At 34.4% G+C, this 72,089-nt stretch overlaps 1 protein-coding gene across 1 annotated transcript; it reads right to left on the bottom strand.

Annotated features, from left to right (window-relative positions):
* Nucleotides 1-11,277: 11,277 nt before the first annotated feature.
* LOC126768797 (uncharacterized) lies at nucleotides 11,278-49,873 on the bottom strand. Its single transcript, XM_050487140.1, has 6 exons — nucleotides 49,661-49,873; nucleotides 33,778-33,983; nucleotides 30,897-31,032; nucleotides 23,461-23,594; nucleotides 15,356-15,560; nucleotides 11,278-11,899 (listed from the first exon to the last, which is right to left on the bottom strand). Exons 1-6 carry the CDS (start codon nucleotides 49,710-49,712, stop codon nucleotides 11,805-11,807), a joined length of 828 nt encoding a protein of 275 aa, XP_050343097.1. The 5' UTR covers nucleotides 49,713-49,873; the 3' UTR covers nucleotides 11,278-11,804.
* Between the last annotated feature and the right edge of the window lie 22,216 nt (nucleotides 49,874-72,089).

Consider the following 72,089-nt stretch of genomic DNA (forward strand, 5'->3'; position numbering starts at 1 on the left):
AAGTTTTAGTAATATTACTATAAATTATAAATTAATAATTTAAAAAAAAACGCGGGTCGTATCGTACTAAGAATTAGCACAGTGTGGGTAATAAGATCAGTTGATTACTGGTTATATCTCTTTGCCTAAAAAAAATCACGGGGTAAAATCCTTACTTAACTCGAAGACGTGACAGCTAGTCTTTATTATAAAGAGGAAAGATTTGATTTTTTGTTTGTTTGTTTGTTACGATTTTACTCAAAAACTACTCGAACGATTTTAAAAAATCTTTTACTATTAGAAAGCTACATCTTTACCGAGTTATCGTGAGGAAACCTGTATGTGTCTAATTTCATTGAAATTCTGCCACATGTGTATTCCACCGACCCGCACTGGAGCAGCGAGATGGAATAAGCTCCATACCTTCTCCTAAAAAAAGGAGAGGAGGCCTTAGCCCAGCAGTGGGACATTCGCAGGCTGTTACTGTTACTGTACTATACTTTATAATATTTAATATTTTATGTAAAATCACATACCTACCTAACTCTATTCCAATTTGTTTGTATACAATATGAAATTAGTCACTCGCTTAATGAAACAAACTTCATAAAGCAATTATTGTGATAAGCGCTTTGGACAACGTAGAAACAAGTCGACACGCGAATAATCTTTTACGCGTACCAAAGTAGCATAGGTGCCACGGGAGTCGTCAGAATAATTTAATTAAAGAACCAATTTTGTTGATCCTTCTACTTTATAGTTACGCGGTAACTTACAGCTAGGTCTGATGAGCGTGAGGGGTCAAACTAATACGGTTTTACAACACGGATTGTGAGCTAATAACCACCGACACGCAAAGGGTAGTCATTTCTATGTGTTAAATGCGCGAATAATGGTGTTTTATTGAGATAACGGTAACTCCTTTAAAAGTTTAAATTATATTGAAGCTGAAGTAACTTTTGAGCAGTTCAAGTTGGAAAATTTTATATGTAAGCTGGGTGTATTTAATAATTAAGTACCTATTAAATTTGATATAAGTAAGTTAAAAAATGAGCTACATGAAATATAATACTTTTTTTTTTGATTAAATTTTCTCAAATATTTCAACAATATTACGGAATGATTGGCTAGTATGTTATATATCCAGACAAACATGTCTGGAGGTTTGGTGCATGTTTATTTAAGGCCTTTTGGCCTAGCACTGCAACATTAAAGTTTTACATTAGTATTTCACTTTTTAAAGGTGAATATGAATGGTGTTAAATATAGATATCTATGACTTATAATAAATATTGTTGGCGTTGACTCCAATAATAACTGATTAGGAATATTTTGTTTCATCATTTATATTAAAAAATATTTAATATTAAATATGTTTACTTGTAGAACTTAATCAAACTGAATCTTAAACATGCGGATAGAATTTAAATTAATAAAATAAAATTCAAATTTACTTACAATAATTGCGATAAAAAATTTTTTAAACACAATTAATTCGTTAATAAAATGAATATGTTTTTCTTATTATTATAATAATATATAAGAACAAGTTTATCGTATAAGTACAATGGATATATAAGGAAGTAGAGTTGCGGTGTTCGCTCATGCTACCGATACGGCATAAGGTACTTCCAAACCCAAATTGGTTATAAATGGCATTCTCTTTTCTTTTCGAATAAATAAAAAAAAACACAAAGCAGAATATAAAGAAAAATGTGAACGATCACTGTGAATAAGCGAGGAGACCAAATGGTCGTACAATTTGATTATGAGCGAGACGTGTTTTGTCACGCAATACGACCCTGACACGTCACTTAAAAGGGACGGACTTGTCGAGGAAAGTTGTTATTACTGTTCTAACTGGCCCTACCCGGCATTTTACTACTTTGTCAAAGTATCACACATATAATTATATTGTAAATGTCATTTCAGTGTTTCTATTGTACGCGGCTGTGTATTTATTTTTTTGTGTTTGAACTATTTACTTTTACAAAGTTTTAACAATTAATAACAATACGAATAATGTTTATAAGAAACTTATCTTCATTTTCCATTGATGTCATTTTCACCCGACTAAAAACAATATATTCAAAAACTTAAATAAATACAAATAAAATTAAAAATAGTGACCGTAAAATAATAATTAATGAATCGTGACGGCGTCGGATGGTGGCAATAATGCTAGCAATTTTAATATAATAAAATTGGCACCAAAAAAAGTTGCTTATATATTAATTAATTATACAACACAATCATAAGAATAAAAAATCGATAACGACAAAACAAACATAATTAATGGACTTCATCTCAAACCGTAGTTGTATTAAGTACTACCAAATAAGTTATCAATTACATTGGCACTTACTGCAGCACTATACGTGGCGTAAACGCTTTGTGCAAGCGCGTCTGGGTTCTCATCGCAGATTCCGCCAAACAGCAATACTGTTTTGTTCCGGTTTGAAATAAGCCTTTGTAATTACAGGCAGAAGGGACATGACATGTTAGCGACATAAGGGAAGAGAAAGATGGGCAGTGGTAACTACATACCTCCATTTATCAGTCTGCCTTCCTATTATAAATAAATAAAAACTAATAGTGATGGAAAACCAAATACCTGCAATAGCATTTCCAAGAATATATCATGCCGAGCGCCCAGCCAGAGTATAAGCCAAGGAATATTGTTGTGCAGCCAAGCACTTTGTCCAACTAGCTCCGAATTTTATCAACGCTGCTGCTGCTCTGAGTCCTAACTAGCGTGAGAGGGCCGGAATCACCATGCCGCCTATACACCGGTGTGGTGCGCTCCATGGTGCTGTATGGTGCACCCATATAGGTGGACGCTCCCATTGCTCAGAACAACTCCTTTCTGTAGGTAAGTTAGGCTAAGTTGGTCCCCTGTATCCGGGAACCCTCCTAGTAATGGAGGGCCGCATAGGCTGGCCGACCATCGGGGCGTCAAGGTATCATACGCAAGGGATCCCGTAGCGCTCCCCAAATAGACGGAGAGGATACCGCTTTTTTTTAGTGGCTAATCCGGCGTCTTCAGCGTCGATGAGCCCTACATAACCCTCACTTCATGTGGGGGAAACGCGTTAATGTATTTTTTCAGCGTGAAAAAAAGGTATAAGCCAGTCAAATCAATTTCAATGTATTATTTACAAAATACACACTGAACCCAAATAAATGGGGCAAGAGGAAGCGAACGTTATATAAATATTATTTCGTTATTTACAAATTTATAAAATAAAACATTTCAGCTTACAAATTGTACACTAATGAGGAGCTGGAATAGAAAAATATTTTTATTACAAATATATTAAATTCTAATACTTTAAGTAAGTTTAACGAGCAGAACGCGTACTTACATTATGTATATTTTCACATAGACTCCACACATATAAGATCAAGAGATTTGTAAAAGTGTGTGTGAGATTATAACTTTGTATGAGTAATATTCATTATTTTTAAAAGAAATTCGTGGTTTTTGCCTAAATTTCTGCAATTTACCAAATACTATTAATATATCTAGATATATATGTCTCACAAAAGAGCATGGATTGAATTATTGCCATGTCGCCTCCCGGCTGTATTAAATATCTTTAAATTGTAAATTCTTATTTTTGTTTTCTCTCTCATTGTAAAAAATATGTGTGTTTACTTAGGTCACTGTTAATTTTTTACACAAAGGCACAAGGGCGTAACATATCAATTCCCAAGGTTGGTGGCGCATTGGCGATGTAAGGAATGGCTATTATTTCTTACATCGCCAATGTCTATGGGCGGTGGTGACCACTCATCATCAGATGCCCCATTTGCTCGTCCACCTGCCTTATAGGCAGGCATAAAAATATTACTAGCTGTCGCCATCTTCTCGATACAGATTCTGAACCGCTGGCAGCGCATGATAATTCAAAATTCCCAGTCCGTGTCCCGTCTCTTTTTTTTTTATAGAATAGGAAGGTGGACGAGCATATGGGCCACCTGATGGTAAGTGGTCACCAAACGCCCTTAGACATTGGCATTGTAAGAAATGTCAACCATCGCTTATAGCCAATGCGCCACCAACCTTAGGAACTAAGATTTTATGTCCCTGTTGCCTGTAATTACACTGGCTCACTCACCCTTCAAACCGGAACACAACAATATCAAGTATTGCTGTTTTGCGGTAGAATATCTGCTGAGTGGGTGGTACCTACCCAGACGAGCTTGCACAAAGCCCTACCATCAGTTATTCCTTTCGAATAAATATATTTTAACATATATAATAAGTCATCCTGAATGAATTTATAGCTTTCGGCTATTATTTGTTTAATATAACTTTTTAATTATAATTTTAAAAACAGAAACAAACTTGTATGTAACTCGATATTACAAGTTAATTTCGATATGTAGCATTTGAAATTGGTTCGTAAGTTAATATACGAAACCACAAGAACGAATTCGTATGAACTTTACACGAATACTCTTCAAAACTCTGAATAATGCATGTTGAATATTTTAACTCCTTAAAGCGCAAAAAGAGTGTTCAAGTTTGAATGGAGAAATCATAAGAAAATTCGTATCATTTTTAAACTTAGAATTGTAAAAGCAAACAAAGAAAGCGTATAAAGAGTTTCTATCATTACAATTTGATAACCAACTTTTGAATTGTCAAAATAAACTTTTCTTATTATTCATAAAATATATGTGTATCTCATAGATATTTATCCATTTATTTGTATACATTAAGGGCAGTTAAAAGTTCCATACGAGACGAATCAATAGCTATTACGAGAACTAGAAAAAAAAACAGATTTGTATGATGCTTAAAGAGAAAATAGGACCTTTTTTTGTAAAAGATAATTAATTAACAATTATAATGTACCGGATGAATAAAATGAAATAATAAATTTTAATTATATACTTATATTATTAATTTATTTTGCGGTTACACATAATTTGACGAAGCGCAAAATGTAATTAATTTAATTAAGCAATTATAGTTGTATTAATGAACTGATTTACAAACAACTTATGTATGTATAAATTAATAATAATAACTCAATATGTGTTTATATTTTACCGGATCCAGCGCGACTAGGTCAACGATATAAATTAATGAACTGGAAGCCAAAGTTTAATATAATTTTAAACGAGATTTTGAACCAGACTTAACAAATCTTGTTATGTAGCTCCGAGTAATTTTTGTAACATTAATAAAACTTTAAAAAATCGAAGCATTTTATGTGCTTTATAAATAATATTAAGTATTTGAGGTAAATATTTTTGATAGAGCGAATGATAACATCGTGGAAAAGTGATGGTAGATTAGTTTATATAATAATCATAATGTAGGACTGTCTGATCGCAGTTGAGCAGCGTGAAGTATTAAGCTCCGTAGCATCTGTAATAATGTAGCGGTACTTTAAATCATGATTTAGTTAGTTTAGTTTGTAAGCCGAGATGGCCTAGTGGTTAGAACGCGTGAATCTTAACCGATGATCGTGGGCTTAAGCACGGGCAAGCACCAGTGAATATTCATGTGCTTAATTTGTGTTTATAATTCATCTCATGTTTGACGGTGAGGGAAAACTTCCTGAGGAAACCTGCATGTGTCTAATTTTATTGAAATTCTGCCACAGGTGTATTCTTCCAACTCGTTTTGGGGCAGCGTGGTGGAATAAACTCCAAAACTTCTCCTCAAAATGGAGAGGAGGCGTTAGCCAAGCAGTGGGACATTAACAGGCTGTTACTGATAGCAATCTCGCGAGAAAACAGGCAAGGAATTCAGTAGTTACTCTCTAAAGCCTACAACATTGAAGTCATTCAAGTGCTCTAAGAGCACCCTATGTTCTGTAGTTGAATTAACTCATTGCATTCTCTTAATTTCTCTTGTAGTAATCGAATTAAAGAAATTGGGTGAAGACCTAATACTTCTTAAATTCTTCCCGAGACTAGTTATACCAGTCTCTATTTCTTAATACCATCTATAGGTATACATTGTTTTGATAATAAAAAACAATAATGTCTTGACTCCAAGTCAAACATAATGAATGACGGCAGTCATACAGGCTTGCCATTAGACATATAGACATAGTTGAGTATATCAGTGAAATAAATGAACTAATTTAACTTAACAAGAAAGTATTATCCGTATGGTTGTAGGGCTTTTTGCAAAACATTGCGTAGGTGCCATGCACTCTTCGCTATTTCTACCGCTAAATAGCGCGCTACTGAGGATTGTTGTGCTTCGGCTTCAAGTTTGAGTGAGCCAGTGCAATTGCAGGTACAAATTAAATGACATCATAGTTTCTAAGGTTGGTGATGCATTGGCGTTGTAAGGGATGTTTAATATTTTACTAATCCGTCAACATATTATACATTTAAAATCCAAAGCTACATAAATTAAATTTCATTTGTCAAATTCTTAATAGTATGAGTTGAAGTAATTATTAAGTTTATTTCGTAAATTAACATACAGGAAATATAGCAAAGGATTACGAGTCGGTTTGATGTTTCACTACCGAAATGTCTAATGAATCTAATGGAATAATTATAAGACTGCATTAATTCATTCAACAAGAGTCTTTGTGAAGTTTCAAGCTACGAACGAACTTAGTAATGCGGTCTGGACTAAAATATCACTTTGAATCGGTTTGTCAGTGAACAATAAGCTCCGAAACATTATTACGTATATTTATTATTATGTTACGATTGTATTTCATCAACGATTGCCTTGTTGGTCAAACCTCAGGAGTCTGGAAGTTGAAAGTATACTCCCGTGCCTCGAAAGACACGTAAAGCCATTGGTCTTAAACTCTTTCCGGTCGTTTCGGGTTGCCGTTCAATCGCATTATGAAAGTGAGGGAATAGAGAGTGAACCTGTGTTTGGCACTTACTTGTGCACTATAATACGTCCTGCGCAGTTGGCTAATCTCTTTTGAGACTTGCCGCTGTGGCCGAAGTCGGTCAGGAGGGCATGTTCTGTGATCTATGATGATATATTGAGATATTGACATTATATATGACATGACTGCCTCGTTGGTCTAGTGACTTGATATAAGACCGCAGATCCGGAGGTCCTGGGCTCAATTCCCAGGTCGGGCCAATAAAAAGCTATTGGGTTTTTCTGTCAGAAAATTCTCAGTAGCAGCCCGGAGTCTGGTTGAAAGTGTGTACACTCCCGTGCCTTGGAAGGCACGTAAAGCCGTTGGTCCTGCGCCTGAACTCTTTCCGGTCGTGTCGGATTGTCGTCCCATCGGATTATGAGAGTTAGGGAATAGAGCGTGCACCTGTGCTTGCGCACACACTTGTGCACTATAATATCACCTGCGTAGTTGGCTAATCTCTCTTTTTTTTTATAGAATAGGAAGGTGGACGAGCATATGGGCCACCTGATGGTAAGTGGTCACCAAACGCCCTTAGACATTGGCATTGTAAGAAATGTCAACCATCGCTTATCGCCACCAACCTTGGGAACTAAGATTTTATGTCTCTTGTGCCTGTAATTACACTGGCTCACTCACCCTTCAAACCGGAACACAACAATATCAAGTATTGCTATTTTGCGATAGAATATCTGATGAGTGGGTGGTACCTACAAAGACGAGCTTGCACAAAGCCCTACCACCAGTACAAAGCCCTACCACCAGTAGAAAGCCCTACCAACATCTCTTGAGATTGGCCGCCGTGGCCGAAATCGGTCAGGAGGACATTATTATTATTATATATGACATATTGACACACGCAGGTTTCCCCACGATGTTTTCCGTCACCGTAAAGCATGAGATGAATTATAAACACAAATATAAAATGTAAAATTACAACATTTTAGAGCTATTAATATTTTTCACCCATTAAATGTTATCGTCAAATTTTAATACACTTGAATAAACTGGATATATTTCAAAATCACTTTTATTTTATAAAATCCGGAGCCGTAGATCACAACAATATCAAATTATTTTATCATCATGCAAAAAACACAGCATGCGTTATGAATGCATACGATATTCAGACGTAGATTAAAATCAATTTCCTAGTTTGAATATACTCACTTTATTATTTACATAAATATTAAGCTACATGTACATTTTTTAAAGTAAAAATACGAACGATTGTATATTTTAAGGTGAAGGAAACGGATTTACAACTTATTTAAAATAATTCAAAGTAATATAATAAAATCTTATCAGCTCCATCTATAAAATATACATAAATATATATTACTATATTTACATCAAGATATTTTAATAGAGCTAAAGCTTTGCGTGACTAAAGGCACTTTAATGATGCTTAACATGAATGTTGCTTATTTTGTACATTTATGTTTTACCTTAAACTAACCTAATCTACTGAATAGTGCAATTTCATACTGTTGACATGTTTTTTTTATTTATTTTAAATCGCTTTTTAAACATTATGGTCATTAGCGATCGTAATAATATAAACATTTTTATATTATTTTATTTGTTTATTTATTTAGGATCACACATACATTAAAAGTTTACAAACTAATAGGTCTAAGCGTAAAAGTTGCCATACTTATATAAAGGTAACCACGATTTGCAAAAAATACACTAAGCTTCTTAAATAATAATGAAAGAAAAGAAAAATAAATTTAACACAAATAAAATGTATTATTTGTGCTCTTAATATTACAATACTACTAGAAACTATATAATATCAATCTATAAAGACAAAAAAAACATAGATCAATTGTTATAAGCCGATAAGTTTATAAGTTTTTCTTTTATTATTTAAAACTGTTAATTACATTAAAAATCATTTTTATTGTAAGTCGTAAATTCGACTAAAAGATGAAAAATAGTCGAGTAAAGTTAACATTTTCGTTTATTTTTATCGGTTTATGTTATTAAGTGAACTTGAGTAATATTTGTGAGCTTTATTTGCAGTATGGTAATTATTACTCGATCTCTACTATATTGATAACAGCTGAAAAAAATAGCATTTGGCAACCTTCGTCAAGTCCTCAAGTCGTCTATACCGCAATGTTTGAAGACGAAAGTACAATCAGCCGCTGTGTATGGCATTTGTGGACTACGAGAAAGCCTTCGACTCCATCGAAACCTGGGCAGTGCTCGACTCATTGCAGAGATGTCATATCGATTGGAGATATGTCGAGGTACTGAGATGTCTGTACAACGCCGCTACAATGACTGTCCACATCCAGGGCTGTAAGATGAAGGCAATCCAACTGCGCAGAGGGGTGAGACAGGGGGATGTAATATCCCCGAAACTGTTCACCAACGCGTTGGAAGAGGTTTTCAAGACGCTGGATTGGACTAGGTATGGAGTCAATGTAAACGGCGAGTACATCTCACACCTTCGATTTGCCGACGATATCGTCATCGTAGCAGAGTCGCTGGAACAACTCACCGAAATGCTGCGTAGCCTAGGCGAGTCTTCCCGGTGTGTCGGTCTCGGTTTAAACTTGGACAAGACCAAGGTCATGTTCAATAGGCATGTCGTGCCGGGAAAACCTCTCGAAGTTGTTAGTGAATATACCTACCTAGGACAGATAATACAAGTCGGTAGGAACAACTTCGAGAAGGAAGCCGATCGAAGAATTCGCCTCAAGTCGTCTATACCGCAATGTTTGAAGACGAAAGTCTTTAACCAATGCGTCTTACCTGCCATGACATACGGTGCCGAAACGTGGACACTAACTGCGGGACTAGTCCACAAATTCAAAGTCGCTCAGCGTGCTATGGAGCGAGCTATGCTCGGAGTATCTTTGAAGGATAAGATCAGAAATTAGATTATCCGGAAAAGAACCGGAGTCACCGATATAGCTTGCAAAATTAGCAGGCTGAAGTGGCAGTGGGTTGGTCACGTATGTCGTAGGACCGATGGCCGTTGGAGCAGACGAGTCCTAGAGTGGAGACCGCGAATCGGCAAGCGCAGCGTAGGGCGCCCTCCAGCCAGGTGGACCGACGACCTTAAAAAGGTGGCGGGCATCAACTGGATGCGGAAGGCGGAGGACAGGGAGCTTTGGCGCACCTTGGGAGAGGCCTATGTTCAGCAGTGGACAACGATTGGCTATTGATTGATTGATTGATAGCTTTCATTGCTGAATCATTATAATTAATTATATAATAAAAACATAAAATTTCTATCCTTATAGAGATTTTTTTAATATATATATTTTCGTACATATATGTGTATATTTTTAAATAAAACACATATCATTGGATTTGTAAAACAAATATAGAAACGAGTGTCGTGAATTTGAATAATTAATGCCGTATTTACTATCGATATAATATAATGTTTTGTGATGTGTTATAAAATTTAATGTCTGACAATTGTTTAACTTTAATAAAATATGTAAATACTTCTCAATCAATCGAAATATATGCATGGTTTTACGAATCATTAATGTGTCGAAGATTGGCTATATTAGCTGTCTGATTTTGACCAAGACGGTCTTTCTCAATTGAGACTATCTAACTGCACAGATATTATAATGCACAAGTGTGTGCGCAAACACAAATTCACTCTCTTTTCATTCACTTTCATAATTCGTAAGAAAGGCGCTTCCGGCGATTTGAACTCTGTTCGATCAACACGATCGAACAGAGTTCAGGTGCAAGACTAACGGTTTTACGAGCTTTTCGGGTCCTGGGACTGTAATCTGGTAAGTGGTCCCCAATGCCCATAGACATTGGCATTGTAAGAAATGTTAACCATCGATTACATCGCCAATGCGTCACCAACCTTGGGAACTAAGATGTGATGTCCTTTTACTTGTAATTACACTAACTCACTCACCCTTCAAACTAGAACACAACAATGCCAAGTACTGCTGTTTTGCGGTAGAACGCCCAGACGAGCTTGCACAAAGCCCTACCACCAATACACCAGGGCTGCTGATGAGAAATTCTTATAATATTTTTATGATACTATTTAGTACTATAGTATTTTTACCCTGATCGCTTTAAACTACAGCTAGCTTAAGCTAGACCTTAGACAAACGTACGTCGAATATTGTAATTGTAGTAATATCATTCAGCTGTTTTTCTGCAATAAATTATTGTAAGTACAAATATTTTTAAGTTCAATTAACCTGAAAACCTGAAAAATAATAATGATACCTTATACTGTATTTATTAATTCTTAAAATATTTTGTTTCATTTGGATTTTAATAAAGTTTCATCCCACGCTTACAGATATTGTATACGTGGGTGCGGTTTAAATACACTTCCTGATTATTTTTTACTATTTCTATACTCTTGAAAATATTAAAAGGAAATAAATAAAACAAAATTCTTATAGTCTTATTTCATTATATTTAATAAAATAATAAAGATCAAACACATATGAAAATTACGTCAACATTTCCAATAAATATATACGTACAAGTTATTTACTAATATATTGCAATAATAATAAAAAAAAAAACCATCTATATTTTATTTACAACATTCATAATATTATCTAAGAAGGCGTTTCTAAAAATGTTTTATTTACAGCCACGAGACATAGTAAAAAGCTTACTGACCGAATTAGAAAACTTAACAATTGACTTTTCCATTTTACTAATCAAAATTTTTATTAAAATAAACTATTTCACATGATATATAAATAAGCATCGATGACTTATATCGAGATATGTGTTTGATATGACAATTTTACATAAAAACAAAATCCCTGATTAGCTATCTATGTTACTGAAAAGAAACACTTAAATCTTCTGAAGAAATTAACTTAACCTAAGTTATTACTAACGTAACTAGCCGACGTGCGTAAACGTTGTCCTTCAAGGGATGAGTGATTCTGACAGTGTTGTAACGAAGTTAATAATAAGAAATAACATAATTTATCACGTTTGCGTTATCACAAGAGAACTAAAAACTTGGAAAACAGAGAGAGTTAATAACATTATACTTAATGTAGATGCCGCGCTTGAGCTCCGCACTGAAACAAATAAGACAATTATTATTAACGTTAATGGGCGTAACTTTTCGTGAATATAATAATAATAGCTTCTTTCAAAACTTTGTTTTGGTGGCCTCTTTAAATTTCAATAAGTTTACACGCTTAGAGCTTGTTAGAATAGCTAATAAGTTGAGCTCGTTGTCTTTAGTTACAATTTTAATAACAACACGTATTTTGAATGTTTAATTACTAAATTATAAGCAAAATAATAAAAATAAAATATAAACATAAAAAAGGCAAAACAATTCACGAATACATAAGCAACAGAATACGTAACGAAACTTATTGTAGAAAACGTCGACTTTAACTCATATTATAATGACTCGCGGCCCGGTAACGCTGTCAAGGCCATTTGCGCCAATAGCAACAAGTCGAGAAAAAAAGTTCCTACTATATTTGAATATATATTTTCGTTGGTTCGTCTTTTCAAACGGGAGAGTAGAAACAAAACGATGTGACTTGAGGTACTGAGGTAATTTACGTCGTAGAAGAATATGAGAATAATTTCGAAGATGGCCTTTCTCAAATAAGACTTGCCAACTGTGCGTGACATAATATGAAAGTGCAAATGTATGTGCCCAAAAACAACTCATTCTCATAATCTGATGGGATGGGATGCCAAATCTGACACGTCCAAAAAAAGGTTCTGGCGCAGACGTTACGTGCTTTCCAAGACATAAGACTATCAAAACTGCCAGCATCCATACTGCGAGCTGGTACTATGAATTTCTCAACAGAAGAACCCATTAACATTTTACGGGTCCAAACAGGCCTTGAACTCAGGACCTAGGGATCAGCGGGCTTAAAAGTGAGCTACTAGGCCAACGATGACAATTCGAGTTGTAAGTTACTTGGCATTTAGTTAAGGAATTAATGGCATGATGACTCAATATACTATAGTAAAATTAAAAATGAGTTTTGTGTAGTATTCGCATTATTAAATAGTCTCATTTGAAACTTGCATGGTTATAACCATGTATGCTATACATTTCTAAGCAGCGTTGAATATCGTCTTTATAAAAGGCGGACGCTACGATTGTTGATAATATGAACAGTGTGACACTGACACAAATCCCTTTCAAATACAATGTCATAAGAAAACGGACTTTGTTAAGAACCGTATTCGCTTATGATTTTTGGCTTACTATTATTATTATTACAGGCTAAGCAGGTTTTGGTGAATCGTCTTTATGATATAGGCCCTTGGTACCCAGAGCCCAAGTCAGCTTTATTTTTTCGACAGCAAAGTTCTTTTTCTAAAGTACCAGTTATATAATAGAGTTGGATGTAGTTTTACATATTCCCTGAATATGTTCGAATGATAAACGCCATCTCATTCACGCAAAGTATATATGAGTAAGATAACAATATTTCTATACCATCAATAAAAGTATTATACTCGAGTATTTCTTGAAGAAGATTAAGAAACTTCAGAAAACGATTTGATAAATCGATGTGAGAGATATAAAGCCACATAAAATGCTGCAATTTATAAAATTGGTACATAAAATTTCCGAAAGGACTGAGTGGTTAGAAGATGTGGAACCTAACCGAAGACCAGGGTATGATTCTGAGCAATCACCAAATATATTTTACATGCTAAATATACTTTATTGGTCTAGGGACGAAATATAAGGTCGCAGAGCCTGAGGTCCCGGGTTGAAACCAAAATTCGGGCCGATAAAAAGGTATTGGGGATTTTGTGTCAAAAATTGGTCAGTAGCAGCCCAGAGCATAAAAGTTAGAAGTGCCGTTATATTGCCGTTACATGGAAAGTAAGTAAAGCCGTTGGTTCTGCGCCTGAACTCTTAACGGTCGTTGCGGATTGCCGTCTCATTGGATTACGCTCATAGTGAGGAATAGAGAGTGCCTTTATATTTGCGTAAAAGAAACGATGTCGTGGTCGAAATCGGAGAGCATCATAATTCAAATGCTATTCATTTAATCCAGGGCAAAGGAAAACATCTTCATAGCCTGTATAAAAAAATAGAACAAGTTGGCATTTTTCAAAAGAATCAGGTATATAATAATAACATGTAATGAAATAAATTTAAAAAAAAATCAATCATTATTTATATTAGTGAATTTGAAAATTTTGAAAGATGATGGATTATCATTTATATAAAAAAGTGACTCGATTTTTAGTGTCCAATAAAATCTGAATTAAATTAATATTTTTTCAAATAGGTTCTTAAAAGCACTTTTGTTTACAGGATAAAATTGAATGCAAAGCAATCACTGGTTCGAAGCGTAGAACCTACCGAGAAAAACCGATAAGGAACTCAATAATTACTTGTCTTCTAAAATTAAATCTGTATATAGAAATCGATATATTTTGTATCTACTTGTTTTTAACACAATATTCAAATATAATATTAATTTTTTTTTAAAAAAGAAGTCAACTACCGCTATGTTTCTTTTGCTGGTTCTTTTCGGGTCTGAGGTATTCACTTTCCGAACCGGTGGTAGATTTTTGACAATCAATCAGATAGCTTAATACTTTTATGATGAACAATCTTTTTGAATAGAATTAATGAAAAAACATTCTAGTGGTAGAAAATTCAAATGGTAGAAAAAAACTGGTAAAACTGTTTCTATATTAAAAACTATATTATCTTATATTTTCTATCTCCATTTTACTTCAGTGCCAAAATAGTACAGAATGGTTTGTCGATCGATGTTGAAACGATACTTCGACAAAATGGTGATTTGTATGCTGTATTGTACAAAGACAATTTATAGTTATACGACATCTAAAGAATTTTCCATAAAATTGTATAAGTAAGATAGTAAAGCTCCTCAATCCAAGTTGGCTATATAATATTAGATATTTCATTCCAAGCTGGTCATTGCTATTCATTGTGTAATAGTTATTATAAATGTTGGCCATCGTTTAACCTTTAGACTACGTTGGCGATTGAAGTTGTATTTACACCATATATTTCTTTTGGTGAGACAAAAATGATCATAGTTATACCCGACTGATGTATAATTTTGATGATAACAAACGGACACAAAAATTGTTTTGTTAGTAATATAATATATACCACCCTAAAAAAATTCTTTCACGGTGGCCAAGCCCAACCTAGAATTTATTTTGAAGTTTACACTTTTATTGCGAATTCTTCTTAGAGAAGAAAAGAAAACTTCAAGGTCAAGAAAAGAAAGAAAAGAGAGGTCTTACTCGAAATGAGCTGCATATAATTTAATTAATCACATTATGTATTTATTTATTTCACATTATATACTATATTATCAGCTAAGTTGGCCAGCGTTTAGAAGTAATTTTTAACCGAAGCAAGGGAAAGCACCTTAATTTAGGCCATGTCGTGGTAGACGATAAAATAATGATGATGATGGAGGCCTCCTTTCCTCAGCAGCTGGGTATGGCATAGTTGCTGGTTCTTATTTTTTTAATTTTATGTATGAACTTACCCAATAACATTGCTTCTTTGCTATCAGCAAGCTGACTGTTGCCAACAACAGCTTCGCTGCCTTCTCGCCACGCGAGGGCTACTCGAGCCGTGCAACGTACTTGCATTGTTCTTCCAGTCGGCACACGTAAGCCAAGTGCTGTCGATAGTAAGCCATGCGCGTGTTGGATTGGTTGATATTCCACCAGCAGCTTCGGGTCTGTAACCTGTGACGCAATAAAAAACAAACAGCGTTAACCAACAAACATTAATTGGAAGCAATTTTAATCGCATAAGCTGGTGTAGTAAATCATACGTCGAAAAAAAAAATTGTAATATAAAAAAGTGCATTCTTTTATTACTTGATTTAATAAAAAAAATTAAAGGAGGAAGTGTATAATAACTCCTTCTTTGGTCTAGTGGCAAGATATATATAATAATAATAATAATGTCCTCCAGACCGATTTTGGCCACGGCAATCTCAAGAGAGATTAGCTAACTACGCAGGAGATATTATAGTGCACAAGTGTGTGCGCAAACACAGGTACTCTCTCTATTCCCTTACTCTCATAATCCGATGAGACGGCTATACAACACGACCGGAAAGGGTTCAGGCGCAGGACCAACGACTTCACGTGCTTTCCGAGGCACGGGAGTGTATACACTTCCAACATCCAGACGAGAGCACGTAATGCCGTTGGACCTGAACCTGAAGTCTCTTCGGCCGTATCGGATTTACTGTCCTATAAGATTACGAGCGTGAGGTAATAGAAAGTGCAAATAGTGCATACCTTAGTTTTTCTTGAGAATAATTGGTCAGGAAGATATATATACATAAGTATATTATGTTAAGCTATACATTTTTTTTTGTTTATTTTCCACCTTATTTGCATTGGTCTCGTTAGCAGATCCAACGTGGTCTCATTTTTATTTCAATAGTGTTGGACATTAACAAGATTTTTATAAAATCAGTTTCACTTCTGGATATCAAATATGTATTAGTTTGTACATGTATGTATTCGAATGAATATAATATTTCTTTTTATTTAATTGTGTGACTCAGAAATGGTTAATTATTATCCGTAATACCACCCCACTTGCACTACACACTGATAGTGCTTTTGATTTGTATGTGTGGTATATAATAAAGTTGAAATATATACAGTGAAACAAAGAATAGTTGTAGTAGTATATATGCCTCATCTCTAGTATGTATATTATTTGGTGGTAGGATATTGTGCAAGTCCGTTTGTCACCACCCACTCGTCAGTGACAGTAAAACAGTAACAGCCTGTTAATGTCCCACTGCTTGGCTAAGGCCTCCTCTTCCTTTTGAGGAGAAGGTTTGGAGCTTATTCCACCCCACTGCTCAAATGCTCCAGAATTTCAATGAAATTAGACACATGCAGGTTTCCTCACGATGTTCTCCTTCACCTTTAAGCACGAGATGAATTATAAACACAAAATAATCATATGAAAATTCAATGGTGCTTGCCCGGGTTTGAACCCTTGGCGACAGTGGAGGCGATCCGTCCCCACTTGAGTCGCTGGGTAACGAGAAAAGGCGGCACACTGACCTTCAGACTGACTCAGGTGCTTACTGGACATGGGTGCTTCGGTAAGTACCTGCACGGAATAGTCAGGCGGGAGGTAACGCCCTCCTGCCACGAGTGTGGTGCGCCTACGGACACGGCATGCCACACTCTGATGGAGTGTGCCGCTTGGGGGCCTCAGCGCCTTTCCCTGGTGACTTTAATCGGCGGAGACCTTTCGCTGCCGAGCGTGATAAATGCCATGCTTGGTAGCGAAAGGTGCTGGATGGAGATGGTCTCCTTCTGCGAAAATGTCATGTCGCAGAAGGAGGCCGCGGAGCGGGAGCGCGAGGAGAGTGCCTCCGCTGACCCGCTTCGCCGAAGAAGACCGGGAAGAAGACGCCGGCGCTATGCGCATCTTCTCCTCCCGCCGTGAGTGTCGCCGGGGCCAGGGGGTCTCTGTACCCCAAGTACCCCCTAGGATTTGGAGGCCCGCAGAAGCGGGCCAACCGTCGGGACGGCACGGTAGTATGCGCAAGCGATCCCGTGACGTCCCCCGACAAGATGGAGTGGGTACCGCTGGTTTTTTAGTGGGTATTCCGGCGCCTTCAGCGCCGGCGAGTCCCACATACCCCCCCACCTCATGTGGGGGAAACACATAAATGTGTTTTTCCAGCGAGAAAAAAAAAAGGGTTTGAACCCTCGATCATCGGTTAAGAGTCACGCGTTCTAACCGCTAGGCCATCTCGGCTTTTACCCACTCGTCAAACAGCCATATTAGTGTGACATAATAGAAGTGTACCTTTCGGCAAATTTTGGATTTATTTTATAATGACATTTTAAGTACCACAAAAAACTTGCTGCAAATAAGTTATTTATTTAAACTGAACTCATATGCATAACCGTAACCGTAACAGCCTGTGAATGTCCCACTGCTGGGCTAAAGGCCTCCTCTCCTCTTTTTGAGGAGAAGGTTTGGAGCTTATTCCACCACGCTGCTCCAATGCGGGTTGGTAGAATTCACATGTGGCAGAACTTCAGTGAAATTAGACACATGCAGGTTTCCTCACGATGTTTTCCTTCACCGTAAAGCACGAGATGAATTATAATCACAAATTAAGCACATGAAAATTCAGTGGTGCTTGCCCGGGTTTGAACCCACGATCATCGGTTAAGATTCACACGTTCTTACCACAGGGCCATCTCGGCTTATCTATATTAACTCATATGCATATAAAATTTTAAAAGACGTTCTTTTCAGAATACTTCATTTAATTCATTTTAACATATGTTATGTCGTAATTGCTTGTATAATTATAAAATAAATGTTAATTAAATAATAGTTTACCAGTTAATTGTGTTAATTTTACTTTATTCACAGTAGCTTGAAAGCTGTCATTGCTTAAAATTTAATAAAAAAAAATTGATATGAAAAATATATGTATGTAAAAAATCACAATATTACTCGTATTAAGTACAATACTCGTTAATCCAGACGTAAAATATTTTACTCATTTACATAACAAAAGAATTTATCAAACTTCGAAGTTTAATAAGAGCCGAAAGGTCGTACAGGCTCCGCGAACAATAGAACTTTGGGAAGATTATAGCCATTATCAGATTGTTAATCAGAAAAGTATTCGAAACTTTTTAAAAGTTAAACCCAAGAAAAAAATCTAAATTATTCTCGCCGCAGTTTTTCGAGTCGTTACTTCATAATTTCATAAGCTATTTGTTGAGATGTCCTTCTGAGACCAATTTTTCCCTTTTATTCATGGAAAAATGGCATATAAGTAGAACTTTACTTTTAATCCATTCTATCAACATAATATTTCACATACTAGTATCCTGAACAAAACATCTTATAAGAATATATATATATATTGTTTTATATATGTATGTTTCTCTCCGGATATTGTGACATGTGTACTGTTACACCTCTTAAATAAACCCAGTGTATTATGCTTATCTATAAATAGTATAAAACAAATTCGCTGTCTGTATATCCGCTAACTTATTTTGAACCAGACATTGGATTTTGATAAGGTTTTCATCAATAGAAAGAACTTTAAACGAGGAAAGTTTAACTGTATGAGTGAATGTTTATATCTCATTGATTAAAAATTGCACGAGATAAAATTATCTTTTATCCGCAAGAAGTCAGGACGGGAAGCTAGCGTACTAAGTTATATAATATATATTGAATAATATTTGAACGTAAAACTACTGATTAAAATCGCTTAAAGTAAATGACACTTAATAATCAGAATTAACTTACAATTAATATATCATTAATCTAGACTTTTTTAAGCATAAACGGCCCGACTTATAAACGTTACTTAGCCAATGTTTAGTGGAACACTCGATTTGACATCCGAAAGAAGAAGACACAGCAGTGTGTTACTAATCGCCCGCTTAATGACATCTATTTATAAGTGAGGCCGAAAAATATTCGTGACGTATCTTTAAAAGGTTGTGGTTAATAGTGTCATTAACCTTTTTACAAAAATGTAGTTCAAAATACATACTATATTATATACGTTGTCTGTTTTGAATAAAAAATAAAAAAAATTATTAGATATGAATCGGATTAGTCGTTTTGTGTGAATCCGAAAAAAAGCTATTATAGTAATAGTAGACCAAAATATCAATTTATCAAATAGGTTTGGTGGAAACATTGAAATAATTCATGAATTTGAATATGACCTTTATACGCTCATTAATCAAATGAATTATACGTCAATACTATCTAGCTATTATCATGAAAGCGACTGTTTGTATTTTTGGATTCTAATACAATTTGACATTATATAGAAGCCGATTCTGATGACAATGAACATATTATACACAATTTATTATAATATCGTGTATTATATACCAATTGTGTATATTTTTATATATTTACTATTTCTACACGGCTTCGCCCGCGTATGACAGGGAGTTGTATACCCTTTGTCTCTTTCTAAACCTCCGACATGTATGAAAAGTGTTATGATGACCGGTCGAGAATGATGAGACTTTTTTATATTAAAGGTAGGTGGAAGAGCATATGGGCCACCTGATGGTAAGTGGTCACCAACGCCCATAGACATTGGCATCGTAAGACATTTTAACCATTGCTTGTATCACCAACCTTGGGATCTCAGATGTTATGGCCCTTGTGCCTGTAATTACAGTGGCTCACTCATCATTCAAACCAGTACACAAGAATACTAAGTACTGCTGTTTTGCGATAGAATATCTGACGAGTGGGTGGTACCTACCCAGACGAGCTTGCACAAAGCCCTGCCGCCAGTAAATAGAAGTAAAGTAACGAACAAAAAAACTCACACATTTATAATATTAGTGAGGATTTCTTTCATGTCAGACAGTCATGAGTTTTATTTTATAATATATGTATACTGTTTAATATAAATCATTATTTAAATTAAATTTACTCTTATATATATACATAATTACATGACAATAATTATATCTATAACTAATATACGTCCGCGTCCTTCTAACACAGTCGTAAGTTTTGCCAATGATGCTCACTCTAAGGAAGATGGATTGAAAGTCGTATTTTTCGTTTCTTTTCAGCTTCTCGAACCTTGGCGGCTCCTTATTATAGTCATTTTTCAAGTTATGATCTATAACGTTATATAACTCAATCATTGCTCAGACTCTTGATTAATCTATCCACATAATATTATGTATATATTACATTCTAATTATGGGTGATGTACGCTGCGTCTACCTATTATTAGAATTCACCTTATGTAATGTAATAATGAATTTACCTTCGGTTGTGCTAACAAATATATAAACATTTTGTAGATATATATATATATATATATATATATATATATATATATATATATATATATATATATATATATAGATCTCGTTCTACCAATATTTGATCCATATGCGTAATTATTACCTATATATATATAGGTAATAATTACGCATATGGATCAAATATTGGTAATAAATATTGGTGCGTAATTATTACCTATATATATATAGGTAATAATTACGCATATGGATCAAATATTGGTAGAACGAGATCTAGTAGCAGATAGGCAGTTACCAGACAACTCTGAAGCGGGTCCTAGTGGAATGCGCAAAGTATTATACTATAGAGAGCAAAACATAGGGAAATTATTTCGCTTGTGGCAGAGAGCATAACGAAGCTTATTTCAAATATAAAATTTACGTCTGCAAGGACATATATATATATATATATATATATATATATATATATATATATATATATATGTATATGGTAAGTGAGCCACTGTAATTACAGGGACAAGGGAAATAACATCTTAGATCCCAAGAATGGTGGCGCATTGGTGATGTAAGTGATGGTTAATATTTCTTACAATGCCAATGTCTATGGGCGTTGGTGACCACTTACCATCAGGTAGCCCATATGCTCGTCCGCCTACCTTTACTATAAAAAAGTCTCATCATTCTCGACCGATCATCATAACACTTTTCATACATGTCGGAGGTATAGAAAGAGAAAAAGGGTATACAACTCCCTGTCATACGCGGGCGAAGCCGTGTAGAAATAGTAAATATATAAAAATATACACAATTGGTATATAATACACGATATTATAATACATTGTGTATAATATGTTCATTGTCATCAGAATCGGCTTCTATATAATGTCCAATTGTATTAGAATCCAAAAATACAAACAGTCGCTTTCATGATAATAGCTAGATAGTATTGACGTATAATTCATTTGATTAATGAGCGTATAAAGGTCATATTCAAATTCATGAATTATTTCAATGTTTCCACCAAACCTATTTGATAAATTAATATTTTGGTCTACTATTACTATAATAGCTTTTTTTTTCGGATTCACACAAAACGACTAATCCGATTCATATCGAATAAATTTTTTATTTTTTATTTATGTATATATATATATATACATAAATAATATATATATATATATATATATATATATATATATATATATATATATATATATATATACAGTAATATATATATATATATATATATATGTATATATATATATATATATATACAGTAACAGCAAATGTCCCACTGCTGGGCTAAGGCCTCCTCCCCTTTTTGAGGAGAAGCTTATTCCACCACGCTACTCCAATGAGGGTTGGTGGAACACACATGTGGCAGAATTTCGATTAAATTAGACACATGCAGGTTTCCTCACGATGTTTTCCTTCACCGAAAAGCACGAGATGAATTATAAACAGAAATGAAGCACATGAAAATTCAGAGGTGCTTGCCCGGGCTTGAACCCACGTTTATCACTCTAATTCTAACCACTAGGCCATCTCGGCTTTTTTTTCTAACTATATAAACATACTAATTTAATTATATACACACGATTTAATTTCCGTTTTTAAACTGGATATAATATGTGATACAATAATACATAATATAAACCAATCCACCTGCAAAATAATTCAAAGCAATATATTATTACTTATTCAAATAATTCTTAGATACATTTCGCAAGAATAAATTTCGGGTTACTCTAGCGTTCTGGTGTAAAGCGGAAAAGTCTTTTCCATGGATTAAGTTAAATATATTGTAATAATAAAACCTACTGAATGCAAAACAGGTTTTTTTAACTCACTAGAAACCTAAAGCATTTCAAAATTAGACGAATATAAAGAAATAGATTTTTTTTAAATAAAAATTCTTAATCGAAATAGAAGTATTACATCCCCTGATTCGGACGACAAAATATCGGAACCTGATAAAAAACTAGCAGAGAAATTCAGCGGTATTTCAAATTTAATAATTTTCCAATTTGTGAAAATAATACACAGAATTTGATCGTTTCTTTACCACGATACATGGAAAACACGAATCATTTGTAAAAATTCAATTTCAACGTAAAAAAAACATTTAAAGAAAACATTAATTTGATCAAATTACGGCCGCGGCGGTAACCCAAACTAGTACAGCCATTAGAACAGGAGATAAAATGATAGTTCATACATTATTATTATTATTTTATAACATAGGTAGGCGGATGGGCAAATGGGCCTGGTGCTAGTGGAATAGGTGCTGTAAGAAATGTTAACCGTTCCTTCGCCAAAGCGCCACCAACCTTGCAAACTAAGATATTATGTCCCTTGTGCCTATAATTACTGACTCACTCACCCTTCAATACGAAATACTTGAATACTTATTAGTGATATTTAGCGGTAGAATATCTAATGAGTCGGTGGTGCTTAACAAGACGGGCTTGTACACAGCCTTACCACCAAGCGAATATATAGCTCTGTGCAACACAATTTCAATCTCTATAAATTGGTCTGATCCGATTATATATTCGGATTGCTGACACAGCCACAAAGTAGCTAGGTTAGGTAACCAATAGGTTTTAGTACTATGGGATGAACGATTTCTGGACGTACATTGTACATATATAACAGCAAGGCTTCGTAACGGTTGTTATTAAAATTTTAATGCAATTTTCTTTTTTTTTAAATTGTGTCAAACCGGAATTTAAGCTCAGGATCTTTATATGTGCAGCCTTATAAGTTAAGTATATCTTACTATTTGAGTGAGCAACTTGTGTAAAATACATACCTTTTCGCCATCAATGTCCCAACTGAGCACTGTCGCTGGATAAGACCGACCTGAAGTGCAGTTCAAGAAAAGGGAATCCCCGCGTCGGTTCTCTTGTTCGTTGCCTGTTATTCTCGGGCCTTCCCGTGGTAAGTCTGCACAGATAAATCAAAATATAATTTAAGTGTAGCGTTAAATCTCTACAGTAACAGCCTGTAAATGTCCCACTGCTGGGCTAAGGCCTCCTCTCCCTTTTTGAGGAGAAGGTTTGGAGCTTATTCCACCACGCTGCTCCAATGCGGGTTGGTGAAATACACATGTGGCAGAATTTCAGTGAAATTCGACACATGCAGGTTTCCTCACGATGTTTTCCTTCACCGTCAAGCACGAGATGAATTATAATAACAAATTAAGCACATGAAAATTCAGTGGTGCTTGCCCGGGTTTGAACCCACGATCATCGGTTAAGATTCACGCGATCTTACCCCTGGGCCATCTCGGCTTTTTTCATCTCTACTAAAATTAAATTGCTACTTCTTCGGTGTCAACAAACGTTGGTTACAATAGCTTCAGTAAGAAATGTTGTAAACATAAAAAAAAAAACAATAAATGCCAGTAGAAGTGAAAACTTGAAACTGTTAATTATATTTGTCTAATTTCCACATCTATTGGCGCTTCAAGTAATAAATCTATTCCTTTTTTAATATGTAATTAGCTTTTTATTTATGTGTAAAAATACACAGCTTAATTTAAAACAATAATATTTAAAATACACATATTATTTGTATATACTGTTAGTATTTACATAAATTTCAATCATTATTATCCTCATTAATTTGCACAATACTTAAATTATTTCAACGATTTCATTATATTAACATTACCATGTAGGTGACGCGAAGCCAAGAGTCCACTCCCTACGATAAACCAACGCAACGCGCGTAATGAAGTTTTCACTTCAAAAATTGCCAACGAAAGTGTAGTGTAAGTGGAAATGCACATGATGAATAAAATGTAACACTAAAACCGGTTAAAAATGTAGGTCACATCCAGAAGAACCGGCTCGAAATTTAGATTTTTATCAAAACTAACAATTTCTCATATTTAAAAAGTAAATATGTAATTTATTATTGGTAATGATATAATTTGACGAGCCGGTTGGCGTGGTTGGTAGAACACTTGCCTTTCACGCCGAAGGTTGTGGGTTCAATTCCCACCCAGGACAGACATTTGTGTGCATGAACATGTCTGTTTGTCCTGAGTCTGGGTGTAATTATCTATATAAGTATGTATTTACAAAAAGAAAAGTAGTATATGTAGTATATCAGTTGTCTGGTTTCCATAGCACAAGCTTTGTACAAGCTTAATTTGGGATCAGATGGCCGTGTGTGAAAAATGTTCCAGGATATTATTATTATTATTATTATAAATTTAGTTACCGTACTAAAATTATACATAAATGCAATCCCACATATATAAGTAACTTATAGACAAGCCTTGGTTTAACTTTGGTTAACGTTTAACAATGCAAAATGTATATACAGTTAGCACAACATTATACAAATTTTTGACAAAACTACAAACAAATATTATACTGCATTTGAACTTTGCTGTAATCTAATTAAACTAGCAAGAACTTTTATACAACACAGGTCACAGAAATGTTAAAAGCTATTGAAAGCGCAGCGGAAATGTCTATTGTTCGGTATTAATACATTAATAACAATACTCATATAACAGAATATTGTAATAAAAATACTCGGACCGTAGATCCGAATTACTTTTTGCTTAACGATTCAATTTCGTGATTTCATTAGCGCTCAGATAATTAAAGGTTTGAAAAAATCCGATCAATGAGCTAAGTCCTACTTTTTCTATCAGAAACGTCAGGGGATTCGCGCTAAAACATACCCGGCTTTCAGTCACAGCTGTACAACATAAGAAATGTTAATAATTTTCTCAATTGAATTATGGAAACCCTTATCAATCATGTTAACTACAGATAAAAAACTTGTTCTTGTAAGTTCTTTTAACTTAGAGCTGGAGGATTATATTGAACATAAAGAGCCGTAGAATAAGAACTTCTATGAATTATTTTACCTTTAAATATGAAATAGTAAATATTTGAAAACAAGTGAAGTAGCAGCCCGCAAAGTGTCCCACCAAGAGCTCAGACCTCCGTTTCTTTTATGGATAAGCTTTTTCCACCACACAGCAATGCGTTATCTATGCCCACATTGTGGTAGATTTTAATTCGACATATGTGCGTTTCCTTAATGTTTTCCTTCTGAGCACGAGATGAAAATTAAGCACATGAATTATAAAAATTATAAATTCGTAATAATTGTTTTATTTGATTATTTGTAAAGCAATTTACAGTAGCTTAGTTACTTTGCATTAGTTTGCTGTATATCAGTTAACATTTGTATTTAAACAAGTTCTTTATATAAAACTAGGCACCGTCCACTCTCAAGTCGATTAATGTTACGCGGAATATAAATAAGAGCCAAGATGGTCCAGTAATTAGAATATGTGAATCTTAATAAAATACTACGGGTATAGGTCTGGGAAAGCACCAATGAGTTTTTATGTCCTATACTCTAACTCTAACAGCCTGTGAATGTCCCACTACTGGGCTAAAGGCCTCCTCTCCTCTTTTTGAGGAGAAGGTTTGGAGCTTATTCCACCACGCTGCTCCAACGCGGGTTGGTGGAATATACATGTGGCAGAATTTCAGTGAAATTAGACACATGCAGGTTTCCTCACGATGTTTTCCTTCACCGTAAAGCACGACATGAATTATAATCACAAATTAAGCACATGAAAATTTAGTGTCCTTTACAAGTGCTTATAATTAATCTCGTGCTTGGCAGTGAACTACAACATTGTATTACGAGCATGTGTCATGTATCTTGAATAAAATTCTGTCACATAGTATTCCACCAACCGAGAGGGAAAGTTCTTAGGACACCAGTAGCACATCTGCAGCTGCATTGAGTAAATATAAATAAGGGTTAGACAGGGGTTACTGGTGAGCGTCACGGTAGCATGCAAAAGCGATCCCGTGGCGCTCCTCGTTAAGACGGAAAGGGTACCGCTGGTTTTTTAGTGGGTATTTCGATGTTCGGGGCGCACTCGGTGCCTTGAACACTGGCGAGCCCCACATACCCCCCCACTATTCCCGTGGGGGAAACGCGTAACGCGTTTTTCCAGCGTTAAAAAAAGAGGGTTACTGGTGTAATAAATAATAATTTCGCGCGTAGTGAACTCGATGACAAACTGTTATCACGAAAAAAATCGAGTCTTTTTAATATATATATATATATATTATTAGCAAAAAAGTAAATTGGAACATAAACTCAATAATAATATTTAGATAGGAAACTCGGCAAGTGCTTATGGTTCCTCGATCAAATCCGAACTGAGCTTACTTTAATTACTAATACTAGCATTAGCACTAGTAACTCTCTTATGAGATGGGATGGAAAACCAAGGTGAATAAGAAGAAATCCGGACAAAAAAAACGTTTACTTTCCGTGGCGACTGGACCTTACTGGCCGGTATACGGTGACCTTAAGGGGCAACGTATTAATAATAAAACAGCTGTAACACTCTTTATTAAACTAAATATTTCCATACTAGTAAGTAACTTGTTGTTATACGATGTTATTAATATAGGAATAACTGTTAAAAACATAGACATAGCTTGCAAAATTAGCAGGCTGAAGTGGCAGTGGGCTGGTCACGTATGTCGTAGGACCGATGGCCGTTGGAGCAGACGAGTCCTAGAGTGGAGACCGCGAATCGGCAAGCGCAGCGCAGGTGGACCGACGACCTTAAGAAGGTGGCGGGCACCAACTGGATGCGGAAGGCGGAGGACAGGGAGCTTTGGCGCACCTTGGGAGAGGCCTATGTTCAGCAGTGGACAACGATTGGCTGTTGATTGATTTGATTTGATTGTTAAAAACATAAAAATTTCAATGATTACCAACTTTTGAATATAAAACACGTTTGAAGTGGGAGTAGGTGCTCGTTTTTTTCGTCAAAACCGAAACGCCGCACTGGGGCTTTTAATCGCATTGCTACAGTGAGCAAGAACATTGTAATATTGTGTTACTAGTATATTTAGTTTTTGACTCTAGTGGCTAGGTATAAGGTTCAAACCGCAAATGAGGCCAGTAAAAAGATACTGGGTTTTTCTGTCGAAAATTCTCAGTATCCTCGACTCTTGAAGTTGGAAGTACTACTTGAGAAAGCATGTAAAATTGGTCCTTCACCTGAACTTCTCATGGTGGTGTCAGCTTGCTGTCGGTGGATTACGAGAGTAAAGGAATAGAGAATGCGCCTGTAGAAAGTTTGCGCACACACTTGCACTATAATATTTCATGCGTAGTTGGCTTATCTCTCTTGAGAATTACCGCTGTGGCCGAAATCGGTCACGAGGACATAATCATATTTAGTTTTTACAAAGGGTAACTGAATATCATTCTTACGCGCATCAAAACGGGGACATCTAAACGATTTTGATAAAATATGTTTTATAAATTGATCATTAAACTATTATCATTAAAACCCATTATTATTATGATTTGAAACTGCAGTCGTCGGTTAAGATTCACGTGTTTTATCCAATTTGTCATTTTGATTCAGGAAAAAGTCGAAAAATTAAATATTTTAAGCATTATAAAATATTGAAGACAAAAAGTTGATGTGTATCATTTCATGGCAGTCAAAATTTATTTTCTGCCAAATGGAATTGAATAATTCAATTCGGTAAAGAAATGTAGACTCCATCACCGTATTAATAAAAGGCATTTTTAATTTAAAAGAACAAATATTAAACTTTTACGCGATAAATCCTTGTGAAATAAAAACTGGAGAAATAATAAGATGTATTAATTAATAGTGATGATGAATTTCAGACCGACTTCGGTCACGGCGGTATTAGAGTGTAAAAATACTGGCGCAAAATCAAACTTAATTTATTTAAATATATTGTGTGAGCCTAGCAATCAATTTTAAATTGTCATTTTAAAAGGTTGAATTTAATATATATATTTATAAAAATGAACTATCGCTTATCGACATTGGCGTTGTAAGAAAATTTACTTTTCTTTACATCGTCAATGCGCCACCAAATTTAGGAACTAAGATGTTTTGTCCTTCATCCCTCTAGTTACACTGCCTCACTTATAATTCAACCCGGAACACAACAATAGCGGTAGAATATGTGATGAGTGAGTGGTAGGTACCACCCACTTACGGCCCTTACATAAGACCCTACAACCAAATAGGGGTAAAATGTATCCTGTAGATAGTAGATTATAATACCACAACTTACTTCTACACTATCATACTTAATGGGATAGAAAAACGACTGTAAAAAAGTTGGGTCCAAACATTGTATATTGGTAGATGGTGGAAAGGTTGGGTCCAAACTTTTTATATTGGCAAATATTTCACGCTTTTCGAGACATGAGAGCATAACATTGCCACCTTCCTAAATCAGGGCTGCTAATAAATTACTCATAGAAGTGATATTCTTATTGATCAGATAAACACATAACAATCGTTAATTGATAAAATATTTGAACCAATAATTATAGTATCAATTGAAATAATTACTATCGTTAAATTGTTTTTTACGAAAATAATAAACGCTCGATGTAATTACATTCACCGTTTATTATTTTGTTAAATTTTTGAACATGTTGACTGTGGAGACCCTTCCTATTACAACAATGAAGTCTAATTAACATAAAGCTATAAACATAGGTACTTTACTGCTAACAAATAAAATATTATGTAATTTGTTTATCAATAACGATAATTATAACAATGTCACGAGACGAGACGACAAGAACCACTGAATTTTCATGTGCCTAATTTGTGTTTATATTTCATCTCGTGCTTGACGGTGAAGGGAAACATCATGAGGAAACCTGCATGTTTCAAATTTCACTAAAATTCTGCCACATGTGTATCCCACCAACCCGAATTAGAGCAGAATGGTAGAATAATCTCCAAACCTTCTCCTCAAAATAAAAGGAGAAGAGGCCTTAGCCCAACAGTGAGACATTCACAAGCTACTTACTTACTATCATTTAAGATACAGTTTATCCAAATAATATTTCATTTACCAATCCAAATAATATTACTTTACTTATAAACGTATGTGTCATCAGTAAAGGATTATCCGTATTAATAGCCCATGATGCCATTTGTGTTTCCTGTTTTGTTCTGAGGTGTAAATACAAATACAGTTCTATTAAATTCAATAGTCTGTAATGAAGAGGCTCGGCTGGTATTTTTACGTCCGTAATCTACAAAACAAAGTGTCTGAAGGTGAGCTAAGGAATGAGCGTCGAGGACGGTCGCGTGCAACACTATATAACACTAACAGCCTGTTACTGTTATAAGAAACATCTTAATAAAGTAAAAAAGTATTTTTATTATATTATTGTATATGCAGTATAAACTTTGAAATTTCTTCGAAATACATGTTTTTGTAATCATTAAGGCTTTCTGGGAATACATAGTGTTGCATTCGCCTAAATCCACTTTGATTACCTTAATGCGAGTTTGAATGGTTATAAAGTTTCACGTAGTAATTCTCATTTTATGTCCTTATTTAGTAACAGTAAAACGTTATCTGCTAATATACAAAGCTTGAAGCTTACACCACTATTTTTCTCTTCTACAATTTCATCCAATTTCCTTCACAAATTATTATGAAATCAAATTAAATATATAAAAATGGTGCTAATAATTTTCTAACGTCTAAACAGTACAAACAGTGACATTTATACATATGGTAATACAAACACTACCTCCTACTAGCTTAAAGTGCTATTCGATGCACATACAAACATTACTTGTGCTTGATTACTTCAAGCAACACCAATGTTTGTATTGGATAAATACCATTCAGGACTCCGATTGGAATGATGAACTTTAAGGCAGGTTTGTTGAATCTAGAAGGATCGGAGCTGTTCGTTTCTAAATCATTTATTAATGGTAGCGTTTAATCCACCGATTAGTTCGGTCGGATTTTGGAGTAGTATCAACACCTACTATTTTTTACTAACTATTTTTGCTTAGAGTAGTAGTTGGTATGGAATAATACTGTCTACGAGCGATGGTTATGCCATAGCTATTTAAAATTGAAAGTAAAGCAAAGTTAATATCATAATGAACGATCACCATAAATGATCAATGTTCACATTATAGTATTTAAAATGGTCTGCGCAAATTGTAACAAATATGGTAATCATTCGGCTGTAGGTCGGTAATTTACGGCTGGCCGCCTGCTTACTGGTCGATTCGGATCCGGATACGTGGATGAACTTAACAAAAATATCCTCAGTAGGATTGAAGTGAGGTCACCGCATTGCTCTCTGGTAGAAATCACATGATATTTGGTTATATAATTTAAGGAAATATAAAATGTCACTTACATATAACTTCCATTTTACTCTCTCCAGCAGCTGATGCGAAACTTGGTGCTTCAGCTGATACTTCACATCGGTATAGGCCTGATGATTTTAACGTCACCGGGTGCAAAACGACTTTTTTGTCATCAGATTTTGAAAGCTGCCAAACAAAAGAGATTTTCAAATGATGAAGATAATGCATAAAAACAATATTCTTAACACAATACAAAACAAGAAAAGCTGCTAAATAGTGTTGTTTACAATGTTATAGGGTTCTAGGGAATCTACTGGACGAACAAAATTGAAGTCGAGATCGTCTAAATTATGAGATTACGTAATGACAGATAGATGTATAGCAAACAAAACATGTTTTGATCTTTGGGCGTTAGAGGCAAATAAGAATACAGATGTATCACGTGACATGTCAAGAAAAGGTATTTTATTTAATTATTATTTCAATAAAATAAAAATGAAATAACCCAAACCAACCTATCGAATTTTCCAAATATTTTTTTTTGTATATGATTGTTCCGTACTACTGTTTTGTGTGTTTTTTTCTCATAAGGAAAGATAACAAAACGGAACCCTCACTACGCGAATCCAACTCACTTTTGTATGATTTTTTTACATACCGTGCATAGCGGGACGGAAACCAAAAGTATTTACTGTTTTGATAATATATTTTTTATAATAAGAATATATTTTTTATATTTTTAAAAGATCTCACTCTTCAATCAACTCACGTTGTTTATAAATATTTTGAATAAACTTCTAAATAGCCTATTTTGATTGATCTGAATTTTCCATTCCCAGGTCAGGTCAATAAAAAGTTATTGGGTTTTTCTGTCAGAAAATTCACAGTAGCAGCCCGGAGTCTGGTTGTTGGAAGTGTGTCTCGTGCCTCGGAAAGCACGTAAAGCCGTTGGTCCTTCGCCTGAACTCTTTCCGGTCGTGTATTTGCGTGGATTGCTGTCCCATCGGAATATGAGAGTTAGGGAATAGAGAGTGCACCTCTGCTTGCGCACACACATGTGCACTATAATATTTCCAGCGTAGTTGGCTAATCTTTCTTGAGATTGGCCACCGTGGCCGAAATCGTCTCGAAGTACATTATTATTATTATAACAGCATAAAGTAAAATTAAGAATTTGTAACCCACTGCTGGGCTAAAGTCTCCTTTTCTTTTAAGGAGAGAATTTGTCAGTGGATTCACTTGTGAGAAAGAACCCGGCGCGTGCGTTCTTCACACTGTTTTCTTTATGTGTTATGCAAAAGATTAATCATAAACACAAATTTAGTACATGGCAATTCAGGAGCTTGCTTGGCTTTGAAACTACGATCCTCAGCCGAGACTCATATGATCTAACTACATGGCTATATTTATTTATTTTGAACAAATTATACATATCTCAAACAATATATACGATAGTAACTACAATAGTATAATACTGTGTCGTAGCTACTAACACCCTCCAATTCGACAGCACATTTATTTATTATTTGTTCATTACAAACATAACAATCAATTATCATTTAATTTGACAAAATATAGTATATACATATATACATCTAAATATATATACTATAAGGAAGGAATGGAGTAGGAGGGAAAAATAGGTTAGGTCAATGTTATATTGATCGTTTTAGTAATGATTCAGTCTCATCATAGCCCAAATTGAGAAGCAAGTTGGTCATCTGAATTTTACACTGGTAAGTCGTAAGTGAGAAAATATTGTTCTTCTTATTTATTCTATTATTATTATATCCACTCTAATGTTCGGCTATTAGCATAATGGTCACTTTACTTAAAAATATTTCATTAAAAAACTGTTAAAAAGGAGTTGAAAGGTTGATAATAATATAATATAATAGTGTAATAATCGCTAATAGAGTCTAAATATTTATCGAAACTGGATAAAACTCATTTGCGATGTCTTGTGTCATTAACGACACGAATCAACTTGTAAGATAGTTATTTTTAATCCTGTGACTGTCCACTGGTTGAGTACAAAATTCTAACTCTATTTGTAAAGCCCTTGCGAACGTGTCAGTAAAATAAATTATGTAAAAGGTTCAAGACACACCTTATAACCTAAACTTTAAACTCTAAACTTTAGAGTTGAAATATGAACAGTTATCATATTTACTTATACATATTATTTATAAACTATATTTATTTGTTTCATTATGAAATAAAAGAAAAAAAGGTTAAAATAAAAATAAAAATTAGTTGATGGATATTAATTGTTTCAAAATATTTAACTAACTAAATAACTAACTATTCGTAAAGCCATGAAATTGCAATGAAAAGTTTTCATCATAGCGCTGCATTCTTCCATATTCTCTGCTCCTTAGGCTATTATACCCAGAATACCTCAGTCATGTTAAGCGATTAAATGGAGGAGAAACTTTTGCTGATACATATGTCTAGCGGTTTTAGAAATGAATCTGCATGACAAAATAATAAAATAAATATATGAATTACTAATTATCTAAAACATTTTGAAAAAAAATCTCACAGAACAGTTTTAATATTAAAATTATGCTAAAGAAAATGTATTTTTTGTTATAATGACTCATTTCTGTCAGAAGAGATTTACTCAAATTTTACATATTATATAGAAACGTTAGATTCAAACACGACCTTTACATTTCACTCTAATAAAGAAATAATTACTTATTAGTTATTATTCATAAACACGCTGTAAATTGATTTAAAAATAGGACTAAAACATTTATAAAAATATTACAAGTAACTTTAATACAATAAAAAGTTTTAAATTATATTATTGTTATATTATTTATATAAATTACAATGAATAATACATTGCAATGACCTTAATATTCAACTACCCTGCTTATATTGCAAAGCATTCTTCGCTAAAATGATTAAAAAGGCACTTACGTCGACTTTGATCCCTTCAAGTTTGTATGAATGCTTTGGAGGGTCATATTTCGGCATGAATCGATAGAATTCTTCATTATCTCTATACCATTTTACCGAGTATAGCGTGTCGTCTCCTAGCTCGTAATCACAATCCAACTGCGCTGGCTGACCCCTCAATCGATGTGAAGGGATCGAGACACGAACTATCCTTAGTAATAAGGATTCTGTAACAAGAAAATTAATCTTCTTAAGGATTTTACTGGTCATTATTTTGAGATCATTTATTATATGTGGATAGTATTAGTGTCTGTGGTAAATCAAGCGTTGGGTCTAGCTCTGCGGGTTGTCCATAAAAATAGAAGTTGTTTTTAGACAGAGCGACTAGCTCAACTACAATGGACTGCGTAGAGATTTGTTAGTCCTAGGTTCGATCTAGCTCCATTGTATTAATTTAAGCGTTACAACAAAAGTTAAAAATGAAAAAATAATATTTTTTTAACGAAATTACTTACAGAACAATAATTTTGTCCATCTACATGTACCTAATGTACTAACTTAATGAAATAATGTGTTTTATTTTTATATACACATAAAAAAGTGTAAGCAATATATACATATTTGAATTTTAAAATAGTTTTTCACATTGTAAAGTTTGTATTTTTTAATTATTTAAATAATTAAAAAAGGTTTCATACCTACATTTGGTAAGAAAAAACATAAAAAATTATTAATATAATTTGTAGAATTTGTAACATGATGCATGTTGCTAAGACTTTTTTGATAAATCTATTATACTTATAATATCATGCAATATCATATCAATAATTTAAAAAAATGCCCAAATTGTTATAAATACAACGCAGTATATATCACCTAATTAGTAAGTTACGTTATTTGACAATATTTATGATACCCAAACAGTTTTTTTTTTCGATTATCTGAAAAGCGGTACATTATGAATCAAAGAAAGTTACATGAAGCGGATCGTTTTCGAGTAATTAATTGAAATACATAAAACGATGGAATATTTTTAGAAGCTATTTTAGTAATACATTACATGCAACGTATTACATATATATTTTTCTTGCATGGTACTCACTATTTGGTGTACTATAGTGCTATTCTATAAAAACTCACTTCGTTTCAACCCGTGAAATCGTGAAAACAGACTTTTATGTTATGTAACGCTATTTTGATGCGTGTTTCCCTCGAATGTTATAATTAGTGTTTAGTTGTAATGTAGTGAATCTCGCTTATCACTTTATAATGAATAACCATTACGCTTTTCGAAGAGAATCGAGTTTGCACAAAACAGCTTTACTAGACAGGTTTATTGGAATTTCGGTGCTATAACAAGTGAAGTGGGCATGTAAAACATTATGTCCTGATCGATTGTAACGACGGCAGCAATTTTCAAAGAAGAATATTGAACTACGCAGGAGATATTATCTTTCTCTACTACCTCACTTCATTGTCAAATGGAACAGAAATCCGAAACGACTAGAGTGATAGTGGGCGCGGGATCAACGAAGCAAAACAATGAAACATTTTCTAACCGTGGGCTGCTACTTAGATTTTTTGGCTGGAAACCACAATAGCTTTTACAGATCTGATTTTAGAGTTAGATTGTAGAGATTGACTTATAAAATAAACAATAAGCCGTCGAGACTAACATAAAAATAAAATATATTTTGTACGCAAGTACACATTAAAATCACGATGTGGATTATATTTCTAAAAAAAATAACTACTTTTAAAAAGTACCGTACACAAAAAAGAACGAATTTCTTTCTAAAAATCTCATTAGGCAGATCAGCCACGTAGAAAGTCAGTCAATTGGAAAAAAAAATTAAAGCGCTAAACTCAGTATCTGTGGCATAATTGAAACCTTTTTCCTTCAGAAAATTTCAACTCAAACGTTATACGTACAATCATAGCAATGAAATTGGACCTTAAAATTTGACTCGCATTACGCCCAAAGAAGTCTTCCACAAAAATATCGCATAAAATTATCATGTTTACCTCATCATTCAAATAAATTATCGCCGTTCGTCATTATTATCATCATTGTTGCATGTCTATATAAGTCCGTTGTCAATTATGTACTTGGCAAAGTTTTTATGAAATTTTGCTAGTATAAAGTAAAGTATTTATGCTCCGTGTAAAATTAAGACTTTCGTAGACAGTCCAGACCATCGCTTAAATTCGACATGACTATTTGGAGGCACAGACAGAAGTGAATAGACTTTGGAGACTAATTACAATTATGGAATACATTTGGTCTGATCTAAATTTATTCGACAAAAATTTCGAATTCCTCATATAATACCATAAAATGATTTGTGTCTGAATATGCATGACTGCAGAAATGGCTAACTTTTTGCAAGATAAGCCAAACCAAATTACTAGGAATAGTTGGAATCGTGATTGTGTAACTTTGTAATAATTAGCACAGCTGACATAGCTGGCTAACTTTATCGATTTTGCAAAGTTATTACCAGCGGAAAGTTCATAATTAACTTACATGAATTGATTTCATAATTTAAATTATGAAGAATTTGAAAATGCAAGAAATAAATTTCCTAAAATTATTATCGTAATGTAAAGTTATGCGTTACGGCACTCACTATCAATTCACCCATGCTCCAATTTCTCACTCATAGTGAAGATGCCAGACTATAAACAGATCTTAAAACTTTTTTGTTGACAAAACGATTGTTTAATAAAGTATAAGCACTAAAAAAAAAAAAGATACTTTACAGCTCAAAGATGATTTAGTCTTGCTAAAAGTGCTTGTAGTGAATCAGGGGACATAACTGTATCCTGCACCGGATTTCTTTTAATGGGGGTAGTAAAGCGCGGCGTGCACCTACATAAATTTGCAGAGCAATATATGTTGGGAACTTGTAATTAGGCGTTGTCTTGGATTATATGATTTCAAAACTACCGTCACATATATGATATATGAATATAGAAAGTCATTTTATTACATAGAATGTATATGGTAATAAATAATTTCAAAAAATACATGTCGATTACTAGTAATACATAGATTAATAACATGAATCATTATTATATTTCAGGTCATATCAAAATTACAAAATCAATTGCCAAAATAATATCATGTATGTTGATCATCTATTGAATCTTTGATTACAATGTAATGTCAGGGTGATTAATGCAAAAACGATCAAGTTACTTGTTATCTCGGTGGCATCTAGATTCCGAAACAGTAGCTTAAAATTTTGCTTGCTTTTTAGCTTGGTGATAAAAGTGTTAGCAAACTTTTTTAAGTAAAACGTAAACCACGCTTTGCCATTTGCGAAATAATTTAAGACAGAATAAATTTAATTGTGCTAAAATGGCATAAGCTTAAAATTACAAATATCAACAACATTACGCAAAAGCCATAATTATATAAAACTGCCAACATATTATGTTCATTGTTTCTATTCTGAATATCATAAGTAAGAGTTATTGATATTATAAGAATCAGGCCACAGAATTAATCCTTTAAAAATATACATGTTATAGCACCCCACGTGGTAAAAACATAATTTGATTTATTATAAGAAAACATTAAATATAGAAAATTGATAATCGTTTACGAAAACATAACAAGTCAAGATAAATTATCAATTATAAAAATCTAAAAAATAAGGCATTTAGAAGAATCATACAATGAAAATTTCGTAATATTTTTTTATCTTATTGCTTTGAGTAAAGTACCATTGAAGTATTTTAAAATGGACTTGAAATTTCTTTGAACGATTCTCTCTTATACATCTTCAAACTTAATTCATCTATTTTGTATAGTGTTTATTATTGGGTATAGAAAAACCAGATTAATCTGGATGGATAGAAGAAGAAGTCAGATGTGAAGATGTAAGGTGATCTCAGGCTTTCATAGAAAGGCTAAATGACGATCATTTGACAAGCCAGATAGCCGTTGATAACACTATATTGGTAGATCAGCTTTCGAAAGTGAGAGTAAAAAAGAAACATTCGCTTAGTTATGGATCTACAAATGCTGAAATGATAAATGGTATGATAAATATATTATGTATATATAATGGTAGGAAAAATATAGTAGCAAAAATATTAGAAACAATCGTTTGTTTCCATAGAAAATATTATCATAATAATTGATAACCCCAGAAAAACTTGTTCTCGTATAATTTGCTCGAATCAATGTAAAGTACATTGATTCAACCTATCGCAGTTTTATCTTATATGAATACCAATATTAAAGCAGAGATGGCCTAATGGTTCGAACGCGTGAATCTTAACCAATGATCGTGGGTTCAAACCCGGGCAAGCACCACTGAATTTTCATATGCTTAATTTGTGTTTATAATTCATCTCCTGCTTGACGGTGAACCAAAACATCGCGAGGAAACCTGGATGTGTCTTATTTCATTGAAATCCCGCCACATGTGTATTCTACCAAACAGCATCGGATCAGCGTGGTGCTCCGCTCCAAAGCTCCAAACCTTCTCCTCAAAAGGGAGAGGAGGCCTTAGCCCAGCAGTAGGACATTAACAGGCTGTTACTGTTACTGAATACCAGTATTGTATGCTTATTATCTTAGGATGTCTTTGAAGTATCTAAACAAGCATTAAATAGAAACTTACTGGAAATTTTGGTGTAAACTTTTCAACCCGCTGGTCACACTGTATATTTATATTAAGACCGCCTCTATGGCACAATTTTTTCTACACTCGTGTACAATAAAAATAATATAAGTACCGTGTAACTTTATTTACTGTCGCGTTGGTCTAATGGCTGGTCTTATACGGCGGCAGGCTGTCCCGGGTCAAGGCAATAAAATTTATTGGGTTTTTCTACCGAAAAATTCTCAGTAACAGCTTACAGTTAAAAAGTTGGTCTTTCGTCTGATGTCTCTTCGGTCGTAAAGGATTGCGGCCTCATCGGAGTATAATAGTAAATAGAACGAGCACCTGTTTTTGACAAGTACTTGTTCAATGAGCATATATTTTTGTTTTATGAATAAACGAATATGCCAGCTGAGGTGGCCTCGTTGATGGTACTCGTGGATTTTAGTGAAGATTAAGAGTTCAATTCTGGGCCAGCATTTTGCATTTTTCATATACCTAATTAAGGTTTAAAGTTAATGTCGTGCCCAGCGGTAAGCACCGTAAAGAATTTACTTGTTTCAAATGAAAATCTGCCACAATTGTATCCACCAACCGGCATTGGAGAATAGTGGATAAGCTCCCAACCGTCTCTTTAAGAGGATAGAAATCTTCTGCCCAGCTTTATTTTACCTAACATTGTTCGTGATCGGTCGCATTGACTTGAAGCTTATCCTCGAAAACCTTTTTATTCAGTAATATAAAAGTGACTGAAATATAAGTTTTCATTGTCAAATTTCTTTAGGGATAGTGTTCTCCCTTCACGTATTACCTAGACTTACACAATAGATGCTTTTGTCAGACTAATTTTTGTTTCTGACAAATTTATTCATTATAGAGTCGTTGTTACACTTATTAATTTTCAAAACTTCTGATTCTCGATTGTTATACGAAATACCGCAAACTAGAGAATAACGAGCAAAACACTACAATCAAAGGTATTTTTAATTTTTTTTTCTTTTCTAATCGATTATTTTGCTCACAATAAATTGTATAACAGATTTTTCTGGAAATAATCTGATTGCGAATGATTCATTCACTAAATGTGCTTTTATAAAAAAATGTATAAACACAAATAACATTTTACACTTTTAATATAACCGAAACGCTTACAGTATTAGCCTGGCTTTCGTAAAATCTACGTCTACATTATATGTGAAAATGTCAAAGAGAAAACAGCGAGAAGAATATATCATATTCTAATAAATGAACGTAGTTTCAAGCTTATGACAGAGAGACCTGTCGGTAAATATTTCTATTCTCCTTTATTTCCCCTGAGGTACGTGGGTCGGACCCAGGAGTCATTTAAAGTAAGTAAACACAGGCGTAAGAACCGAGTAACTCATAATAAAGTCGTACAATTTAATCTTTGAAATACAAACTTTAAGGTATCAAGACGTTAAAATGATTACGTTCAAATACTCTTGTAACAGTATCTAGATCTTTGGAAATGTTTATGAAATTATTGTTTTTGAAATGATAAACATTTATATAAAAATGATTTTTGTTCTGATATTAAAGTGAGGTAAGTTTTATATACATAATAATTCCTTATACAATTGATATCAAACTTTATTATTAGTAATCAAATATTAGGTAATATTTTCAAGATGGACATATCTATATATGTAGTATATTATTATGTCATCGTAGTCGAAGAAATATCGGTCTGGTCGCTTTGCATGTGAATGTTGCAAAAAAAAAATTTAAACGAAACATTAACAAGAATGAATAAATATAGTATGCAATTATTTTAAGTGGGCCTCAAACGGCTTCTGACTTACGTTTTGGGTGATGAAAAATAACAACAGAGACCTTGGACAAAGATGAACATGTTCCAAAACGTAGCATAAATATTCAAATGACAAGTGTATTTTATTTAAAACTAGCTACCCAGTTAGTCAGTCAGTAGCTACAGTCATATTATATACAATTGTATATAATTTACTTTTTACTTCTTCACGATGTTTTTCTTCACCGTCAAGCACGAGATGAATTATAAACAAAAATTAAGTACATGAAAATTCAGTGGTGCTTGCCCAGGTTTGAACCCACAATCATCGGTTAAGATTCACGTGTTCTAGCCAAAGGCCATCGGCTTCGTCTTTATCTATTTCTCGATTGCCAAGCAGAAGATAAACAGAAATTAAGCTGGCGTATGATCGAATTTACACCCACGATCAACTGTAAAGATGTATTCTATATGATTTATTTTACACAGCAAACATTAATCTTAAATAATTACTTAATCGCTATTAAAATAATACAAAGCAGTTACCTACATAACAATCGTAGCACATTTATTAAACGAATGAATCGTTAGGTATTATTCTTTTCCATGATTGAATGTTATTCAATTTTAGATAATATCGCTATTAAGGTAAATCTACTTTTGTCGTTTTTATATTGAAATCATTTACCTTATTGCTAACATTTTATATATATTTTAGTATGTAGATAAATTCGTAATGGAATTCTCGTTTATTTAATGAAAATATATATTCAAATTTATTATTTTACGACTAGGTGCCGTCTGGGTAGGTACCACCCACTCATTAGATATTCTACCGCAAAACAGCAATACTTATTATTGATGCGTTCTGGTTTGAAGGGTGATTGAGCCAGTGTAACTAAAGGCACAAGGGACATAACATCTTCGTTTCGTTCATCTTCATAAGGCGCACTGGCGATGGCGAAAGTGACTGCTTAACATCAGGTGGCCCTTTGCCCGTCCGCCATTATTTATAACATTTAAAAAATTGACTTGGAAATAAATATATTAAATGTATATATAAATTCTGAGATAGATTAAAAAGTTTTATAGTTAGACATTTTTTAAATATAATATATTGTTTATCTAAATTAGTTGATTACAACTTGTTGCTTATATATATTAATACGATTATTTAAAATTGGCCACGACGAGATATTACCGAGTGCAAGTATGTCCACAAACACCGGTGTACTTATTTATTTCCTTAAAGTCATCTGGTGAAATGATCATCTGACAAACCGATGTGAAGTCAGGCGCAGGACTAACGACATATTTCATAAAAACATACCAACTACCTACTACCAGGCCGCTGACAATAACTGACAATATCTTGTCAGAAAAACTTAATATTATTTCGTCGATAACCGTGATTTGTTTCCGGGATTTCAAGATCTATAGCCTTCTAAGGTAACAACTAGACCGGTAACTAATTGGAGAGAAAGATATCCCTATCTATCTATAGTTTAACAATAAAATTTAATTGCAAATGCCGGTCAGTTTCATGTTTGAGAAGGAAAGCTGTTATTATATATAAAATACATCCTAAGTTTACCCCCAGAGTCCTGGATAACTGGTATTCTACGTCACACAACTATTAACTATCAACTTTAGCATATTAGCGAGTTCCGTTTTGCTAATCACCGAATTTTACATATATTTATTCCGCTAACGCCACATGTCTAAGAAAGTAACTTAAAGATGGAAACATTGTCGTCTTTCATTTGTCGAATGACATTAGCATAATATATTATGATTAGTTAGAAAGAGACAATGAATCAACAAAATCATTTTTTTAACAACAAAATATTAATGTTTATTTTTGTTCTTGACACCCATAAGCCTCGTCAGCTTGTTTGGGTGTTGTTTAAACTAACAAACATAAACTCTAGACAAACTAACATATTATAGTTAAAATAAAGTAGTAAAAGTAGCGAGTATTATAAATTAAACAAAGGTAAATGTGAATACACAACAATAAAGTAATTTTAACATACATGTGTCCCTTGAAAATTATAAATCATAGGATTTTAAACCATGGTCATACATTTTAAGGCTTGCAACATCATCTGTCCAATTTGTAGCCGCCGGCCATCTGAATAAATTGAATTTGATAAAACATCATTACTCTCAGTCACCGTCGTGTTACAATTGACCTTATTGCAATTTAAAATCGCTTGAAATTTATTAAAGAATATTTAAAGTGATAAATCAAAGTTTATCTCTATAAAATATTTCTTCCAGCCGTATTAGAGTGTGAGTATAGTTTATACCTATTAAATATCGAATATCGTACAGAATTCATCCCCTATTTTTAACTTTAAGAGAAGCTACATTTTCTAATTGGGGCCGAACAGAAAGTGCTCCTTTCCAAATAAAAAAAAATCGGTTCATAAATGAGGTAACAAGCCCAAAAATATTACAACAACCGAATTGAGAACAACCACCGGTTTTTTTAGTCAGATAAAAATTATAATAAAAAAAATAAAGGCGTAAGAAGACACGACAAATTAATTAAAGTTTCGACTATTTATAATAATAGATTAGAAGTAATCTTCAACGTAGTCAATATAATCAAGTGTACATTTATTGCGAAATGCGAGAAATACTTTATGAATTATATTATTAAAATCATTTATGTAATATCGCACAACGATTCTATGAATCAACGCTACTCTACACACAAATCTGGTACAACATTTCGTGGAACGCGTTATCAATGAAGCAACGATTTGCCTTTGTGTAAAATCTTGAATACGTGATATTAGCTGCTCGCTTTTTCATGTTAACTGTCGCTACACTTAACGCGAATTTGTAAAACTCAATAAATAACTCATCTAAGGCAGATTTGTTTTAATTTGTCTGGTAATTCTTTTTTACTAAGAACTGATTTAGATTTTCAACAGAACTAATTAAATAATAATAAACATGTAAATTATAAAACTGTAATATTATACAAAAAAATACCATCACGGACGATAGATGTGAAACATTAATATTTATAAATATTTAAATAATTTATAATTGAAAAGAAACCAATCAATAATATACTCTTTTGTTAGTATATATATTGCATTAATATATTGCATTCAAGTATATAGTATACGCGCTCACATACATACGGAACAGCAGTGCTATTCTATAAGAACTCGCTTCAATATTACCCCGACATATTGACAACCTTATGTTGATATACTATTTTGAATCGTGTATTCTTGAAATGTTATAATTATCATTGTCAATGTTACATGTCACTTCCTGATATTTCACGAACGTTTTATGCGGTGTCTTTTAAGTCTGTTCTTACAGAATAGCCATACAGAGCAGCGACAGAGAAAGGGTATGACGGCATCAGGACGTATTAAAAATACGCGCTAATTGACATTTCACAATCAAAATAAAAACATTTTTAAAATAATACACAATTACAAAAGCCATGGACTAAAACTAATCAAATTTAGTATAATATGTGCAAAAAGTGTGAGCGAAATTTTACCTCAAACGGTTGTTTGTGGCTTAAAATTCAGTTGCAAGGATTGACCTACATATTTGCCAACAGGTGGAGTATTATATTAAATAAAAGCTCGTAATAAAACGCTTTACACTCAACGACCACGCTGAGAACCCGGAATAAACATACTGACACGCGGGTGATCTATACACATCTTTGTTATGATTGATGATCAAAATCACATGAATACGGGAAATAGCTTAAATAACATATTTCAGTAAAATGCATCCGAGCTCGAACCGTCATTATATAGTATATAGTAAAGGGTTTTACCAAGTTTTTATTGACTTAGGGCAATATCTATGAAGGGCGAATTTAGTAACAATCTTCCTAATTAGAATAGCGCATGATTGGAAGACTGATTGAGAATAAAAAAAACATGTTTTAAACATTTTTACAATTTTAGTTATTATTTGATTAATACACAAAATTTTACTATGAACAATGTTTAGATTTACTTCTTAATCGATATCAGTATATGAAAAATCAATGAGCCAACATTCAGGTCCTATAGATTAATAATATATGCAATTATTATTATAAGTGTTTAACATACTAATTTATTTTATGAATAAATGTTTTTGATAAATTATGAAAATTAGGCAATAGGATTTTGGAAGTCACCTTTAAATTGTAAGGACCTTTATTTATAAACTGTGTACAACAGTACAGTAACAGCCTGTTAATGTCCCACTGCTGGGCTAAGGCCTCCTCTCCCTTTTGAGGAGAAGGTTTGGAATTTATTCCACCACGCTGCTCCAATGCGGGTTGGTAGAATACACATGACAGAATTTCAATGAAATGAGACACAGACAGATGTTTTCCTTCACCGTCAAGCACGAGATGAATTATAATCACAATTTAGCACATGAAAATTCAGTGGTGCTTACCCAGGTTCGAACCCACGATCATCGGTCAAAACTCACGCGCTCCAACCACTAGGCCAACTAGGCTTACTGTGAACGGAGAATTCAATTTTGAATGAAATGCATAAGTTCTTGAATGCTTATCATATTTTAGGTTAGATTAACTTAGTATGTTTAGGAGCGAAGTCTGACTGCGGTGAAAAGAGTCCAAAATAACCCTCCATCATCCGAGATCGAGGGTATCTAAGAGTGTTATTATTTAATTTAAAATAGCTCATTATTTTAAAACAATATGCACCAGTAGCTTAACTCATTATAAAGTTGTAAACAATTCAAGTCAAGTAACATTGACTTTCTATATTTTTTTTTAATTAAAATTAAACAGTTTTTATATTTAAGTAGCGTGTATATAGCTACGTAACTTTTCACATAATAAAACTGTCTGCAATTGTACCCATGGTTGCGTTACAAATTTAAACACTTGCTATATCGTCATTTTCAATCCAGGCACGTAGCTCTTTAATAATTATCGATAAAAACCGTAGGGGTCGTATTATAATCGCCTATAATTATCGATATCTTGTCAAATAGCTGTGGGCATCTCTATTTTGAATGACGTCAATGAAGAGCTGCAGACATGTGTACCATTTTATCGAATCGGCCCATTTACATTCCACTTTGCCAACCTGTCGTATTTTATACACGAAATACATACAAGCAAATTTTAAGTAAATATATATCATAATGTTAACAATTGTATATATCACGAGATTATTAAATTGAAAAAAAGTAAAGTAACATATTATAAATGTTATAGTTGGGCTTAGGCTAGCCATTTTGAGAAGGTTTGGAGCTTACTACCACGCTACTCCAATGCGGGTTGATATGACAACTAACTATAACTAATATACAAGTGGCCATATGCAGGTTTCCTCACGATGTTTTCCTTTACTTTTAGCACTAGATTAATTACAAACACTTAAAAATTTACCGGTGTTTACCCGAGTTTGAACTCTAAATCATCGGTTAAAATTCTTGTTTTTTCTAACCACAGGGCCATATCGACTCTTATAATTATTTCAAAATTAACTAAACTACCAATGATGATTGTTAATAATTTTTATGCTATGCAGTTACCGCCTCGTTGTATCTAGTATTATACGGCTACAGTTGCCGCGATCTCGGTTAGAGGCCGTGATACTTATAATATCAGCCAGTAAATAAATACTTATTTTAATAAACTCTCAAAACTAGCCAGAAGTTAGAGAGTCAGTAGTGTTTACTTATGCCTTGAAAACACGTATATCCGTTGATTTTATCTGGTTGTATAGACTTACTTACTTAGTACATAAGTGTAGCATACACACAGCTGAACAGCTATAAAAAATTATTTATTTATTTGTAATAACACACTTGCAACATACAAAGATATGCATAAGACATATAAAGACATACATATAAAGCATTGAAAAAAAATATTATAAAACAATAATAGTATATCTAATACGCCAGGAAACAAAGTCGCAAAGTGGCTGGCAGCGGATGGATATTGTGAGCTAAGGATCGAACTCAGTGGTGTGCCATTAGAGAGGCCTATGTCCAGCAGTGGACGACGAAGGGTTGATGATGGATGTATGTATGTATGTATGTATATCTAATACACATGTTAATTACAAGTGTACATAGCACTTCCAGATTCAATCTAATCAAATTCAAATTAAAAGTAACAAAAAACCATCATAATTTTTAATAATGTCAAAATTAAACAACAAATTAATGTCATTGTTTTAATAAAAAATCAAACGGAGATATCATAATTGAAATTATGAAAAGTATTAATTAAAACTAATCATGCATTATATAATAATTAAGTAGCTTATTACTAAAGATTGTGGGAGAGTCATGAAAAATTTCAATGCCAGGAATTGATTTCAGTTTATAATTTATGCCTTTGAATTTGGAGAATGTTATGATTATACAATATCGTGTATCGAATATTCCATCTGCCGTTTACTATCTCCGATCTCTGGACAAATTACGGTTAAGAGAAATATAACAATTTCAGCGCATCGCAACTCAATCCTATGTCGACTTAGGTCAAAGTATTTTACACGATAATCAATACTCCACATAATGCTGCAGCTCGACTATTTGAGTTGATCAAAATAATAATAACTGTATGAAATATAGTGTTTTAGTAACTTGTTTGATCAATAATTTAAAAAAAATATATAAATTTACATAATAATGGTACTTTATATTTTAAATACTAAAACCTACATATGAGTACATAATTATAATATCCTGGGACATTTTTTACACACGGCCATCTGATCCCAAATTAAGCTTGTACAAAGCTTGTGCTATGGAAACCAGACAACTGATATACTACATATACTACTTTTCTTTTGTAAATACATACTTATATAGATAATTACACCCAGACTCATGACAAACAGACATGTTCATGCACACAAATTTCTGTCCTGGGTGGGAATCGAACCCACAACCTTCGGCGTGAAAGGCAAGTGTTCTCCCAACCACGCCAACCGGCTCAATTACTGTGAATACAAACACACAAAATATACTGGGAAGAACCTTCCTTAAAGTTAATAGAAATAAAATGTTTTAAAACATCAACTTTGCAATATGACTATAAAAATTATCAACTAGGTTTTGTAAGTGCAAATGAAGTTTGACAGAATATTTAAATGGAAGTAATAATAATTGTTAGAAAATTATTAATAAATATGGCTTACAAAGTAATAAATATGGCTTACAAAGTAATACAGAAATATATAAATAATCATTAAAGCTTCCTTTGTTAACCGATAATCTGTTTGATAAGCTATTAAACCTTAGTTTTAATAATAAAAAAGCGTATAAAAAAGTTAGAAACGTGCAAATTCATATAATGTTATATTTTCAATTAAATTTAATCTTATAAAATGACGATTTAAAATTGCTTATACGAGCCTCCATGATTTTAATTCGCAATATATATATAATTTTCTCTCAGTATTAACTACGGTAAGGAAAATTGTAATTATATTATTACGAAATAACATTCATTTAAAGTTTTCAAATAATAAAGTTTCAAAACTGTTAAGCAAGTTTTATCGATTCTTTGTAACATTAAATATGATAAGGTTTTTGTTAAATGAAAATCTATATAACCTTCGATGCTAGAATATTAACTTATAAACTTCTAAACTATACAAAAAGTTTAAAGAAGCTCAAAATAAAATAATGTTTTAACGACAAAACATATAGTTTTTAAAAACAGTTACGTAACATTCATATAGTTGAAATGCTTAAAAAAGTATAAGCACTTCAAAAATGATACAAATTGAATTAGTATGTTATCTGGAATGATAAATAAAAAATACTATTGACCGAATTGAAGTTAGAAGTGGGTAAATTTGTTAAAATTCATTCAACCAATCCCGAAAAATATGATGATAAATTAAAACTGACCTTTATTCATATTTATAATAAAATCTAAGGAACTTTTTAAACATATAAATTATTTTGACTTGGCGAGCCAGTTGGCGTGGTTAGTGGATGCTTGCCTTTTACGCCGAAGGTTGTGGGTTCGATTCCCACCCAGGACAGATATTTGTGTGCATGAACATGTCTGTTTGTCCTGAGTCTGGGTGTAATTATCTATATAAGTATGTATTTACAAAAGAAAAATAGTATATGTGGTATATCAGTTGTCTGGTTTTCATAGTACAAGCTCTGTACAAGCTTAATTGTTTTAAGATTCGCTTCGCTGGACCGGATTTTAATTAATTATTAAAATTGAAAGGAAATACATCAATATGTATACGGAGATTTTAAATAAGCATACTTATACAAATCATGACCGCGTGTATTTGTGGCAAAAATAACAGAATCGGAATCGGAATTGCAATTTAACAGAGAATGTTATATTGCAATTCCGATTCTCCTGGCGAAAAATGAACAAGCCCTCCTGTCACCAGCGGAAACAATATAACGTGGCTTAATATGTTTATTTATTTAATTCTTTTTTCCGGTTCTATGGAAAATCTTTATATATCAAATTAGATAAATGGGAGTATTTATATGATATGAATATTTTTTTTCGTTACAAAGATAGTCTATTTAGTTAAGCTATAAATAATTTCACGCTACAGAAGAGTCATAAACATCAACTCAATTGCACAACAAACTCCGGGCGAAACTAGTAATATTTATAATACAGGATCGTAAAAACGAAATTTAATGGCAAAACCATAGAAGTAAATTTAATATTATTATAAACGGTGCTTTACTTACTATTTTTATTTTGATATATCCACTGATATCCTGTCTTTATTATATTTGGTCTATAAATTTATTTACATTATTTAAATTGGAATAAGCTCCAAGCCTTCTCCTCAAAAAGAGGAGAGGAGGCCTTAAGCCCAGCAGTGGGACATTCACAGGCTGTTACGGTATTTAAATTTTCAGGTAGCAGCATAATCCTAATTTTAGAATTGCAAATTGATGTTAAGGTTTGCATTGGGCTTATATATTATATTTTACATAAGGTGAAATTTATACTTTTAAAAGCTAAATGGTATATTTTTAAAGTGACATGTGATGTATATGCTACTGGAACTGTAGCGGGTAATATAACAGCGTGTGAAACATTTTTCATGGAAAGAAAATTCTATCAGTGTCTCATTGAGAAAATGAAAATAATCAAATTACACGGTTTACATTGTTAATAAATAATACACATAAACGAATTTTTTTCGTCTTTATTACAAAAAAACAAAATTACAAATCTATACAATATTCCATGTCCAATTTAATGTTAATATTTGTGAAAGAAAAAAATATCATAGTTTTATATGAATTTAAGTTACTACTTTAATACATCACAGTGAATTATTCAATAATTTTACTTAATGTTTATATATTAGATTATTATCAAATGAACAATTAAAGGAAAATTTTTGTATCAATTTATAGACATTATAAAATTAGCCGCCCAACTTTTGATAAATTATTATGTTAGACGCCAATTATGAAAATAATAAAAACTATTTAATTGTTACATAATAAGTTCGAAATAAAACTTAATTACCTTTTATAAGTAAGCTGAGAACTGCTAATAAAACAAACATCCTCTTCATCATCCGACTAGTCCTGATCACATATCACAATTTTCCCTTTTTAATTAAGGGGATTTTATCACAAATCACAATTAAGCAAATTCAATAACACAACAACATCGAAATCATCACGTAACGCGAATTTAACATATGCAGCAACAAATACGTCTCCACGCGACGAAGGCTCCTACTCGACTGAACGCTCACGTTTCACGCGAAGTTCACGACCGCTCGCCCCGCACCTAGCCTGGGTCACAAAGAGCCTTTTACATTTTTATGATCTTACAGGTTAAGTTGATTTAGTTTATTGTTTGATCAGAGAACAAGAGGACATTGCTGGGTCTTGGTTATTTTCAATTCATTATAAGGAATATTTGAGCAACATTAAATCATTTCGATAAAATATATAATATAATATTCGTTCGCATATTATCGAATATACAAGGATACGAATAAAAAGAAAAAAAAAACTAGCCTTATTATGTTTTATATAAGAATTTCTTGGTAAAACTATTTCACTTGAAACCGAACGTGTTTTTCTTAGAGATATTAAATATTAATTTGTCGCAAAGCAATATCAATTTAATTAAGAAACCGTATAAGACCGTAATGTATGGCTTTACTAACATACCCAAACGTCTGTTTTCTTTTTATCACGTTATTAAGGTGAGACGTCGATATAGATGTTCCTCTTATTAAAGTAAATGTCATTAGCCCTTATACACTTTATATCTAAGACGTGTGTTCGTGTAACATTTTTTCTTATCCTCGCAACGTCGAGAAAGTCATAACACTTTGTCGTTATGATATCATATTGGGAAATAGAAGAGTATCGTAAAATCATAAACAGCTTTTTATCCGTAACAATTTTTCACCCTAATCTTTAATATCCCGATTTCGTAATCGTTATTTGATAGTAGATAATATAATTGAAGGGATATTGTCTCAATACCGATGCGCTTTAGTTTCACTTTTATGATATTGGTTTACATTTTGTGTTTCTCGTATCATTTGCACGTGATGATTTCTACATTGTTGAGGATCTTAAGTAGCTTCAATAAATGGACTATTCAAAGCAACTATTGACCAATTAGTCTGCTACTAAGAGAGTAGTCTCTAAGGTGAGATCGTTGAACACGTAAATAGAGATTAGTATTTTCAGATTGAGATTGTATTAATTTTTACCATCTATATCTATACTTATCTTATAAATCTTTAATATTATAAAGCGAAAGCGCGAATATTGTAAGTTTGTGTGTATGCAGGAAGTAAACTCAGAAACCACGATGACTATTTGAAAAAATCTTTCGCCATTTGAAAAGTACATTATTTCAGGTGGATATACGCTAAACATGAAATAGACCATATATACCTTTAGTTAAAGGAATAGTGATTTTCGTCAACTAAGTTGATTTTTTTTTATATTTTGAAACTTTCACGGTGTCCGTTGAATAGTTAAAGTTGCACGAAAATAATGTATGGCTGAAATATTCCTCATGAGAAGTTCTAGAAAAAGTTTTCGATGGCATATAGATAACTCTCTCTCTATCTTTTATAGATAACTTACTGCAACCATTTTTATTGTTTAAAAAATGGGAATAAATATACAACTGTAGTTTAGTCACAAACTTAAATCCTTATTAAAATGTAGAATGTATTAATTTTAAACGTTTCCTGCAGAGATACAATGTCTAACTATTTGCAAATTGAATCAATAATTTATTTAGGTGGTCGGGCTTTATGTAATGTGTAGCTTACTACACTGTACTTTGTCCAAATGGTAGGGCTTTGTGCAAACCCGTCTGGGTAGGTACCACCTATTCATCAGATATTCTACCGTCAAACAGCAATATTTAGTATTGTTACATTTCGCTTTTAAGGATGAGTAGACCAGTGTAACTACAGGCACAAGGGACATAACATCTTCGTTCCCAAGGTCAGTAGCGCATTGGCGATGTTAAAGAATAGTTAATACTTCTTACATCACCAATGTATATGGGCTGTGGAGACCACTTATAACATAAAAAAAAATTAAATATTTAAATAAACGCATGAAAAAATACGCAAGACATTTTGTACGATGTCTTAGACCTCAGCACTATAGGAGCGTATAGATTGATTGGCGAAGTCTCTTTGATTAAAAGTTCACGAGATAAAATCCTTATTTTACCCGTACTAAGTCTAGACGTTAGTATGCTTGCTTGTAATAAGATTGTACGGCAAAATTAGAAAGGTTTTGATGTATTAGAGAATAGAAAGTGTGGATCTTAACCTGATTTTTCACGTGCTTAGTTATTTTTTTTATTTATTTTTTATTTTATTTTTTTATAGAATAAAAAGGTGAACGAGCATATGGGCCACCTGATGGTAAGTGGTCACCAAACGCCCTTAGACATTGACATTGTAAGAAATGTCATCCATCGCTTATAGCCAATGCGCCACCAATCTTGGGAACTAAGATTTTATGTCCCTTGTGCCTGTAATTACACTGGCTCACTCACCCTTCAAACCGGAACACAACAATATCAAGTATTGCTGTTTTGCGGTAGAATATCTGATGAGTGAGTGGTACTTACCCAGACGAGCTTGCACAAAGCCCTACCACCAGTAAAAGTTTTATTAAAAAAAATGCAGATGTGGTCTGATGGTAAATGGACGCCATCGTCCATATACATTGGCGCTGTAAGAAGTATTAACCATTCCTTCGTCAATATCGACAATGAATATTTTCCACGTATCGGATATAAAAATGAGTTTTTTATCTCAATTCTTGTTTATTATTCAACGCGTAATCTGCTGTTTACCTAGATGTAAGCCAATTACGTGCTATTACTGACGTCTCAGACTTTTAGTGAGATTCAGTTAATTACGCCAATGTTAAGGCATTTCAAATTCACAGACGGAATCATAATTGCATTAGATTGGGTTGATAACACAGTCGTACAACAGCACGTGGCGTCTTCGCGCATTACCCGGTGACAGCCGGGCGCAGGCGGCGAACTCCCAGCGCTTTATCACTTAATTTGAATCGTGCCCTGAATTCGAAGACTCTGTATTGCCTAGAACCCATTTCGGTGCACGAAAACGAAATCATCATTCGATGATTAATTTCCCAAGCTCACGACGAATATAAAGTAACCGAAAAAGAAATTGAACTCAAATATAAATAACATAAATTTTACTGATGACAAAGAAACATTAAGTGACAGTAGGTTTACGATATTTTTATAAGAGTCGAGAAAATACGAATATCTAAATTTTTATTAAACGATTTCGCTTTTGATCAATTGAGTGTTACTAAAATATTGTGTTTTCTCTCTTCTTCGCTTTGATGTACGTATTTATTTATAAATAAACTGCGTAATCTATAAGCCTATGTTTTTACGACAATAACGTTTTGAATTGTTTAAATAAAATAATGAAAAAGTTTGTTTATTGTCGTAAGGAAATTTAATTTAAAAAAGAGTAGTGTATAAATAAAACACTGTTAGGCAAATGTTCTACCCTTGGAGAATTCGCGATCTGCATTAAAAATACCATAGAGTATGTAGAAGCTGGATAGTCTATAAGAGCTGTATATTATGATTTGAATTTATTTCTTTTATTTTATTCAATAGGAATGCATTATTGGAGGCTTTTTGGAGGCTTTTGTTTGGCAGTAAAATCCAAGCTTTACATTAAATTTAATTTAATAATTGACTTTTCGAAAGAAAATATTTGAATTATATTTCGATTTTAATATATTTTAATTTTAGATTTTCCCTTTTAATGTCCATAACACGATACCATTTGGTTCATTCTAAATCAAACATGCATAAATCGAGCCTTTCCCTTCGCGCCGTCGTGTCAACTGAAGCGATTTATGACCGCATCTATGAGATTTTCACGAGGGGAAAAATCGCAAAGTATCGTAAAGTAAAATTCGAGTTACGATATTCTTTTTTTATTAATTTTCAATAAAGACAGTTTATACATTTATTTATTGTATTTGTATAAAAGATATTGCATGTTTACGTTTTGTTTTGTTATATTCTTTAAGCTTGTAACTTTGTAAGGCATAACTATATTGGTCCGACCCGAAGTTTGAACCCAGGACCTCGAGATATTAACTAAAGCAACGTGACTGTAAATAACATTGTGGGCTAAGGCCTCCTCTCCCTTTTTGAGGAGAAGGTTTGGAGCTTATTCCACCACGCTGCTCCAATGCGGTTTAGTAGAATACGCATGTGGTAGAATTCAATAAAATTAGACACGTTTCCTCACGACGTTTTCCTTCGCCGTCAAGCACGAGATGAATTATAATCAAAAATTAAGCACATGAAAATTCAGTGGTGCTTGCCCAGGTTTGAACCTATGGTCATCGGTTAAGATTCACGCGTTCTTACCACTGGGCCATTTCGGCCTTTGTATCTTCTGCTATATATTAATAGACAAAGAAAGTTCAATACCGATTTTCTTTTTTTTTGTACTCTATTGACGAGCCTTAGTGTTTTCTTTAGTTTTTTATTAACCATAGCACCTCCTCCTTCTTAAAGGCTGGCACTGCTAGCCATCTGGCGTTGCAAGTATCCATGGGCGGTGGTAGTCACTTTCCACCAGGTGGACCACCAGCCCATTTGCCCCCATACATCTTACATAAAAAACTCATGTATTAGGTTATCCTCAAATTATCAATCATGATTATTATAGTAGAATTTTACCACCAAGCTGATACTGGTATATATGTATATATAGCTCATAATATATATACTGTATATATTAAAACGTTTATAAACGTTACAACTTTTATTATATTTGCATCAAATTATTTTACAAACAGTGGAATTTAATATTTTTTGTGTCAAATGTTAACGAATTTCTTTGTTTAATTAAAACAAGCTGCCATGCTAAACATAACTTACAGCTCTAAAGTATTTCGCTAGGCTCCGTTCGTTACTTAGCGAGGTATTTGTACCAAGTGAAGCTGGCTACTGGCCAACGGTGATGATATTATTTCGTGTTATGTAGGATACTTAGAAGACAGCTGAAAACCTGCAAGTAATGAGCTAAATTTAGACATTATATATGTTAAGTATATAGCTACATGTATACAGGTACATACATATCTGTGTTCTGTGCTTTGTCAATTATATAAATTTTTATTTATACTTGAGGCGGTATAGCTCGTTTGGATAACACCTCGTCAGATATCCTACCGCTTAATAGCAATACTTATTATTGTTGCGTTCCGGTTTGAAGGTTGAGTGAGCCAGTGTAACTACAGGCACCAGGGGCATAATATCTTAGTTCTCGAGTTTGGTGGCGTATTGGCGATGTAAGGAATGGTTAATATTTCTCACATCGCCAATGTCTATGGGCGGTGGTGACCACTTACCATCAGGTTGCCTATTTAAAAATACAAACACCCAAAAGACAATTCAATAAAGTTGTTATTTATTATTATTCGCTTAAACCAAAAACTAAATTATGCAAAGCTTGAGTAATCCATTTACTAGAGCAAATCTTTTGTTTAATAAGTTATAAGATTATAAGCCACGATTTAATAACAGCGAAAATATCTTCATAATTAACAATAGACGGATTCATTTTAAATTAAGCCGCTTTCTATTATTAGAAACTTGCCAATATTTGTGTTGTCAACAAAATTTACTTTAATTTATTTTAATTTCATCAACTTAGCTTGGCCTATTAATACATTTAAAATCACATGTTAAAAAAAACATTAGTAAATAATGCTTCTGAAAAACTTAAGCATTGAAATACTCGTTTAAATTATCGAAGTATTTATTTTCATGAAGGATAAATAATAATTTTATTGTATTTAATTAAAATGCCTTTAGTATGATAATAAAAAGTAACTACCGAGTTTCTTGTGGATTCATTCATTACTGGTGGCTTTACAGTTCATTTATTAATTTAACATGACGTTTTAAAGATGATTTTATGAGCCTCTTTGATAATATGTTAACAAAAAATGAATAAATATTGATTAATTTTGAATGAATTGCAAAAATTGAATTCAGAAAGTACACAAGCTGCGTGATTTAAAACGCACAAAAAACATTGATATATGTTCGTTGAAAAATATCTTTATTTCAGTAAATATTATTACAATCCAATTTGTTCACACAATTTTATAATTAATTAATGTATTTTGTGAAATACTCTGAAACGTGATATTTATAACGAAATATGAATTTGTAAAATTACAAACAGCTCTCATTCAATGAAACGTCAGAGTATTTTTATTTTAATTATGGAAATGAACAGTGAAATATAAATGATTATAGAAATATTTAAAACCAATGGATGTCTAGTGATCCATTCATAGTCACGGTAGCATGCGCAAGCGATCTCATGGCGCTCCTCGTTAAGACGGAGACCGCTGGTTTTTTAGTGGGTATTCCGATGTTTGGGGCCTATTCATCGCCTTGGACACCGGTGAGACCCATATAATATTCCACTATGCCCGTGGGGGAAATATTTATCCAGCAAAAAAAAAGTGAACCATTCATACTGTCTTCGTAAGGTTATACAACTTTTTTTAATTTAATTTTCCAGCTATTGACGTAATACGAAATACATGGTAGATGAGGTTTCTTGTCGAAATCAGATCTGTAAAATAATAAAAAATTGAAGGAAATGTCGAAAAATGCTTTATTCGTTTACCCGTTGTCCCAGTTGAACGATAAACGTGGCAATGCGAACCGAAACTACGCGAAACTATCAAGTCCTTATGTAATTGTAGTCTACGTTGCCGCCTTAATTAGTCTGTGACGAGACGCGACGAAGTATGGACTTGTTTTCTATGCAACAAGACGATGCAGAACTCTCCAATTTTATTTCACTCTAAATATAATTATGATATTTGTTTGACGAGCCGGTTGGCATGGTTGGTACATACTTGCCTTTCACGCCGAAGGTTGTGGGTTTGATTCCCACCCAGAACAGACATTTGTGTGCATGAACATGTCTGTTTGTCCTGAGTCTGGGTGTAATTATCTATATAAGTATGTATTTACAAAAGAAAAGTAGTATATGTAGTATATCAGTTGTCTGGTTTCCATAGCACAAGCTTTGTACAAGCTTGCGATCCTGCCAGCCTACGAAGCCTGGATGAGACGAAAGCGACGATTCACCTGCCGACTTACGCAGGTAATGACCGGTCACGGTTGTTTTGGAGAATACCTGTGTAAGATCGGACGCAAATCGACGGCGATGTGTCCCCACCGGACCGGGACACCGCTCAGCATACGTTGGAAGTGTGGCCCGCGTGGAGTGCGGAGAGGGAGATCCTGATTCATGAAGTCGGACAAGACCTGTCCCTGCGAGCCATCGTGTCGGCGATGCTTCGCACGGAATCGGTGTGGAAGGCCGTAGCCTCCTTCTGTGAGACCGTCATGGTTCAGAAGGAGACGGCGGAGCGGGAACGGGAATGGGCCGATCCTGCTCGGCGGAGACGAAGACGGCGTCGTCTCGGCCCTCCCATAGCCCAGACGCCCGGGGCTTAAAAGATAGGGCGTAACCCTGGGGCCGTGGATGCGTGAGGTGGGGGCCTCACGTGTCCTATTTCAGAAAGCCCTGTGGAGGACGGCAGCCGTGATGGCCTCGCGCTGCCGTACGCACCAGCGAGGAGTGCGGGGGGGGGGCGAAATTCGCCCCCTGATGAGAGCTCCGCCGAGCTACGAGTGGAGCAAAGCACGGGAGAGGCCGCGGATGCGTTATATCTACACGATCCCGCAGCCTCTCCGATCCGTGCTGAGGACGGCCATCGCAGTGGTTTTAGTGGGTAAGAATCCCACATAACCCGGTTCTACCCCCATAGGACCCGGGTACCTTTCTGTAGATTTCTACTGCGAGAAAAAAAAAAGCTTTGTACAAGCTTAATTTGGGATCAGATGGCCGTGTGTGAAAAATGTCTCAGGATATTATTATTTATTAGTATTATTATTATTATTATTTTATTTGTTGCTATTTTATCCATATATCTATGTATATATAATATGAATTTTCGAGTAAAAAAGCAGTATCAAGTATACTGGTTAAAAAAAATGAACTTATATCAATACAATAAGTTCACTTCAAGTCGCATCCCATCGCTCATCTACATAGTACAACGGGTTGATAACGTCTTAACATATAAATAATATTTGGTAGGGTATTTAGTTAAACAATGCATGTTCTTCTACTTTCGAATTTTAAATCATTGAATCAGCAAGAGATGTGTAAGGTAATTAGTGTTTAACTAAACTAACCTCTAAACCATGTTAATAAGGAAGGCTGTATTTTTTTTATTTTCGTGTTTGTTTTTTAATGTTGTACTATTTTTGTAGTGTTTTAATTGTTTTTAATTTTTCAGTTTAGTTGTCAGAAGATTAAATTCGACTTATATGTACTGGAGACTGCCTCGTTGGTCTAGTGGCTAGATATAAGGCCGCAGATCCCCAGGTCCCGGCTTCAAGCCCGGGCCGATAAAATGTTTTTGGTTTTTTTTTGTCGACGATTCTCAGTAGCAGCCCGGAGTCTGGACATCGGAAGCGTATACACTCGTGCGCCTCAAAAATCACGTAATGTCGTTGTTCCAGCCTGAACTCATTCCGGTCCTGATGAATTGCCATCCCATCAGTTTATGAGAGTAAAGGAATAGAAAGTGCACCTGTGTTTACGCACACACTTGTACACGATAATATGTCCTACGCAGTTGGCTACTCTCTGACGAGATTGCCTTAAATTGTTAGAAGGACATCATCATATGCACATTAAAGATAAAGATAACAATCTATATTTCTATTTGTACATAAAACTGTATATACATATATATCTGCTAGAAAAATATCTGGTACCTACCAGTAATTAAGGTTATGTTGGATTACGCTTTATTCTCCAGTTGACAAGGCTATACGTCATCATAAAAAGCGTCATGCCGTACGCTAAGCGCTATGTTGTCAAGCTGAAAAAGTCACAATTCATTTCGAACCCTTTGTATAGAACACAAAATAGACGCCATTTTAAAATGTGTAGCGATTTAAAAAAAATGTTTACAGTATAAAGTATTTATTTTAATTATATCATAAACTGGGACGCTTTGTTAACAGTTTATTAAAATTAGAAATGTTACCTTTAAGCGTCAGATTCGTTTTACTAAACTTAAAACTAAACTTATGTATAATTTTAAAATATATTTAAATATAAAATGATAATTTTCACTTGTATATAAAGATTAACTATAAGCCATCAAAACAACTCTACCTATAAAATCTAAAATATTATATACCTTTTATTTAAAGCTACACTTATCTACTTAGCCTACCAACAGAAACACAGGTGCACTCTATTCCCTCACTCTCATAACCTGCTTCTCGCTACGGCTTGCCATTGAGAGTATCTAGGCTGGGAACCGGGATTGGAGCCCAGGACCTCAAGGTAGTCATATTTATATTACCCTAGAATATAAAATGATGGCATAAGGAGTTCGAAAGAAAGAAAATATTATCATGGTATTGTTACGAAGGGATTTTTTACGAAATAACAGGGTCTAACAGGATGAAAATTTTGCACAGAATTTTTTTATGGAATGTAAGAAATTTCGCTTAACGGTTAACGCTCTTATAGAATTTGGGATGAAAGTTTGTATGGAAAATCGTTATTTTTGATGATAGAAATATGAATTCAAAGTAAATAGAGTTTTTTCAGTAGTTTACAAGTAAACCTTGTTGTGCAGAAATGGTACAACCCATAGAAAAAAAAAGTTATTACGATTTAAAGTAGAAAACAAGCATTCTTTTAAAGGTGTATTGTTATATATTACTATTATGTAGGGGATAAAAAAAGGTTTAATTTATTATAACGAAAGTTCACATTCAACATTAAGTATTGAAGCATATTTTACCAGTGCCTAGGTGATTTATTCTATGATATTACGCACCCCAACCTGCCGTGAATGGCATTACGTTGACAGCTTATGAGGTTCTTTATTTATGTATGATTTATGTAGTGAACAGAGATATGGACTTTTAGTTAGAATCGCGTTAGTCAACGTTAAATTGTAGAAAAAAATGACACCCATTTCTATGCCAAATTTGGATATAACAAAACGCTACGCTAGTATTTCACATTTTTTTTCGTTCTCAAATATTGTTGTGATATTTTCTTGGAATACTTATCTATGTTAATATTATAACATGGAATAATTTATTATAACATAATATAATTTATTTTATTAAGTAGGCAATCTGGCAAATGGCAGGCCCATTGGAAGTACTCACCACTGCCTATACTCCATTGTAAGAATTTCTTACAAAATAATGCGCAACAATATTGGTGCATTGACGTCCAGTATCTACTGGCAATGATGACCACTTGCCATTAGGTTGCTATTAGCCCGATTGCCTACCTTTTTATCAATAAAGAAACAACTCACAAAAAAATAAAGCTTTTGTTTGACATATCGCCGATATATATTTTTAATGATTAATATGGTAATACACGAGCGTCGATGGAATTAACCTCGCATCCAATTAGCCGCTTTGTTTTGTCGAATCACGGTCAAGTGGTTTAGGTTAGGTTTAATCGCATAATATTCATACATAAAATTATAAGAGGCACGAATCTAAATTCACTTGGGTATTCAGGAAACAAATCGCGTTTGGTGTTGGCCAATGTCATGCAAATTTTAAGGGCCTTCCTGAATCCGGTACGAAACAGCTATTGTTATAAAAATAATTGGGGTCACATAACAGTTAGCTCTCCCAAGTCTTTATTAGTGTATGATATCCGAACGGTTATCTAGTGTCGATACAAAATGTTTGGTGGAATGGAGTTCCATCATAAGAATATCCAGCGTCAAAAGGTAAGGCTTTGTGTAAGCTCGTCTGGGTTGGTGCCACCTACTCATCAGAAATTCTACCGCAAAATAGCAGTACTTGGTACTGTTGTGTTCCGGTTTGGAGGGTGAGTGAGTCTATGTAATTACAGGCACAAGGGACATAACATCTTAGTCCCTAGGGTTGGTGGCGCATCGGCGATGTAAGCGATGGTTAACATTTCTTACAATGCCAATGTCTATGGGCGTTGGTGACCATTTATTATCAGGTGGCCCATATGCTCATCCGTCTGCCTATTGTATAAAAAACTATTACGGGCTTAAATCCAGATTAGCAACAGTGAAATTTCAAGCGATTAATTTGTTTTTTTAATCCTTTTCTTCTCGGAGGAATCTCTCGAGGATAGCATCTTGAGGAAACTGCCTGCATGTGTCTGAATATCAACCATATGGATCAATCCGTACTGGAGCAGCGTGGTGGATTTATTTCGAAATGTTCTTCTCAATTAACGACAAGAAGTCTCAGCCCAGTAGTGGGAGTATAATCTGTTTTATTTTCCTTACCTCACATCTTAAGCTCAGTTTATAAAGATAAATTAGTACAAGCAACAAAATTCAAGTTTTCCTACTTATTCGAGAGAACTTTAAATTTTTATAGCACTCTCTAATTACGGAGCTAAAGGCGTCGCAAAATACCTCCTTAGTTATTATAGATGCCGTGACGCAAGCTATAAAGCAGGAAAATGCTTTATGCAAATTATTTTACCTAAGGCAGTGCTTGCTATTAGTAATAATCGTATAAGTCGGAGCATGTGAGTAAATATAGTCACTTGCCTTTCATATTTTGTGGTACAGGGTACTTATGTGACGGAGTTACAAGGCTGCTTGGGGTTTTATATATGCATATTGCCAACCACACGCTAACGGCTGCATTGTGTTCTAAACACTGTTTTAATATTAAATTTACAGCACTCAATTAATATTTTTATTTGTGTTCCTTTTTTAAAATTTTATGAAACTGACGTTTGTACAGATGTAGCTGTAGCTGTACCGGTCCAGTGAGGTTCATAAAGAAAGCTTCAACTAGTTTAGGGTAATTAGAGTTCTCAAATAAAATCTAGGTCGTATGTACAGATGTGAAACGACTGGGAACTAATTAGCCGGTATACTAATTACCGTATTTGGTACGTTATTTTATAGGCGTGTTAAAAGGGATGCCGTTAATGTTTTGAGCGTGAGCTATCAGGATTTTTGAGGGTCTACGTGAAATAAGTTTATCTACTGGATTAGTCGTGTCGATGTATCTTTTTTTTCGTAGCGTCCTGAAGCGGCTAATTCAATTATCTCTCGGATGAGGATATTTTTTAATTATTCTTTCGTCAATATTTTGCTGTGAGCTTAAAAATTAATATCGAAATAATATTTCATACAGGTGACAGGTAAAATAAAAAATTATATATTTCTGACTAGATCCAACAATTTTATTCTTAATGATGTTTTTCATTTTATTTTATGTTACTGCTAGAATCAGGGTGTGTATTCAAATATTTTGAGCCTCGTTAGAATCAACTGTGGTGCCGGTTTGAGTGTAGAGTGAATTCATTATCGCGGCCGGGCAGTCGTTAGCGGTTTACGACTGTGTTCAGCAACTCTTTGAAATAATGCTCCCCTGGTACCTCGATGTGTTTTACACAAGCCATATATAATGCCTTTGAGATATTTTAAAACATTGGTGAAATCTCTGTGGACAAACAAAGATTTGTTTTATAACTTCTAACCAGTGAGATGAATTCCGGTTATTGTTTTAACTATGAATTTTAAAGCCACTTTTAAGTTCCTTGTTTTTATATTCAGTGTTTGACGGTATTGAAATAAAAAATGTTTCTATTTAATTCAAATAATCTCATACAAGCACCTGAGAATTTATTGACTTTAGTAAACTAATTTTACGTATTATGTTTTATTAAATATATTATATAATTTGAAATTAATTCTATACATATTAAGCGAAACAACCACTAACTGATGATAACTTCACATTCAAATACAGCACGCATACGCACACGCACACACACACACACGCACACGCACACGCACACACACACACACGCGCACACACACGCACACACACACACGCTTTGGATTAACTTATAATAATTAGTAATAAGACCTTTTGTAATACTTTGTAATACTTTGTCTGTCTCAATGCGATACACTCAAACACCAACAAATGAATTCTCATTCGGTTTTGACTAATAGTGATTCATGAGGTTTTGGTGTATCACTCTTTCTTTCCGTGTTCTGAAATATAACGATGATAATATATATATATAACACTAACTAAAATATATATATATATATATATATATATATATATATATATATATATATATATAATTTTATAATTAATATATATATATATATATATATATATATATATATATATATTAATTATAAAACATTTTATAAAGACTTTATTTTCCCCGTGTGTATAAAAAATATTAAAACTGTTAAACTTATATAATAATAAAAGTAAAAAAAAACTTAAGCAATTGTTGAGTACAAATTTGCTTGCATGTATCCTTGAAGTAAAATCTGATAAATAGTATTAATTTTTTTAAACAATACTTATTCAGTTAATTTTAGTCGGTATTCGGCAATTCAAGGCAATTTGTTAAGTTAATTAGGATCAATAACTTTAATTTACCAGATTAGATATTAAAAAAAAAACTGTGTGTGAAATTAAAGCAAAGCGCTGTCAATTGCTTTTTTTAAGTCAACAGCATCATAGCGACTGATTTAAGAAATAAATATATGTTACTTTACTGAGTTTTTTTTTTTCACGAAAAAAAACGGGTCTGATGGTTTTTAAAAAAATTCTAAGTTATTTGTAAATATAATTAATTGTCCATTGTCCAATAACCGATAGCATCAGAAAGAAAAAATATTTTTTTTCTATCGAGAATTTTTTATGCTTTTAGGGTTTCGATTAGATACAATTCTTGAAAATATAATGTACTCACATACAATATTTTATTTTTAACTTTGTACTGGATTTATCCATTCAAAATAAAATCATTATACTCCCTCTTAACTGAGGATCAATATCGCAATTGCAAATTGGGCAAGCATTAAAGACTTTTTATATCTCTATTTTTTATAACCAATATGGTGGATAAGCTACAAGCTTTCGTAAGAGAAAGGGAGATGTTTGCCCAGCAGTGGGGAAAATATCTAGTGAACATAATAATTTACTAACCTTAAATTATATCCGTAAGTAAATAAAGAACTAATGTGTTACAAATAAAACGGGTTTCACATTTACATTGTTAATTTAATAGCAGGTTTCTACTACAAAGGTGTGAAATATTCACCGCAAAAAGTGTTTTGTCAGATATAACCCTTAACTTCCATGTGGGGTTAGGCCCACCCCTACATTAAAGCAACGGTAAAGGCATAGACGTACAATGAAAAGGTAGCCCCCTTCTACGTGCGTGACCACTGACTCAATGCAAATTACACTCCCATCCATTTTATATAATAAAACCAAATGAGCCCTTTTAACGCGACATGAGAAATCGATAAAAAGTGTACGTTTGGCTTTACTCGCAACAATGTTGTATGTAATGGCTTTTTATTAAAACGTACCGAATTTGAAATACGTACATAATATATATAGCGAAATTACGTACCAATTATTTACACGTTAGTATATTCTCAAAATATCGAAAACTAAACATACTTTTTTTTCTATTATCTTACAGATATATTGGAATCACCGGTTCGAAATGTAGATTCTACCGAACCGGCACTGCACTCAGTGTTTACTCTTTTCCACCAATTATAAACATACCATATGTTAATGGTTGGTTTCTAGAATGCAGGATTCATTAAAATATTTATCTTCATTTTGGAGTAACTTATAAAAATATGTTTGTAACATTATTTTAAGGAAACACGCTACCAAGGGTATTATAATACAAACTCGTCATAATATGTTAATTTTGTCTCGTTAATTATATTTAATAAAGTTATGACGGAGAAACAATGTTTTTTAAAAAAATGTGAGATATTTCTGTCAGTGTAAAATTCTTAAATAAGTGTAAAATTGAGTGATTTATTTAAGAATTTACTTTATTCTTCGCGTGTATATAGCTACTTTAAGTTAAGTTTATTTCTTGTGATCAGTAACAGCCTGTTAATGTCCCACTGCTGAACTAAGGCCTCCTCTCCCTTTTTGGGGAGAAGGTTTGGAGCTTATTCCACCACGCTGCTCCAATGCGGGTTGGTGGAATACACATGTGGCAGAATTTCGATGAAATTAGACTCATGCAGGTTTCCTCACGATGTTTTCCTTCACCGAAAAGCACGAGATGAATTATAAACAGAAATTAAGCACATGAAAATTCAGAGGTGCTTGCCCGGGTTTGAACCCACGTTCATCGGTTAAAATTCACACGTTCTTGCCACTGGGCCATCTCGACTTTTCTTGTTAAGTATAATGAAATTGTCATATCAATAATTTTTATAACTTACCTATTTCAATGCATATCTGTGACATAACAATTTTCGAATATTATTATATTCATTGTCCTCTTATGACAATTACAAAAAATATACGACATTGTTCTTAGTTGAAGTAAAGTATAGAAGTTTTTTTTTATAGAATAGGAAGGCGGACGAGCATATGGGCCACCTGATAGTAAGTGGTTACCAACGCCCATAGACATCGGAACAATATAAAGTACTGCTGTTTTGCAGCAGAATATCTGATGAGGTACCTACCGAGACGAGCTTGCACAAAGCCCTACCACCATCCACAGATGGTCCCTCGCTCTATGATTGACGACACAGTGGCTCCACCACTGATCACGGAGCGGGAGATGGAGGTGGCCTTCGACCGCTTGAGGGCCAAAAACACTGCGCCGGGCCCAGACGGGATTCCAGGGCGTGTTCTATGTGACGCTCTGGAATACCTAGGCGTAAGGCTTCGGGAGCTGTTCGACCAATGTCTGTGCAGCGGGCAGTTTCCGAAGCCTTGGAAAGAGGGAAAGTTGGTCTTGTTGCCAAAGCAAGGTCGACCGCCAGATTCTTCCTCGGCATACAGGCCGATTGTGCTGCTGAACGAGACGGGCAAATTCTTCGAAAAAATTCTCGCTGCCCGTCTTATTCAGCACCTCGACGAGGTGGGGCCGGGTCTGTCACAGGCTCAGTACGGGTTCAGGGCGGGTCGATCAACTATCGACGCCCTGGACGCCCTGAAAATCCGGACCACGGATGCGGTGGCCCGAGGGGACGTAGTTCTGGCGGTATCGATAGATGTTGCGAATGCCTTCAATAGTCTTCCTTTCGAGACTATTGGGGAGGCACTCCGATACCACAGGGTGCCTTCCTATCTCAGGAGGCTGTTGGGGGCATACCTCCAGGACCGGGTAGTCCTCTGGGAGGGGGGCGATGGGCGTCTTGTCCGGCGTCGGGTAGGCTGTGGCGTTCCACAGGGGTCAGTTCTCGGCCCAATTCTGTGGAACGTTGGCTTCGACTGGCTCCTGCGGACATCCGTCCTTCCCAGAATGGGGGTGTTGTGCTATGCGGACGACACTCTCATCACGGCGACAGGGCGGAATTATCAGGATGCGGCTCGCCTGGCCGAAGTCGGTACGTCGCTCACAGTGGACCGCATAGGAATGTAGGGCTTGAGGGTCTCCATCTCAAAAACGGAGGCCCTCTTATTCCACGGTCCACGTCGAGGCCCCCCTCGAGGGGCGTTTATCACCGTCCAGGGGACGGTGATTAAGGTGCAGGCTTACATGAAGTATCTGGGCCTGACCCTGGACGAAAGATGGAGCTTCGCGCAGCATTTTGTCCAACTTGGCCCGAAGCTCATCAACGCTGCTGCTGCTTTAAGCCGGCTCCTACCAAATGTAGGAGGGCCGGAAACGCCATGCCGGCGATTATACGCCGGTGTTGTGCGGTCCATGGCTCTGTACGTGCTCCCATCTGGGTGGACGCTCTCACCGCTCGGAACAAGGTTCTCTTGCGAAGGCCGCAAAGAATCATAGCGGTGAGGGTGATACGCGGATATCGTACGGTGTCGTGGACGGCGGCAACACTTCTCGCGGGCGATCCGCCTTGGGAGCTCCAGGCGGAGGTGCTCGCGGAAGTGTACCGGTTCCGGGCGGAAGTGAGGTCGCGTGGCGACCGTCCAGGGTTGGAGGAGGTGCTGCGAATCAGGACTCTCGCCCAGCAAGCCCTGATTCGCAGGTGGGAGGAGGATCTGAGGTCCCCATCAGCAGGCCTGGCGACAGTGGAGGCGATCCGTCCCCACTTGAGTCGCTGGATAACGAGAAAAGGCGGCACACTGACCTTCAGACTGACTCAGGTGCTTACTGGACATGGGTGCTTCGGTAAGTACCTGCACGGAATAGTCAGGCGGGAGGTAACGCCCTCCTGCCACGAGTGTGGTGCGCCTACGGACACGGCATGCCACACTCTGATGGAGTGTGCCGCTTGGGGGCCTCAGCGCCTTTCCCTGGCGACTTTAATCGGCGTAGACCTTTCGCTGCCGAGCGTGATAAATGCCATGCTTGGTAGCGAAAGGTGCTGGATGGAGATGGTCTCCTTCTGCGAAAATGTCATGTCGCAGAAGGAGGCCGCGGAGCGGGAGCGCGAGGAGAGTGCCTCCGCTGACCCGCTTCGTCGAAGAAGACCGGGGAGAAGACGCCGGCGCTATGCGCATCTTCTCCTCCCGCCGTGAGTGTCGCCGGGGCCAGGGGGTTTCTGTACCCCGAGTACCCCCTAGTATTTGGAGGCCCGCGGAAGCGGGCCAACCGTCGGGACGGCACGGTAGTATCCGCAAGCGATCCCGTGACGTCCCCCGACAAGATGGAGTGGGTACCGCTGGTTTTTAGTGGGTATTCCGGCGCCTTCAGCGCCGGCGAGTCACACATACCCCCCCACCTCATGTGGGGGAAACACATAAATGTGTTTTTACAGCGAGAAAAAAAAAAAAAAAAAAAGCCCTACCACCAGATGCGACAAAAATAAACAAAATATCGTAAGTAATTTAACTAGCGCGCTTGGTATAATTAAATATAGCTAAAAATATACTCAGTATATACGAAGTAATACCTAAAAGTACGTTACCCTTCTAGCAAACGAATTTCACCGGTTAAGTGCAAAACACTGTTTAAATTTGTATCATTGTCCTATTACTAAGCGAAGACGAAAAGGTTTCCTTGTCACCCTAAAAGCGAAACTTAAAGGTAAATTAAGCAGGTTCCCGACTTTACAAGTAAAGTTAAGTAATTATGTTAAATATATTAAATTTATTTTTAGAGTTACGCATTCAAACAACTCTCATTAATTATTATTACGTTACGTAGATTTTATTTCACGTTATTTCATAATGTATTTTTTTTTATGTAATAAAATTTAATCTCGAATATCTAGTTTTTGAAAACACGAATTATTTGAATTTGACCTTTTTATTAGATATAACGTATATGTTACTTTGAGAAAGAATCATGGGATGTCCCTAAACAGGGTGGATTGATGACTTAGAGTCGATTCAGAGGGCCTGGGGCCAGTCGGAATGTTGTCAGTTAAGGTAGCCCTTTGTAAGGCCATTGTACCTTTAAAAAGTGCTATCTATCTATCATAGTATATATACTTTATGGTACACCAGAAGAGTTATGCAAGAATAGTTTTATCACGATAGTATGCACAAGCGATCCCATGACGTCCCCCGAAGAGACCGAGTGACTTCAGCGAGTCCCACAGACCCCCCACGTTATGTGGAGGAAACGCGTAAATGCTTTTTTACAGCAAGAATAAAAGTTAAGAACACAGTATTTTTTTTTTATAGAATAGGAAGGCGGACGAGCATATGGGCCACCTGATGGTAAGTGGTCACCAACGCCCGTAGACATTGGCATTGTAAAAAATGTTAACCATCGCTTACATCATCAATGCGCCACTAACCTTGGGAACTAAGATGTTATGTCCCTTGTGCCTGTAATGACACTGGCACACTCACCCTTCAAACCGGAACACAACAATACCCAGACGAGCTTGAGTATGGAATACAAAACATTAATGGCATGAACAAAATGCGGTATTATCGCTAAGAGAGCGATTATACATACTTTCTATACTTTGGGTAAAGGACAGAGAGTTAAAATGGTAAGATGGTTGAAAAAATTTTTTATTGGTTGTAGATAGACTTATGAAGGCAATGACTCGATATACTGTGTCTTTACTGTCATCTAATGTTACTTCAAATTGGCTTTTTAAAACTATTTCACAATATCAAAAAAAAAAAAAATTAAATGCTTCTAAAATCATCAAATTTGATCTTCATTAGAAAAACATTAATTAAAAAATAAACGCATACATTAAATTAAATTAAAAAAAAAACATTGAACGTATCACATACCTTACTAATTTCACTCGCTTAATAATTTATATAAAAAATACGTAAATATGACATAAGAAAATTAAACAATTATTCGATAATTAATCATAACTTCTGTCGAACACTGCTTTGTATCTGAATGTATGTTTAATGAAAGGAAAGGACAAGTTGAATAACGTTATCGGCCGCACTGAACATCACTCCAAAGCCACAAATGCGACAAACTCGTAAGTCAAAGTTCAGTGAAGTTGAATGTGTGGCAGAACTCTTATATTAAGCTTGGTCTTTTGTCGTTAGATAAAGAGCAAACATTATAGTTAGGGAGCTGGCGAGAAAATTATATGTATGATATATTAATAGCTTTCATCATGCCACCATGACACCAATTGTCAATTGATAGCTCTTCAAAAAGAGGGGGTTATTTTTAAATAATTTTATGACAAATGACAAAATTTGAATTACATTTTACTCAATAACGTACTTTGACCCCTTTAACGCCAGGCCACCTTTTAGGTAAAAGCCTGTATAAGGTATAAGCAATATATAGGAGTTTTAAATGTGAACGCAAAGTGAATTTATGCTCAATCAATCGAATGCAGCTGGCTTACAATTAACTTGTAAGATTATTGATCCCCATATTAAATTAACAGGTTGAATAAAAAGCTTGTAAAATATCTAGAAAACAATCTCATGTTAATAGGCAATGAGCCACAAGCTTTTTACTTTGTAGTAAAGCTTTGTGCAAGATCGTCTGGGTAGGTGGTATTAACCCCTTAACCTCTGGTATCTAACTTGCCAGTTGAGTACTTAATACAATAAAATCTATGTAAATATTAATAATATTATAAATGCTAGAGTTTTTTTTAGTTTATTACACAATCACGTTTGGTGGGCTTAATGCAAGCCTGTCTACGTCATGTCTAAGTAGGTACAAGACTCATCAGATATTCTACCATCAAACAACAATACTTGTGTTGTGCTATATTAAAGGACTAGTCAAGACTTCAACCATGGTTGGCGGCGCATTAACAATATAAGGGATGAAATTTTTTTTTACCATCAAATAGACAATTTTTTCTGTCTGTATTTAAATGAAATAAAAGATCAAGCTCAAAAAGAGGGACAGATTCTAGTAATTTACATAGTATATATCGAGTATATAATGTAATTTTTTTTGCTATTCATATAAAATAAAATTTAATCTTACTTCAAGCGAAGCCAGCGAGCTAGTGAGCTGTAGAACGATGTGGTGTGCTGTAGAATGGTGTGGCTAGACATGTGATTAAGTTCGATCGACTTGTGTAACTATCGACCGAGAAATTATTATTAGTAGCATGTTTGAAAAGAAATATCATTTGATAAAGTCACTAGTGTTTTTAAAAGATAAAAATAGTAATCAACACTGAGAAACTGACATTGTCCTTTGTACGACATGGATCTTAACCGATTGCAGCGAATTCAAGTCCAGGCAAACACCACACCAACATGCAGGATGCTAAGCCCATGCTAATTGGTACACGAAAGCATCTCAAGGAAACCTCCATATTACAGATGCCTTTATTAGATCAATGCGACGACATTTACGGGTCTCTTAGCGATGTATTAGGTGCAAGTTTGGACCTATCTCTTGAGCTATTGTCATCGTAACACAAGCTGTACGCTTAATTGGAGGGTTAACTAATAAGTAATTCCTTAAAAAAGGCTTTCTATTATTCTTAAAAAAATACTCTATATAGCAGAAATCTTCGCCCAGCAGTGGGACGCATATGGACTATATTCAGTAACAGCCTGCTAATGTCCCACAGCTGGGCTGAGGCCTCCTCTCCCTTTTGAGGAGAAGGTTTGGAGCTTATTCCACCACGCTGCTCCAAAGCGTGTTGGTAGAATACACATGTGGCAGAATTTCAATGAAATTATACACATGCAAGTTTCCTCACGATGTTTTCTGTCACCGTCAAGCACGAGATGAATTTTAAACACAAATTAAGCACATGAAAATTCAGTGGTGCTTGCCCGAGTTTTAACCCACGGTCATCGGTTAAGATTCACGGGTTCTAACCACTGGGCCATCTCGTATACTACTAGGACTAGGACTATATACCTATAATATTAATCATGTCACATGAGTAATGTGTACGTTGAGTAAGCATTGCTTGGAGGGAATCAGTACAGTGTGTGATCAAGTTTTTGACGTTGCAATCTATCGCTAATTTCCCAAGAGAATAACCTACCGCCACAATAAAGAAACTATTTTATTGTAACCGGCGTACTAGTTTCTAAAGAACTGCGATGTATTATAATCATGATGGCTTGCTTTTATGGAAACGGAAAAATAACGTATTTTATAAATACGTATGCAATATATTATGTTATATAGTTCTTGTTTTAATATTTTGTGATATAATATTGATTATTTTTAAGATTAATAGCTTCTTCTTACGTTTTGAAAATGAAGAAAAATATTGTAAAGAGATTTGTTTATTTTTTATATAGCTATAAAAAGTTCACGAAAACCTATTAACCAATAGATGGGCGAATTGGCTTGCAAGATTGCATACATGGTATGATCAAATTACTACAAAGCGTGTAAAATATAACAAGTTTCACGAATTTCAGTGCAGTGATGTGGTAAGCACTGTACACAAATAATATTCGAATTTTACTCGATTCAATTTATTAATTGCTGAAAATTGTTGTTTCATACAATTGCAATATCGTTATGCATCACTACAATTTTGATTTCAAACAAAAGTGGCAATTTTTAATAAGCATTTTGTTTTCTTATTTTTCTTATAAAAAATATTGGATATTATACTATATGTGTCAATAAAATATCGTGTACATGTCGGAATGACAATTAGTGATTAATGACCTCACTTATAAATTTCGCTTTGAGGCTGTTCAGTTAAACACTGATTCGCTCTTTCTATCATTTATTAACATTTGAAAGAAGGAGACACAGCATTGCTTAATTAAATCGCCCGCTAAACAACGTTTATGAGTAAGGCCGTCAATTCTCACATCAGCTAAGAGTTAGGAAGTTTTCCGATTTTCCTAAGAACTTTTTATTTTCTTGATAGTAGTGCTTTGTGGGAGCCCGTCTGCGTAGGTCCCACTAATCACAAATTGTAATACCGAATAGCAATAGTTACTCTTTTTGTATTCC

Source organism: Nymphalis io, chromosome 5 (genome assembly GCF_905147045.1).
Source record: "Nymphalis io chromosome 5, ilAglIoxx1.1, whole genome shotgun sequence".
NCBI classification, from domain to species: Eukaryota; Metazoa; Arthropoda; class Insecta; order Lepidoptera; family Nymphalidae; genus Nymphalis; species Nymphalis io.

Coding starts and splice junctions, on each gene's coding strand:
- LOC126768797 (XM_050487140.1), bottom strand. CDS start 49,712: ATGATGAAGAGGATGTTTGTTTTATTAGCAGTTCTCAGCTTACTTATA. Junction 15,561..23,460: donor GGGACATTGATGGCGAAAAG/GTATGTATTTTA, acceptor ATTGCGTCACAG/GTTACAGACCCGAAGCTGCT. Junction 11,900..15,355: donor CAAAGAAGCAATGTTATTGG/GTAAGTTCATAC, acceptor TATTTGTTTCAG/TGCGGAGCTCAAGCGCGGCA.